Source organism: Arachis hypogaea, chromosome 14, assembly GCF_003086295.3.
Source record: "Arachis hypogaea cultivar Tifrunner chromosome 14, arahy.Tifrunner.gnm2.J5K5, whole genome shotgun sequence".
Lineage (NCBI taxonomy): Eukaryota > Viridiplantae > Streptophyta > Magnoliopsida > Fabales > Fabaceae > Arachis > Arachis hypogaea.
In genome coordinates, this window is record NC_092049.1 from 67,189,044 (window position 1) to 67,261,132 (window position 72,089).

A 72,089-nucleotide genomic window follows, 5' to 3' on the forward strand; every position below is an offset into this window, starting at 1 on the left:
GTGCCTGTGGTGTTTATGTATGGGGGAGAGACTTGAGGAAGTAAGTCCTTAGGGGTGCTTCAACACCTAGCACCTTGAACCAACTGGTTCGGGAGTGTTGGCTGAAAGCTTATTTTAAAGAGTTGCCCCCTTACAGCGCACTTAGCCTGAGAACACAAATAAGCCCTGAAATGACAACAAAAGGATCAATGAATAAAAGTCTCATGGGATGCAATCACAGTGAGTATTCTAGGACATGATAAAGGTCTGAAAGCCAGTGAAAGAATGAACCTAAGTTGCTATGCATGAAACCACCATAAAACCAGAAACATGACTTCCACAAGAATGACTCATTTCTCTTGGCATTCCATTCATCATTCTCTTGTTCTAGTAATTGCTTAGGGACAAGCAAGCTTTAAGTTTGGCGTTGTGATGCCAGGGCATTTTGGCCAGTTTCACAGACCTTTTCTTTACTGTTTTTAGGGCAGTTTCATGCATTTTCTTAGAAAATAAGCTAGTTTTGGGTAGATATTCACTTACATCTTGATTCAAGCATACATTGTGCATTTTACATGATTTTATGAGAATTTTGCATGAATTATATGATAAATTGGATGATGCATGACTCATGACTTGGACTAGAACTTTGATGCACTTTGTTGCTTGATTTCAGGACAAAGGAAGCAAAGAAGAACCACGTTAGCAGTCACGTTAGTCCCACTAACGTGACCTCTAACGTGGAATGGGTGCTAACTTGGAAAGTTAATGAGAAAGGTAATCGCCAATAACGCCCTCGAAGCCATCACAAGCCCACGTTAAGAGTCACGTTAACTAAGTTAACGTGAACTCTAACGTGGAAGAAGACAATAAGGCCAACATTAGTAACACTCCCCTTTGTCACTAACGTTGGACCAAGCTCATAATTGGCCACGTTAGTTGCCACGTTAACTTAGTTAACGTGGCTTCTAACGTTAAGAAGCAAAAGGGAAGCCAACGTTAGTGACATTCACCTTTGTCACTAACGTTGGCCAAGCTTCCATAAGCCACGTTAACTCCCACGTTAACTTAGTTAACGTGGAAGCTAACGTGGAGAGAGCAATTGGTCGCCAACGTTAGTGACACTTACCTTTGTCACTAAAGTTGGGGTGAACCACCAAGAGCCACCATGAGCAACGTTAACTCCCACGTTAACTTAGTTAACGTGAAAGCTAACGTGGATAAAGAGATGAGGAGCCAACGTTAGTGACACTCACCTTTGTCACTAACGTTGGAGATGGCTAGCATGACTACGTTAGAGCCCACGTTAACTAAGTTAACGTGGACTCTAACGTAGGGAAGGGGGAAGCTTATCAACGTTACTGGGAAAGGTAAGTCCCAATAACGTGTGCGAAGGACCAAGAGGCAACGTTAGTGGTAACGTTTGTGCCACTAACGTTGAGGTTAACGTGGCTCATACTTGGGTGAGCAACGTTAGTGAAAAAGGTGATTGTCACTAACGTTCTCGAACCTACACTTTCACTTAACGTTAACACCACTAACGTCCTGAGCTAAAAGTCCCTGCCTACTTCACACTTTCTCTCTGCAAGCAAAGCTAAGCCCAATGAAGAAGATAACTGCTTCAAACTCAGGATCCAAAGGCCCATACCCAAGACTTGAAGAGCCAACTAGAAGATCAGAAGAGTAGTATATATAGGAGTAGCTTTGAATTAGTTAAGGGAGCTGGAAACTTTAGGGAGCCTTTGGCATAGAACTACTCTCTGTATTTACTTTCTCTACACTTCTAGTTTTACTTTCAGCATGTATTCTCCATCTTTGTTTTCATTTTCCAGAGCTATGAACAACTAAACCCCTTTCATTGGGTTAGGGAGCTCTGTTGTAATTTGATGGATCAATTTTAGTTTTCATTCTCGTTCTTCTATCTTTTCTCTTGATTTTACTAGAAAGCTTTCAATCTTCATCCAATTGGATAGTTATCTTGGAAAAGAAGCTATTCATACTTGGATCTCTTCTGAACCTTGAAAGAGAAATGAAGGGATCATTCTAGAAAAGCTTTCTCATGCTGGACCAAATTGGGTTTGGATGGATATGTGACTATAATCCTTCCAACACTTGATTTGGGAAATGCATGTGGTATAATCAGTGACCATACTTCATCTCTTCTCATGAGCAATTGACCAAGGAATTGGCTATTGATCAAGATTGGAGAGATTGAATTACAAGGAATTGTAATTAAATCACTTAAGATTGCCAAGGAGATCAATGAATGCATTGATTGAGGAAGAGATGAAAATGAACTTGATCCGGAGAATGCAACATCTCCTTAGCTCAATGAACTCCCCATTTCTGATCTTACCCATTCTCTTTAATTTCTGCCATTTACTTTTATGAGCAATTGCCCCATTCCCATTTAAGATTCTGCAATTTACTTTTCGCCATTTACATTCAGCTCTTTATTTCTAGCATTTACTGTTTCTACTATTTACTTTCCCGCCATTTAATTTTCTGCAATTCTCAACTCAAATTTTGGTTCGCTCAACTAGAACATTCCTTTAATTAAAGTTGCTTGATCAATCAATCTCTGTGGGATTCGACCTCACTCTATTGTGAGTTTTTACTTGACGACGAATTCGGTACACTTGCCGAAGGAAATTTGTTGCAAGACAAGTTTTCAGCGTATCAAGTATAGACTTAGTTGCTGCTATGGACCTTCAATGAATAAATATCCTTAGAAAAAAAAATCAAAATGGAAAAGAAGAAAAGCCAAGAATTGGCAACAAAAATGAAAGAAACAAATAAGAAAGCTAGACACCAATAGCTTGGACCTTAGGACACATGCCTGTGGTGTCTTTGTATTAGGATCTGCTTGGATAATTAGGTTCTAAGGAGTATTTTAAAACTCGGTAACTTGGATTAACTAATCCGGGATTATCAACCAAAAATCCACCATCAAGAGCAACCTAATTACAAGACATTCAGTAACCCAAAGAGGTGATGGGCATCAATGTCTTTAAGAAGAATTCTAAGCTAAATTGAGCCAAAAGGGTGCTGCAACACTTGACACTGAGCTACAATTGAAAAATAAGTTTCTAAAGCAAAGAGAAGAAAGAAAATCTAACAAAGATCAATAAAGAATAAGGCCTTATAGCAACAACTCTAGTTAACACTCAAAGGGACATTTCACCTTTGGAAGTTCACAATAATTGAGCTGCATTCTGTCTGTATAAAACCCCATGAACCAAATTCAATCACCTGCTAATAAGGACATATATGCTTATCTGTCTTCATTCCCTTTTCTCATGTTTTAGTGCTTTCTTGGGGACAAGCAAGATTTAAGTTTTGTGTTGTGATGACAAGTCATCTTATGCTAGTTTAACTAGAAATTTTCATTTGTTTTCATTAGGTATCATTCACTTTCTTGCACAATAAGTAAGTGATTGGAGTGGAATTTCATGTTTATCTTGATTCAATCAAACATCATTAATTTTATACAAAATCATGAGATTTATGCAAGAATTAGGTGATTATTATGAATGATGCAAAACCTTATGATTTTGCTGAGACTTTGATTGCATGTTTGGTTGATGCGTACATGTGGATGTAATTGGCGCTCATTTGCAAAGAGAGCGCTACGTTACCTAATTGAGTGCCCACGACAAAATTTAAATTTGGAATTGAAATTTTGCAACCGACGCGCACGCGTATATGACGCGCACGCGTATATGACGTGCACGCGTCGATGAGGAATCTGGGATGAAGCATGCAAATACGTGGGTGGCACGGAAGCTTGGAATTGACATTTTTCCACCCACGCGCATGCGCAGAGGACGCGCACGCGTGGGCAATGTTCATGGCGCGAACGTAGCGCTCATTTAATGAATGCTATCAGGGACGCGGACGCGTGAATGGTGCGCGCAAGCATGGTGGAGGCTGAAGATGGTAATGACGCGTACGCGTCGATGTGCAAAAATGCAAAGGGACGCATGGGCATGAATCACGCGTATGCCTCATGATCATTCAGCGAGCAAGGACGCTGGTGCACGAAATCGTGATCATCAATGGTGCCAACAGCTTGGTACGCACAATTGTAATCACAACTTCGCAGAACTAACCAGCAAGTGCACTGGGTCGTCCAAGTAATAAACCTTACGTGAGTAAGGGTCGATCCCACGGAGATTGTCGGCTTGAAGCAAGCTATGGTCATCTTGTAAATCTCAGTCAGGCATATTCAAAAGGTTATGGAGAATTGATAATTAAAATATGAATAAAACATGAAATAAAGATAGAGGTACTTATGTAATTCATTGGTGAGAATTTCAGATAAGCGTATAAAGATGCTTTGCTCCTTCTAAACCTCTGCTTTCCTATTGCCTTCTTCCAATCATTCATACTCCTTTCCATGGCAAGCTTATGTTGGGTTTCACCGTTGTCAATGGCTACCTCCCGTTCTCTCAGTGAAAATGGTCCAAATGCGCTATCACCGCACGACTAATCAGCTGTTGGTTCTCGATCATGTTGGAATAGGATCCATTGATCCTTTTGCGTCTGTCACTACGCCCAACAATCGCGAGTTTGAAGCTCGTCACAGTCATCCCTTCCCAGATCCTACTCGGAATACCACAGACAAGGTTTAGACTTTCTGGATCTCTGGAATGGCTGCCAATAATTCTAGCATATACAATGAAGACTCTGATCTCATAGAATGGAAGACTCGGTTGTCAGGCGAGGCAACCATGCGTCATGAATTAGGAGGCTAAGAGATACGCACTTAAGCTATTGCAAGTAGAACAGAGGTGGTTGTCAGGCACGTGATCATAAGTGAGAATGATGATGAGTGTCACAGATCATCACCTTCATCAGGTTGAAGAACGGATGTATATCTTAGAGAAGAAGTAGGCATGAATTGAATAGAAAAACAATAGTACTTTGCATTAATTTATGAGGAACAGCAGAGCTCCACACCTTAATCTATAGTGTGTAGAAACTCTACCATTGAAAACACATAAGAACAAAAGGTCTAGGCATGGCCGAATGGGCAGCCTCCCAAAGCGTGAACATACAAGTTCTAAGATGAAAAGTATGATCCAGTATATCAAATATAATAGCAAAAGGTCCTATTTGTAGAAAACTAGTAACCTAGGGTTTACAGAAATGAGTAAATGATGCAGAATCCACTTCCGGGCCCACTTGGTGTATGCTTGGGCTGAGCATTGAAGCTTTCACGTGTAGAGAGTTTTCTTGGAGTTAAACGCCAGCTTTTGTGCCAGTTTGGGCATTTAACTCCAGCTTTTATGCCAGTTCTGGTGTTTTGATGCCAGAATTTCTATGCTGACTTGGAACGCCAGTTTGGGCCATCAAATCTCGGGAAAAGTATGAACTATTATATATTGCTGGAAAACCCAGGATGTCTACTTTCCAACGCAATTGAGAGCGCGCCAATTGGGCATCTGTAACTCCAGAAAATCTACTTCGAGTGCAGGGAGGTCAGAGTCCAAAAGCATTTGCAGTCCTTTTTCAGCATCTGAATCAGATTTTTGCTCAGGTCCCTCAATTTCAGCCAGAAAATACCTGAAATCACAGAAAAACACACAAACTCATAGTAAAGTCCAGAAATGTGATTTTTATTTAAAAACTAATAAAAACATAATAAAAACTAACTAAAACATACTAAAAATATACTAAAAATAATGCCAAAAAGCATATAAACTAATGCTCATCACAACACCAAACTTAAATTGTTGCTTGTCCCTAATAAACCCCGATTTTGTGGTTTATCTTGTGCTTATTTTTGGGGATTTTATCAATATTTCTCACACTTATTCGCAAGAAATACATGGTTTTGTGTTCACTTTCCAATAGTGCTCCATGATGGAAAACATGCTTATTTTGCCTTAAAATTGCCATATTTTAATCCTCTTCTATTGCCATTCGATACCGTGATGCATTTGTTGAGTGATTTCAGGAATTATAGGATAGGAATGACCTAGAAGAGAGGAGGAAAGCATGTACAAAAAGGGAGGAACATGAAGAATTGAAATCTTGGGAGGAGCAGTAGTGGCGCGCCCGCGCACTCCACGCGCACGCGTGGATGAGGTGGCTAGAAGCGGCGTACAAGGATGGACGTATTCGCGCGGATCAGAAGATTCCTATCGACCCGCACGCGCGCACGCATGGCACGCACGCGTGGGAAGCTGCACGTGACCTCATTAAAGGAAATCGTGCCTGGAGATTTCTGAGGCTCATGAGGCCCAATTTCAAGCTATTTCTGCATGGAAAAGACCCAAGGATGCTAGGGGAAAAGGGGGATCAATCATTTTACACTAAGAAACAATTCTAGAGAGTTTTTTTGGGTTCTTTTGTTATTCTAGAGAGAGAAACCCTTGTTCCTCTCTAGATCTAGTTTTAATTTGATCTTCCCTTGTTGGATTGTGAATTGGATTTTGTTAATTACTAGTTTTAATTGTTTAATTTGAATTCCTTGTTACAATTTTGCTCATATCTAGTGATAGTTTTATGAATCCTTGTTAATTGTCATTTTATACCCATTTCATGAATGTTGTGAATCTTGACTTGTTGATATTACATTGATGATTTCAATATTTAGTTTTGTTGTTTGGATGATTGTATGTTGATAATTGTTAGTGGGTACTTGTAGATTTCAATTTAATTGCTATTTTGAACATGACTTTTGTCAATGCTTACCATGTGTTTGATGAATTGTTTACTTTGATTATGGAGTAGTCTTCTTCACTCTTGGCCTAGATCAAGGGAATTGGGTAAACTTGAGTCATTGGGTCTAATGGATTTGATGATTTGGGAGCCCTTAGTGGTCAATTTGATACTCATTGACACCAACCCACTACTAATCTAATTAGTAGGTAGGTTGGGACTTATGGGTTGATGTGATCAAAGCCATTTGACGTACTTCAAGTTTAGGATTAGATATTACGTGCTTAAGACTTTTGGCAAGTAGACTTAATGAGCTTGGTTCCTCATAATTGTAAAGATATGGTTGTTAGACAAGGATGGTGACCCCAATTCTCATGCCTAGCCAAGAGTTGCTTTTATTATTCATATTTGAAAACCAAATTTCTCAACTCTTTGCCTTAGTTATAGTTACTTGTTTGGTTTATAATAGAATTAAGTGGAATGTTGCTTGTTCATTGGAATTGCTCATGTTTTGCTTAGTTAATTGAATTAGTTTGTCGCAACTTAAGATTACTTGCTTGTTAAGACTGCCATTTATTTTCTTGCTCATAACTCACAACCCCAGATTTCTAACCAATGTTGAAGCACATGTTTGCCCATTCCTTGTGAGACGACCCTCTTCTAAATTTGACACCCAAGGATTGTTGTTGGTAGAGCTATACTTGCAATGCAATTTTATTGAAGATAATCTTTACCAATACACCCTTGGGAGCCCGTCAAATTTTTGGCGCCGTTGCCGGGAAATGGTTGCAACATATGCCTTGATATTGGTTATGTTAATATGTGAATATTGTAGATATTTTACTTCTTTCAATACTTAGCTATAGTTTAGATTTCTTTTCCATTTGTGCTATGACTTTCAAGTTTGATGACTCGGTCTCAACCGAATTCTAGCTTAGCCAATTTTGATCCCGAGATTGAAAGAACTTTGTTACATACTCGGCAAGCTAGACGGCGGTTGGACTATACGCCTAGTACTTCTGCCTCTCTTGAGGAAATACCGAATCACTAGACGTCACCGAGAGTGACTTGGAGTCCGCTACTTCCTATTCTTCTATTGACACTACTAATACATCTTTGCATCCTACAGGTGAGCCACACATGGCAGAGCCACGCCGGATCACTTTGCATGAGCAAGGAGCAAGGAGCTCCAGACATTTGAAGGATTTTCAAGTTGCTTGTTCTATGGCTCGAAGGTATGGAGCCGATGAGGTGGCTATCATGGTTTTTGCCTTCCCTTTCTCTCTTGAAGCGCAAGCAAAAAGATGGTTTTATTTGCTACCGGATGAGATTGTGACTAATTCGGATTTCTTGAGAAGAGAGTTTCTTGATAAGTTCTTCCCATCGGAGAAGACCGACTACATCCGGAAAGAGATTTTGGGTATAATGCAAAAAGACCAAGAGAGTTTGTACGAGTATTAGTCTCGGTTCAAGAGGCTATTGGAGTCATGTCCACACCACAGAATGACCACTCACTTGCTTATTAGCTACTTTACCGGAGGTCTTTGTGCGGAAGATAGAAGATTGCTCACCTCTTCTAGTGGAGGTTCCCTTTCGAAAAACAAGACGGAGGGAGAAGCTTGGAATTTGATAAAGGATGTTGCCAAAGCTACACAACACACAAGGGTGAGAAGTAATCCTCTCAAGAGTGTGGTAGAACCATCCCCTTCCGAATCAAGTCTAGCCAAAGCACTTGGAGATATGACCACCATCCTTACACAAATCCAAAAAGATCAAAAGGAATACTACTCCATCCAAGCCATCCAAGCCCCACCTCCGGTTGCTCAACTTGAAGGCCCTCCTAGGATTTGTGGTTTGTGCTCTAGCACCACACATTACACCGATCAATGCCATCAAATTCAAGAGGAACATGCTCTTGTGGTGGCCAATGTGAATTACAACAACCGTCCACCCTACCCTCCTCAAGGTCAAAACAACTACCATCAAGGTGGTAATCAACATCAATGGTGGAGGGATAATGCACAAAGAAGCAATCAAAACCAAAGGTGGAACAACTCTCCTTCTCATCACAACAACAACCAATCTTCATCCCAATACCACCATAACAACACCAACTACCAAGCCAAACAAGGCCACTCAAACCAAAACCAAAACAACTACACCAAGTACCAAGCACCACACCATAGACAACAAAACCAAAACCAAACTCCTCCATCTTCTAACAATCAAGTTGATGAGCTTAGAGCTGCCATGGAAAAATAAGATGAGAGCAACAAGGCTCAATTCGATACCTTGAATACTCAATTGGCCAACCTCACCAAGATGCTTTCAAAGATGAACATTTCAAGCCAACCACCAACTCCCAATAACAACACCAACCAACCCTCAAGTTCCTCTAACCTTCCATCCCAACCCCAACCAAACCCAAGAGGCGGTCTCAACGCCATCACTCTACGGTCGGGGACTACATTAGAGGAGAGGGTTATGGGAGAAATTCATGAGGAAGAGGTATTTGTTGAAGCTCCACATGAAGAAGAGGTGGTAGACAAAAGGCATGAAGAAGAAGGAGTAAACCTCAAGGAACCCAAGAGGAAAGCTATAGTGGATGAGTCCATTCCTATCCCATTCCCTTCTATGGTGAAGAAGGCAAAGAAAATACCGGAATTTGATTTGAACATTCTTCAAGTGTTCAAAAAGGTTGAGGTAACCATACCACTTTTTGATGCTATTCAACAAATTCCAAAGCATGCAAAATTTTTGAAAGACTTGTGCACACAAGGATAGGATAGGAGAATTGGAGACATTATCCTTGGGTAGTTCAATTTCTTCCTTGATGAAACCTATTCCAAGAAAATATGGTGACCCTGGACCGTGCTTAGTGTCTTATTGTATTGGTGGACACACTTTTCATGATTGTATGTGTGACTTGGGAGCTTGTGTAAGCATCATGCCACTTTCTATCTATCTATGTGCGGTTGAATTTAGCTCTATTAAAGAAGTCGGTGGCGAGGTTTGCCTTAGCCGATAAAAGTGTGATCACAGTGATGGGAATAGCGGAAGATGTACTCGTGGCAATTAAGGATTTGGTTTTTCCGGTTGACCTTTACATCCTTGAAATGCCTGCAGCAGAAAATAGAAGCTCATCCTCCGTTCTACTTGGTAGACCCTTCCTCAAAACCTCCAAATTCAAGTTGGATGCCTTCACCGGCATATATTCCTTTGGGGTTGTAGACAAGATTATCAAGTTCAATTTAGAGGAAGCCATGAAACATCCTCCCAAAGAACATTCCGTGCTCCGATGTGATGTGATTGATGAAGTGGTAGCGGAAGTGCAAGAAGAAGACCATGACAAGTTGTGCTACCCCATTGTTGAGGAGACGGATGACCAAAAGGATGAACATGAGGAAGTTGTCAAGAATGAGTCCCATGAGCTTTATGAAAAGGAACCTCATCTTGAAACAAAAAGTGAACTGAAGCCCCTTCCATCTCATTTGAAGTATGCTTTCTTAGAGGATAACCAAAGGTTTCCGGTCATTATTGCTAGTGAGCTCTCAAGTGAAGAAGAGGGAAAGCTCCTAGATGTTCTAAGAAAGTACAAGAAAGCAATAGGATGGAGCCTAGCGAATATTGTGGGAATTGACCCCTGCAAGTGCATGCATAGGATATTTCTCCAAGATGGAGCTAAGTCGGTTAGGCAACCGCAAAGGAGGCTCAACCCAACCATTCTCGATGTAGTAAAGAAAGAGGTCACTAGTTTACTGGATGCGGATATCATATACCCAATCTCGGAGAGTGAGTGGGTGAGCCCGGTCCAGGTTGTCCCCAAGAAGCCGGGCATCACAACGGTCAAGAAGGATGACAGTGAAATGGTCACTAAAAGAGTACAAAATGCGTGGCGAGTATGTATTGACTACAGAAGATTGAACGCCACCACACAGAAGGACCATCACCCCTTACCCTTCATCGAACAGATGCAAGACCGCTTGGCAGGTAAATCTCACTACTACTTTCTTGATGGATTTACTAGCTACTTCCAGATACATATTGCTCCTGAAGATCAGGAGAAGACCATGTTTACTTGTCCATTTGGCACCTTTGCCTATAAAAGTATGCCATTTGGACTATGTAATGCACCCGCTACTTTTCAGCGGTGCATGACGAGTGTCTTCTCCGATCTAATGGAGAATTGTCTGGAAGTCTTTATGGATGACTTCAGCGTTTATGGTACTTCATTCGATTGTTGTTTAGATAACTTGGCCAATGTCCTGGCTAGATGTGTTGACACTAACCTTGTCTTAAATTTTGAAAAATTTCACTTTATGGTACAATAAGGTATAGTGTTAGGACATGTAGTATCTCATGAAGGCATTTCTGTAGACCCGGCCAAGGTCGATGTTATCACCACTTTGCCTCACCCCTCATCCGTGAGGGAGGTTTGCTTGTTTTTGGTACATGCAGGATTCTATAGGCGCTTTATCAAGGACTTCAGCAAGATTGCTTTGCCATTGTTGCGCCTACTCCAAAAAGATGTGGATTTTGAGTTTGATAGTGAATGTGTAAAAGCTTTTGTAGAGCTAAGGAGAGTTTTTACCACGGCACCAATTGTGCGAGGCCCCAACTGGACGTTGCCATTTGAGATAATGTGCGATGCGTCAAACCATGCCGTAGGTGTCGCGCTTGCACAGCGCGATGGTAAACTCCCTTATGTCATTGCTTACTCTTCTAAGACACTAGATGCAACACAATCCAACTATACCACTACTGAAAAAGAACTCCTAGCTATTGTTCATGCTTTAGATAAATTTAGATCTTATTTGCTAGGATCAAAGATAGTGGTATACACGAATCATGGAGCTTTAAAGTACTTATTGACAAAGAATGAGTCAAAGCCTAGACTTAGACTCATACGTTGGATCTTGCTTTTGCAAGAATTCGACATTGAGATTAGGGACAGGAGTGGATCTCAAAACCTGGTTGCGGATCATTTAAGCCGCATTGAGAATCTAAAAATTGATCCATTTCCGATCAATGACTCATTCCTATTGGATAGTTTGCATGCTGTGTCGGATAGCTCTCCTTGGTTTGCCCCAATGACAAACTACTTGGTTGCGAAAATCTTCCCTCCCAACTTTTCGAAAAACCAAAGGGACAAGTTGAGGAGTAATTCCAAATACTATATTTGGGATGACCCTCACTTGTAGAAGAGGAGCGTAGACCAAGTAATTCGAAGATGTGTCCCGGAGTCTGAATTCCAACCAATTCTTGAGGCTTGTCATTCGTCCGAATGTTGTGGCCACTTTGGCCCACAAAGGACTGCTAAAAAAGTGTTGGATTGCGGATTCTGGTGGCCAACCTTATTCAAGGATGCTAACCGGTTATGTGTGTCTTGCCATTAGTGTCAGAGGTCAGGAAACGCATCCCAAAGGGATGAAATACCTCAGCAACCTATGTTATTCTGTGAGATATTTGATGTATGGGGCATTGACTTTATGGGACCGTTTCCCAACTCTAGTGGGTATTTGTATATTCTGTTAGCAGTTGACTACGTGTCAAAGTGGGTAGAGGCTATACCTACCCGCCTTGATGACACCAGTGCCGTTGTGTCTTTCATTAGAAATCACATTGTATGCCATTATGGGTCGCCACGAACAATCGTGAGCGACCAAGGATCCCACTTTTGTAATAGGAAGGTAGAAGCATTGCTCAAGCACTATGGAGTGTCGCATAAGGTTGCTACTGCTTATCATCCGCAAACAAATGGACAAGCGGAAGTGTCCAACCGGGAAATCAAGAGAATCTTGGAGAAAGTGGTCAATCCACAAAGAAAGGATTGGAGCCTCCATTTAGGAGATGCATTATGGGCGTATGGAACGGCCTACAAGACTTCGATAGGGGTGAGTCCTTTCCGGATTGTCTATGGTAAGGCATGCCACCTTCCAGTAGAGATTGAGCATCGAGCCTATTGGGCGGTAAAGCAGTGCAACATGGTTTTAGCCAAGGCGGGTGAAGCTAGGAAGTTACAACTAAAGGTGCTTGAGTGTTTGAGGAACGAGTCATATGAGAATGCCTGAATCTACAAGGAAAAGACTAAAGCATTCCATGACCATCACATCCGGAAGAAGGACTTTCAAGAAGATGATGAGGTCCTCCTCTACAACTCAAGGCTCCGATTTATGCCTGGCAAGCTCCGTTCTAGATGGGAAGGACCTTTCAAGGTGAAGTAGATAAAGCCCTACAGAGTGGTGGAATTATTTGATCCCAAGAGTGAAGCAACTTTCAAAGTGAATGGACATAGAGTGAAGAAGTATCATGGTTGCAAGCCCCCAAAAGAGCTAGAGGTGTATATATTGGAGGATGCACCAACGAGAGAGGAATCTTAAGAAAGGACCGTCCAACTTAAGGACGTTAAAGAAAAGTGATTGGTGGGAGGCACCCCACCGTGGTAAGATCTTCCTTGTTTATACCAACTTGTTTGTATCCTTAGTTTCTTGTGATTTTTTTTGATCTCTTGATGATTGCTTGAGTGCATAGGAATGCTAGCTTTGTTGATTTTTTTGGATAGATAGGATGTTCATATAGATAGGATGTGAAAAAAGATAAATAAAAGAAAAAAATTCTTTGAAGAAGGGCACCGACGTGCCAGCGCACAGTGCGCACGCGCGTCGGTGGCGCGATTCCATCTCTTGGGCCAAATACCCGAGAGTCATCCCCACTTCGTGCCCAACTCGCGCCAAGCACCCACACATTCGCGCACTTGCCGCCTGCACGCACCATTGTAATTCAACCATCGACGCGCAAGCGCACAGTGCGCGCGCGCGCCGATGGAGATATGTGGATCCTCTGGTACAGAGACCAGAGAGTTGTGCCACAATTGGGCCAACCTTGTGCCAAAATTGACGCATTCGCGCGTTGTGCGCATCCGCGCCAGTCGCAAAATCTCTCAAGCACGCGTCTGCGCAAAGTTTGCGTCCGCGCGCCTGCCCCCCTGATTCACTCTGGTACAAAAACCAGAGACTTGAGCCAACTTTGTGCCACTTCTGTGCCAGAAGCACAACTTCCCTCGCGCGCGCGCACCACTGACACGCACGCGCCCTGTTCTGTTTTCTTTCTCTCAACCCCTTTTCTTTCTTAGTTTTTTTTCCTTCTTCCTCTACCATCTCCCTCCTCTTCTTCTTCTTCCCTAATCCACCACCACTGACTCCGGCGACTCACTGGCGACAACCACCTTTTGCGGTGGCACTACACTTCCCCTATTTTCTTCCTCATCTTCACAAAAGAAGATTCAACCTTGTTCCTTCATACTTTTCAAGGTTTCACTTCTTCTACCTCTCTTCTTCTATTTTCCCTTGCATTATTTCTTCTAGTTAGATGCTTCTTATTGCTTTACTTAGTTTCTCTTTTACTTGCATGATGATGTTTCTTACTTTTTGTGTGCTTACTTTTCCTTTTTCCTTATTTCTCCATGGATGTTGAATTTGAGTTTAATTTGCGTTAATAGATCTTTTGTCATTCTTTTTCTTATCTTTGCCATTGTGTGATGTTTATGTGATGATTGATGTTCCATTTTGGACTTTGAATTGGTTTAGTATCTCATAATTGCTCATTGCATGATTATTGCACGCCAAGTGTTCGAGGAAATGCACATATACCATTTTGGCTCATTTTAGTCATACACTTTCAAATTGGTGCTCCCTCCTCATTTACTTGCTTTCTTTTAAATGCATTGAGTCTACTTTGCTTGCTAAAAGTTTATACTTGCCAATTAGATATTAGTTGAACATGACTTGCTCTTTATTATGGATGCTTGAGACTACTCTTCTCATGCCATTGCATGCTTTACTTCCTCTTGCATCCCATGCCAAGTGTTATGACCCTTGCTTCTACATTAACCATAGGCACTACAATCCACTTGCATGTTCTTGTCAAATTGATTCTTGGGTTTAATGTTTTCCTTTCTTCCCTTCCTTTTTAGGATGGCCACCAAGAAAGGCAAGGAGATAGCTTCGAGGAAACCGGCCGCAAAAAGGGCACCCCAAAGGTCAAACTCTAAGAAAGGGAAGACACCTGCGCGCTCTTCATTAGGAGCCAAACCCCTATCTAAGAAAGGGAAGACACCTGCTCCTATTAATGAGAATGAAAAGGGCAAACCGGCGAAAGATTCTTCAAGGTTCCCCAACTGCTTCTGTGAACTTATGTTCCCCTCCATAGCTGAAGGAACTATCATCTTGAGCATCTACTCGCTCCGCCGGACAAGGTTGCTCCTTATATTTTGCCCCGCATTGAACAGCGAGGATGGGAGTTTCTTTTGAGGAAACCAAGGGAAACCAACCTCTCTTGGGTGGAAGAATTCTACACTAACTACCATTTCTCCTCCCTTCAATCGGTATACATGCGCCGCAAGCAAGTCTCGGTTTCAGAAGAGGTTATTCAGCAAGTGCTTAATGTCATACCGGTGCCAAGTGACATGGATGGCTACCAAGAAGTCTTACGTCAGCGAGAGAAGTTTGCATTTAATTGGGACTCGATCCTCCGAGTCATTGCTGAACCAGAGGCATTTTGGATCCAAGGTCGACTCCGGATGAGGCCCAAGAGCATTGACGCTCGCTTCCTCACTGTGGAAGCTAGAGCTTGGGCCCAGATCCTATCTCACTATGTGCTACCTAGCACCCACAAGTCGTCCTTCACGGCGGATCTCGCCTTGCTTGTTTGGTGTGTTCTCATGGATAGGCCGGTGAACATTCCGTCTCTTATCAAGCAAGCGATGAGTCAAGTCCACGCCCGGAGTAATTTGTCATTTCCAGCATTGGTGTCTGACTTAGTTGCTGCTGTGGGTGTTTCTTGGGAAGCGAAGGACAAAAAGATTATAGTTCCGGCTAAGGGCGATGTGGTCCCAAGCGGAAAATACCTGCACCTTCCCATGAACAAACCAAGCCTCGACATGGCCCCGCCACTTCTTTTTCCTTCTAGCTCATCATCACCACCACTAAGATCCACACATCAAAGGATAGAAGATCTCCACCGGAGGCTTGATAGATATGAGCGGCGCAACCACCGCCGGTACACTTACATCAAGAAGCTTCTAGGTTATGTTACCCCTAGCATGGAGGAACCCAAAATATTCACATCTACCTCAAACCCAAGTGATGGGAGCTCTGGTGAAGGGGATAGTGAAGGTTCCGGTCCTGACCATCCCTTGCGTATTGTTCGTAGCACGGAAGACCGTGCTAATTTCTAAAGTATGGGGAGGTCGTTTGACCGATCTCCATGGGTAAGAATCTCTTCCCTTCAATACCCATGGATTTATCTTTTTCTTAGAAGTTAGTATATTGCATGTGTAGTTAGTTTTGCTTGTAAATACCCTTTGCATGATAGTTAGTTTCTATAGAGTTACTTGGTCAAAACAATAACTCCCTTTCCACGAAACTGTGTTTTGGGTGACCTACCAAAATTCTGAAATCTTTTTTTGTAGTAAACTTGCTTTAAGAATGTATTTTGGAACATAGTGATTGAGCTAAGAACACAAGCATAAAAGTTTTGAGCCTATTGCATGGTTACATCTTCTAACCATTATTTCCATTCTTGTGTGCATATCTCTTTCTATGATTGCGATCCTTGCTTTGTCTGATTCTATATGTCCATTGCTTTGTGTATGAATGCATTTATATGATTGAGGCCATCATTTCAATAGTCACTTTTCCCAAATGGCCTTAACCCTTTTATCTACCATTGCTAACCAATTTTGAGCCTATGATAAACCCTCTTTGTTCTTGAAATGAGCACATCAACAACCCTAAGTGAAAAACCATGAATGTCCCTAAATTTGAATCTATAATTAGCTTAGGTAAGTTAGGATGTGTATCATTCAAATAGAAGGGTATACTTGGGAAATTTGGGTAGATATATAGGTGTGTAATTGTAGTGTAATTGAAAATTTTAGGATTTGGAAACATACTCATGTGTTGAATGATTAAACTGTATGTATTGAAACTTTTGTTCACAAAGAAACCCCAAGAAAAGGGGATAAAAAAAAGGAGAAAAACAATATATAATAATGAACAGCAAAAGGGGACAAAGAAACCCCAAGACTAGTAAAGAAGAAAACAATGCATATGGGTGTGAATTGAAAAAAATGTGTGAGCATGCAAAAAGAGTAAAAGTTAAGGGCAGCTAGGTAATGTATTGTAGTTGTATAGGTTGTTCTCTGTGTCTCGTGGATCCTAGGTTGATCAAGGACACAAATTTTAAGCCCACTTGGCCATATACATCCTTACCTTCACCCTAGCCCCGTTACAACCCATGAATAAGACCTCATGATACTTGTAAGCATGCATTAAGTAATTGTTGATTGTTAGATGAAAGACAAATCTTGGAAAGCATGATTAGGAGAAGATTGAGTGACGAACCCTATACACTTGAGCGAATAGAGCGGATACACTTTCAGTGAGGGTTCGATGCTCAATGCTTGTTCCCGGCTTTCACAAGCGTTTGTTTAGCAAGTCATATGCACTCCTTAGTGGTATTCAATTAGGTAAGATTCATGAATCACATACTATTTTCACCCTATATGTTCACACGTATTTTTGGAGGATAGATTTACTCTTGACCAAGTAGGTAGATGATTTTACATTAGTTGCATGCATCCACTTAGGTAGTTTGCATTTCATAAACCCTTTCTCATCATGATCTTTGGTCTTTTTATTTTAAGCATGAGAACATGCTTGGTTTAAGTGTGGGGAGATTTGATAAACCCCGATTTTGTGGTTTATCTTGTGCTTATTTTGGGGGATTTTATCAATATTTCTCACACTTATTTGCAAGAAATGCATGGTTTTGTGTTCACTTTCCAATATTGCTCCATGATGGAAAACATGCTTATTTTGCCTTAAAATTACCATATTTTAATCCTCTTCTATTGCCATTCGATGCCGTGATACATTTGTTGAGTGATTTCAGGAATTATAAGGTAGGAATGACCTATAAAAGAGGAGGAAAGCATGTACAAAAAGGGAGGAACATGAAGAATTGAAATCTTGGGAGGAGCAGCAGTGGCGCGCCCGCGCATTCTATGCGCACGCGTGGATGAGGTGGCTGGAAGAAGCGCGCAAGGATGGACGCATTCGCACAGATCAGAAGATTCCTATCGACACGCACGCGCACTTGGCGCGCACGCGTGGGAAGCTGCACGTGACCTCATTAAAGAAAATTGTGCCTAGCAATTTCTGAGGCTCATGAGGCCCAATTTCAAGCTGTTTTTGCATGGAAAAGACCCAAGAATGCTAAGGGGAAAAGGGGGATCAATCATTTTACACTAAGACACAATTCTAGAGAGTTTTTTTGGGTTCTTTTGTTATTCTATAGAGAGAAACCCTTGTTCCTCTCTAGATCTAGTTTTAATTTGATCTTCCCTTGTTGGATTGTGAATTGGATCTTGTTAATTACTAGTTTTAATTGTTCAATTTGAATTCCTTGTTACAATTTTGCTCATATCTAGTGATAGTTTTATGAATCCTTATTAATTGTCATTTTATACCCATTTCATGAATGTTGTGAATCTTGACTTGTTGATATTACATTGATGATTTCTATATTTAGTTTTGTTTTTTGGATGATTTAATGTTGATAATTGTTAGTGGGTACTTGTAAATTTCAATTTAATTGCTATTTTGAACATGACTTTTGTCAATGCTTACCATGTGTTTGATGAATTATTTACTTTGATTATGGAGTAGTCTTCTTCACTCTTGGCCTAGGTCAAGGGAATTGGGTAAACTTGAGTCATTGGGTCTAATGGATTTGATGATTTGGGAGCCCTTAGTGGTCAATTTGATACTCATTGACACCAACCCACTACTAATCTAATTAGTAGGTAGGTTGGGACTTATGGGTTGATGTGATCAAAGCCATTTGATGTACTTCAAGTCTAGGATTAGATATAACATGCTTAAGACTTTTGGGAAGTAGACTTAATGAGCTTGGTTCCTCATAATTGTAAAGATATGGTTGTTAGACAAGGATGGTGACCCCAATTCCCATGCCTAGCCAAGAGTTACTTTTATTATTCATATTTGAAAACCAAATTTCTCAACTCTTTGCCTTAGTTATAGTTACTTGTTTGGTTTATAATAGAATTAAGTGGAATGTTGCTTGTTCATTGGAATTGCTCATGTTTTGCTTAGTTAATTGAATTAGTTTGTTGCAACTTAAGATTACTTGCTTGTTAAGACTCCTATTTATTTTCATGCTCATAACTCACAACCCCGGATTTCTAACCAATGTTGAAGCACATGTTTGCCCATTCCTTGTGAGACGACCCGAGGTTTGAATACTTCGGTTATTTCTATTGGGGTTGAACTTGTAACAACCAAATCCCTCTTCTAAATTTGACACCCGAGGATTGTTGTTGGTAGAGCTATACTTGCAACACGATTTTATTGAAGAAAATCTTTACCAATACACCCTTGGGAGCCCGTCAGTCCCCAAGCAACTGAAAATCAAATAGGATAAAAAGAATAGAATATACAATGAATTTCAAAAACATCTATGAAGATCAGTCTTAATTAGATGAGCGGGGGTATTAGCTTTTTGCTTCTAAACAGTTTTGGCATCTCACTTTATCCTTTGAAGTCCAGAACGATTGGCATCTATAGGAACTCAGAATTCAGATAGTGTTATTGATTCTCCTAGTTCAGTATGTTGATTCTTGAACACAGCTACTTTATGAGTCTTGGCCGTGACCCTAAGCATTTTGTTTTCTAGTATTACCACCGGATACATAAATGCCACAGACACATAACTGGGTGAACCTTTTCAGATTGTGACTCAGCTTTGCTAGAGTCCCCAATTAGGGGTGTCCAGAGCTCTTAAGCACACTCTTTTTGCTTTGGACCACGAGTTTAACCGCTCAATCTCAAGTTTTCACTTGACACCTTCACGCCACAAGCACATGGTTAGGGACAACTTGGTTTAGCTGCTTAGGCCAGGATTTTATTCCTGTGGGCCCTCCTATCCACTGATGCTCAAAGCCTTGGATCCTTTTTATTTTACCCTTGCCTTTTGGTTTAAAGGGCTATTGGCTTTTTCTGCTTGCTTTTCTTTCCCCTTTTTTTTTCGCAAGCTTTTCACTGCTTTTTCTTGCTTCAAGAATCATTTTTATGATTTTTCAGATTATCAATAACATTTCTCCTTTTTCATCATTCTTTCAAGAGCCAACAATTTTAACATTCATAAACAACAAATTCAAAAATATGCACTGTTCAAGCATTCATTCAGAAGAACAAAAAGTATTGCCACCACATCAAAATAATTAAACTATTTTAAAATTCAAAATTCATGTACTTTTTCTTTTTGCAATTAAAAATATTTTTCATTTAAGAAAGGTGATGGATTCATAGGACATTCATAACTTTAAGACATAGACTCTAAGACACTAATGATCATGTAATAAAGGCACAAACATAGATAAACATAAAGCATAAAAATTCGAAAAACAGAAAAATAAGGAACAAGGAAATTAAAGAATGGGTCCACCTTAGTGATGGCGACTAGTTCTTCCTCTTGAAGATCTTATGGAGTGCTTGAGCTCCTTAATGTCTCTTCCTTGTCTTTGTTGCTCCTCTCTCATTATTCTTTGATCTTCTCTAATTTCATGAAGGAGGATAGAATGCTCTTGGTGTTCCACCCTTAGTTGTCCCATATTGGAACTTAATTCTCCTAGGGAGGTGTTAATTTGCTCCCAATAATTTTGTGGAGGAAAATGCATCCCTTGAGGCATCTCAGGGATTTCATGATGAGGAATTTCCTCATGCTCTTGTCCATGAGTGGGATCTCTTGTTTTCTTCATCCTTTTCTTAGTGATGGGCTTGTCCTCATCAATGAGGATGTCTTCCTCTATGTCAATTTCAGTTGAATTGCAAAGGTGACAAATGAGATGAGGGAAGGCTAACCTTGACAAAGTAGAGGACTTGTCCGCCACCTTGTAGATTTCTAGGGATATAACCTCATGAACTTCTACTTCCTCTCCAATCATGATGATATAGATCATGATAGCCCGGTCTATAGTAACTTCAGACCAGTTTGCTAGTGGGAATGATTGAGCGTTGGATGAACTCCAACCATCCCCTAGTCACGGGCTTGAGGTCATGCCTTCTTAGTTGAACTGGCTTCCCTCTTGAATCTCTTTTCCATTGAGCGCCCTCTTCACAAATGTCTATGAGGACTTGGTCCAACCTTTGATCAAAGTTGACCCTTCTAGTGTAGGGGTGCATCTCCTTGCAGCATTGGTAAGTTGAATGCTAACCTTACATTTTCTGGACAGAAATCTAAGTATTTCCCCCGAATTATTGTAAGCCAATTCTTTGGGTCCGGGTTCACACTTTGATCATGGTTCTTGGTGATCCATGCATTGGCATAGAACTCTTGAACCATTAAGATTCCAACTTGTTGAATGGGGTTGGTGAGAACTTCCCAACCTCTTCTTCGAATCTCATGTCGGATCTCCGGATATTCACCCTTTTTGAGCTTGAAAAGGACCTCGGAGATCACTTTTTTCTTGGCCACAACTTCATAGAAGTGGTCTTGATACACCCTTGAGATGAATCTCTCCATCTCCCATGACTCGGAGGTGGAAGCTTTTGCCTTCCCTTTCCTCTTTCTAGAGGTTTCTCCGGCCTTTGGTACCATAAATGGTTATGGAAAAACAAAAAATAACGCTTTTACCACACCAAACTTAGAAGGTTTGCTCGTCCTCGAGAAAAAGAAGAAAGAAGAGAGTAGAGGAAGAAGAAATAGAGGAGATGGAAGGGGGTAGTGTTTCGGCCAATGGGGTGAAGTAGTGTCTAAGATGTGTGAAAATGAAGGAGTGAAGATGGGTTTATATAGGAGTAGAGAGGGGGGCTTGGGTTCGGTCATGTATGGGTGGGTTTGGGAGGGAAAGTGGTTTGAATTTGAATGGTGAGGTAGGTTGGGTTTTATGATGGATGGATGTAGATTGGTGAAGGGATTATGGAGAAGAGGGTAGGATTTGATAGGTGAGGGGTTTTTGGGGAAGAGGTATTGAGTTGATTGGTAAAGGGTATTTGGGGAAGATTATTATGAAAAGGTGTGAAGAAGTGAGATAGAGTGAGTTGAGGTTGGTGGGGATCCCGTGGGGTCCACAGATCCTGAGGTATCAAGGATTTCTCATCCCTGCACCAATTAAGCGTGCAAAACACCCTCTGCTGCCAATCCTGGCGTTAAACGCCAGGTTGCTACCCATTTCTAGCATTTAACGCCAGCTTCTTGCCCTTTTCTGGCGTTAAACGCTAGTCTGGTGCCCATTTCTAGCGTTAAACGCCCAGAATGGTGCCAGACTGGGCGTTTAACGCCCATTCTGCTGCCCTTACTAGCATTTAAACGCCAGTAGGCTTCTCTCATTCTGTTTTTCAGTTTGTTTTTGCTTTTTCAATTATTTTTGTGACTTCACATGATCATCAACCTATAGAAAACATAAAATAACAATGGAAAATAGACATTTAACATAGATGAGTAAAAATTGGGTTGCCACCCAACAAGCGCTTCTTTAATGTCAATAGCTTAACAGTGGGTTCTCATAGAGTCTCACAGATACTCAGAGCATGATAATGGCCTCTCAACACCAAACTTAGAGTTTGGTTGTGGCCTCCCAACACCAAACTTAGAGTTTCAATGTGGGGATTTTGTTTGACTCTGCATTGAGAGAAGCTTTTCATGCTTCCTCTCCATGGTTACAAAGGGAAATCCTTGAGCTTTAAACACAAGGGAGTCTTCATTCACTTGAAGGACCAATTCTCCTCTGTCAACATCAATCACAGCTTTTGCTGTGGCTAGGAAGGGCCTGCCAAGGATGATGGATTCATCCATACACTTCCCAGTGTCTAGAATTATGAAATCAGCAGGGATGTAGTGGCCTTCAACCTTTACCAAGACATCCTCTACAAGTCCATAAGCCTTTTTCTTGAATTGTCTGCCATCTCTAGTGAGATTCTTGCAGCTTGTACCTCAAGGATTCTTAGCTTCTCCATTACAGAGAGAGGCATGAGGTTTATTCTTGACCCTAGGTCATACAGAGCCTTCTCAAAGGTCATAGTGCCTATGGTACAAGGTATTGAGAACTTTCCATGATCCTGTCTCTTTTGAGGTAATCTCTGCCTAGTCAAGTCATCCAGTTCTTTGGTGAGCAAGGGGGGTTCATCCTCCCAAGTCAATAGCTTGGCATTTAACTTCATGATTGCTCCAAGGTACTTAACAACTTGCTCTTCAGTAACATCTTCATCTTCTTTAGAGGAAGAATACTCATCAGAGCTCATGAATGGCAAAAGTAAATTCAATGGAATCTCTATGGTCTCTGTATGAACCTCAGATTCCCATGGTTCCTCATTAGGAAACACCTTGGAGGCCAGTGGACGTCCATTGAGGTCTTCCTCAGTGGAGATCACCGCCTCTTCCTCCTCTCTAGGTTCGGCCGTGTGGGTTATGTTGATAGCCTTGCACTCTCATTTTGGATTTTCTTCTGTATTGCTTGGAAGAGTACTAAGAGGGAGTTCAGTAACTTTCTTGCTCAGCTGACCCACTTGTGCCTCCAAATTTCTAATGGAGGACCTTGTTTCAGTCATGAAACTTTGAGTGGTTTTAATTAAATCAGAGACTACAGTTGCTAATTCAGAGTAGCTCTGCTTAGAATTCTCTATTTGTTGCTGAGAAGATGATGGAAAAGGCTTGCTATTGCTAAACCTATTTCTTCCACCATTGTTGTTGTTGAAGCCTTGTTGAGGCCTCTGTTGATCCTTCCATGAGAGGTTTGGATGGTTTCTCCATGAAGGATTATAGGTGTTTCCATAGGGTTCTCTCATGTAATTCACCTCTTCCATTGCTGGGTTCTCAGAATCATAAGCTTCTTCTTCAGATGAAGCTTCTTTGGTACTGCCTGTTGCTGCTTGCATTCCAGACAGACTCTAAGAAATCATATTTACTTGCTGAGTCAATATTTTGTTCTGAGCCAATATGGCATTCAGAGTATCAATCTCAAGAACTCCTTTCTTCTGACTTGTCCCATTATTCACAGGATTCCTTTCAGAGGTGTACATGAATTGGTTATTTGCAACCATTTCAATGAGTTCCTGAGCTTCTGCAGGCGTCTTCTTCAGATGAAGAGATCCTCCAGCAGAGCTGTCCAATGACATTTTGGACAATTTAGATAGACCATCATAGAAAATACCTATGATGCTCCATTCTGAAAGCATGTCAGAAGGACACCTTCTGATCAATTGCTTGTATCTTTCCCAGGCTTCATAGAGGGATTCATCTTCCTTCTGTCTGAAGGTTTGGACTTCCACTCTAAGCTTGCTCAATTTTTGAGGTGGAAAGAATTTTGCCAAGAAGGCATTGACTAGCTTTTCCCAAGAGTTCAGGCTTTCTTTAGGTTATGAATCCAACCATATTCTAGCTCTGTCTCTTACAGCAAAGGGAAAAAGCATAAGTCTATAGACCTTGGGATCAACTCCATTGGTCTTGACAGTGTCACAGATTTGCAAGAATTCTGCTAAGAATTGATGAGGATCTTCTAATGGAAGTCCATGAAACTTGCAATTCTGTTGCATCAGAGAAACTAATTGAGGCTTAATCTCAAAGTTGTTTGCTCCAATGGCAGGGATTGAGATGCTTCTCCCATAGAAGTCAGGAGTAGGTGCAGTAAAGTCACCAAGCACCTTCCTTGCATTGTTGGCATTGTCGTTGTTTTCGGTTGCCATGGCTTCTTCTTTTTTGAAAAGTTCTGTTAGGTCTTCTATAGAGATTTATACTTTAGCTTCTCTTAGCTTTCTCTTCAAGGTCTTTTCAGGTTCAGGATCAGCCTCAACAAGAATGCCTTTGTCCTTGCTCCTGCTCATATGAAAAGAGAGGAGAAGAAAATATGGAATCCTCTATGTCACAGTATAGAGTTTCCTTGAGGTGTCAGAGGTAAAGAAGAATAGAAGGAGAAGGTAGAGAAGAAAGAATTCGAACTTATCAAGAGGGATAGAGTTCAAATTGTACATTGAGGAGGAGTGTTAGTCCATAAATAGAAGGATGTGAGAAGAAGGGAGGAATTTTCAAAATTAAAGTAAAAAGATTTTGAAATAATTAAGAAAAATTTTGAAAATTTGGTAAATGATTTTCGAAAACTAAGATTGGGAAAGGAATTAAGTGATTTTTGAAAAAGATTTTGAAATTAGAAATCAAAAAGATATGATTGAAAATTATTTTGAGAAAGATGTGATTGAGAAGATATGATTGAGAATCAAATTAAAAAGAAGAAAGTTTTTAAAATTAAAGTTGATTACTTGACCAACAAGAAATTAAAAGATATGATTCTAGAATTAAAACTTTTGATCCTTTCTTAATAGGCAAGTAACAACTTGAAAATTTTGAATTAAATCACTAATTGTAGTGAGGATTTTCGAAAATAGTGATAAATAAAAAAATTTAAAAGAAATTGATTTTGAAAAGATATGATTGAAAAGATATAATTTGAAAAAAAATTGATTTTGAAAAATTATGAAAATTTGAAAAAGATTTGAATTAAAAACAAAATCTTCCCTCTAGTGTCCTCCTGGTGTTAAACGCCCAGAATGGCATCCATTCTGGCGTTTAACGCCCAAAATGCTACCTTTTTGGGCGTTTAACGCCTAGCCAGGCACCCTGGCTGGCGTTTAAACGCCAGTTTTCCTTCTTCACTGGGCGTTTTGAACGCCCAGATTTTTCTGTGTAATTCCTCTGTTGAATGTTCTGAATCTTCAATTCTCTGTGTTATTGACTTGAAAAGACACAATTTTAAAATTTTTTTTTGAATTTTTAATGATGAGAAACAATAAAAAAAATGCAACTAAGATCAAATAAACAATGCATGCAAGACACCAAACTTAGAAGTTTGTATACTACGGTCTATAACAATTTGAAAATGCATGTAAGAAACAACAAAAGACACAAAATAAGAGAAATTAAAGATCAGAGCAATGAAATCATCAAGAACAGCTTGAAGATCAATGAAGAACATATGCATATATTCGAAAAATGCAAGATGAATAAAGACATGCAATTGACACCAAACTTAAAAATTGACACTTAACTCAAACAAGAAACACAAAATATTTTTGGTTTTTATGATTTTATTATTTTTTTGTGATTTTTCAAAAATTATATGGAAAAAGAGAAAAAGGACTTCAAAATTCTTAATGAGAATTCCAGGAATCATGCAATGTTAGTCTAAAACTCCGGTCCAGGAATTAGACATGGCTCACTAGCCAGCCAAGCTTTCAGTGAAAGCTTCAGTCCAAAACACTAGACATGGTCAATGGCCAGCCAAGCTTTAGCAAATTAATACGTTCAACAGCAAGATTGATAGAAATCAACAAGCCCTTGTGATGATAAGTTGAAACCTTGGTCCAAAAGTTTAGACATGGCTTCACAACCAGCCAGACTTCAACAAATCATCATGAAACTCTAGAATTCATTCTTAAAAGTTTTGAAGAACAAAATAGAAATAAAAAAAAATATATTTTTTTGAAATTTTTCAAAAATTAAAAGGTAAGAATCTTAAACATAAAATAAAATTACCTAATCTGAGCAACAAGATGAACCGTCAGTTGTCCAAACTCGAACAATCCCCGGCAACGGCGCCAAAAACTTGGTGCACAAAATTATGATCATCAGTGGCGCCAATAGCTTGGTACGCACAATTGTAATCTCAACTCCTTGTCACAACTCCGCACAACTAACCAGCAAGTGCACTGGGTCGTCCAAGTAATAAACCTTACGTGAGTAAGGGTTGATCCCACGGAGATTGTCAGCTTGAAGCAAGCTATGGTCATCTTGTAAATCTCAGTCAGGTAGATTCAAATGGTTGTGGAGAATTGATAATTCAAATATGAATAAAACATAAAATAAAGATAGAGGTACTTATGTAATTCATTGGTGAGAATTTCAGATAAGCATATGAAGATGCTTTGCTCCTTCTGAACCTCTGCTTTCCTATTGCCTTCTTCCAATCATTCATACTCCTTTCCATGGCAAGCTTATGTTGCGTTTCACCGTTGTCAATGGCTACCTCCCGTCCTCTCAGTGAAAATGGTCCAAATACGCTGTCACTGCACAGCTAATCAGCTGTAGGTTCTCGATCATGTTGGAATAGGATCCATTGATCCTTTTGCGTCTGTCACTACGCCCAACAATCACGAGTTTAAAGCTCGTCACAGTCATCCCTTCCCAGATCCTACTCAGAATACCACAGACAAGGTTTAGACTTTCCGGATCTCAGGAATGGCCACCAATAATTCTAGCTTATACCACGAAGACTCTGATCTCATGGAATGGAAGACTCGGTTGTCAGGCGAGGCAACCATGCGTCATGAATCAGGAGGCTAAGAGATACGCACTCAAGCTATTGCAAGTAGAACAGAGGTGGTTATCAGGCACGTGTTCATAGGTGAGAATGATGATGAGTGTCACGGATCATCACCTTCATCAGGTTGAAGAACGAATGTATATCTTAGAGAAGAAGTAGGCATGAATTGAATAGAAAAACAATAGTACTTTGCATTAATTCATGAGGAACAGCAGAGCTCCACACCTTAATCTATGGTGTGTAGAAACTCTACTGTTGAAAATACATAAGAACAAAAGGTCTAGGCATGGCCGAATGGCCAGCCTCCCAAAGCGTGAACATACAAGTTCCAAGATGAAAAGTATGATCCAGTATATCAAATACAATAGCAAAAGGTCCTATTTGTAGAAAACTAGTAACCTAGGGTTTACAGAAATGAGTAAATGATGCAGAATCCACTTCCGGGCCCACTTGGTGTGTGCTTGGGCTGAGCATTGAAGCTTTCACGTGTAGAGACTTTTCTTGGAGTTAAACGCCAGTTTTGTGCCAGTTTGGGCGTTTAACTCCAGCTTTTATGCCAGTTCTGGCGTTTTGACGCCAGAATTTTTATGCTGACTTGGAACGCCGGTTTGGGCCATCAAATCTCAGGCAAAGTATGAACTATTATATATTTCTGGAAAGCCCAGGATGTCTACTTTCCAACTCAATTAAGAGCGCGCCAATTGGGCTTTTGTAGCTCCAGAAAATCCACTTCGAGTGTAGGGAGGTCAGAGTCCAACAGCATCTGCAGTCCTTTTTCAGCCTCTGAATCAGATTTTTGCTCAGGTCCCTCAATTTCAGCCAGAAAATACCTGAAATCATAGAAAAACACACAAACTCATAGTAAAGTCTAGAAATGTGATTTTTATTTAAAAACAAATAAAAACATAATGAAAACTAACTAAAATATACTAAAAACATACTAGAAACAATGCCAAAAAGCGTATAAAAATCCGCTCATCAGACGCGCACGCACAGTAGACGTGTACGCGTCGGTGAATGAACGTTATGCTCTCTGTTAGAATGCTTGATGAATGGATTTCTGCCAATAAAAAAATTCACAATTAAATTCTTGTTGAAAGTATAGCTTCTAAACCAACAAGGAATATTTTCGTACAAAAGTTTTGTTGTCACAAGTAACAAACCCCTAGTAAAATTGATAACCGAATTGTTTAAACCTCGGGTCGTCTCTCAAGGAATTTCAAGGAAGTGTGTTTATTATTGGTTACGAAATTGTATCTTTTGGGGTTTTGGATCGGAGACAGGGAAAGTAAATTGTAGAGAGAATAAAATAATAACAATAAAAAGCCTTGACTAGGAGAGATTAATCGGAAGTTCTATCCTTGTTGAATTTTCTCAAGTGGAATAGCAAGAGGTTATTATTTTCACTTAGTTAACCTTTACTAAATAAAGGAAAGTCAAGTGATTGAGCTAACTCTTATTTGCAAATCCTAATCCTCTCCCTTGGGAAGAACTAGCGTTAGTAAATAGAGAATTAGCCAACAACTTCCAATTTAACTAATCACTTGAGCATTCCACTTAATTAGTAACAGGTTGTTGTTTTCACTTAGTTAACCCTTACTAAATAAAGGAAAGTCAAGTGATTGAGCTAACTCTTATTCGCAAATCCTAGTCCTCTCCCTTAAAATTGACGAGAGGTGGAAGTCAGCCAATTAAGAAATCAATATAAGAAATACGTTGCGAGTATAGTTCTTAACCAGCAAAAATCAGCTCATCAATTTAGAAAGGTTGTCACAAAATTAGAATAAATATACTGGGAGTATAAATCCCAGGTAGTCCCCCAACGAGTTGACAAAAGGGTGCTATCTTTTTAATCAGGAGTTTTTCGAGAAATTTTGAGAGTTGAATGACAGAAAATAAATAATTGTAAATTAAGGCAATGTAAATTAAAAGAGATTTATATAATCAAATAAAAAGCCTTGACTGGGAAAATAATTAATTAGAAGTTCTATCCTTGTTGGAATTCTCTCAAGTGTAGCATTAAAGGTTGTTGTTTTCACTTAGTTAACTCTTACCAAATAAAGGAAAGTCAAGTGATTGAGCTAACTCTTATTCGCAAATCCTAGTCCTCTCCCTTGGGAAGGTCTAGCGTTAGTAAATAGAGAATTAGCCAACAACTTCTAATTTACTAATCACTTGAGCATTCTAACTCAAGTGTTTCCTTTTAATCAACCCCCATGTCAAGTTGGGAATCTACTCCATTGACATGAAAATAACTTGCATAGAATTAAAAAGAGAATAAAAGGAAGACATGATAGACATTAACTACAAATCAATTAAAAGTAAATGTAATCCTTTGCATAAATAAATTCTAAAAACAATCCAATTGTAAATCTAAACAAGAATTAAGAATATGGAATAGCAAGGGAATAAGAAAACAAACTAGAATAGTAACTTCAACGGAGGTGATGACTCTTCTCAACATCCAAAAGTAAAAGCATAAAACTAGAAATCTATGAATGTAAAGAAAACCTAGAGGAAGAGTAATTTTTTCTCTCTAGATTCAGATCTAAAACTAAAACTATGCTAATGAGAACGTGTGTTGAGTCTCTGCATGTCCCCTGGCTCTAGTCTGTGTTTCTGGGCCAGAAACTGGGTTAAAACTCAGCCCAAAATCTCCCCCAGCGTTTTCCGTTAATTCCGCAGATCACGCATGTCACGCGTACGCGTCACTGGTCATCTTCGCGTGTCACGCGTACGCGTCAGGCACGCGCACGCGTCGTCTTGCATAACTCATATCCATGCGTACGTGTGATGCACGGAAACTTATCTCTCAACAAATTCCCCTTCGGCAAGTATACCGAATTATCGTCAAGTAAAAACTCACAATAGAGTGAGGTCGAATCCCACAGGGATTGATTGGTCAAGCAAATTTAATTGGAAGAATGTTCTAGTTAAGCTAAGCAGAAATTGGGTTGAGAATTGCAGGAAATTAAATGGCGGGAAAGTAAATTGCAGAAAATAAATGACGGAAGGTAAATTGCAGAATCTTAAAGGGGGAAGGGGAGTTTAACATGAAAGTAAATAGCATAAAGTAAAGAGAATGGGTAAGATCAGAAATGGGGAATTCATTGGGCTTAGGAGATGTTGCATTCTCCGGATCAAGTTCATTTTCATCTCTTCCTCAATCAATGCATTCATTGATCTCCTTGGCAATCTTAAGTGATTGAATTCCAATTCCTTGGTAATTCAATCTCTCAAATCAGATCAATAGCCAATTCCTTGGTCTAATTGCTCATGAGAAGAGATGAAGTGTAGTCACTGATTATACCACATGTATTTCCAAATCAAAGTATTGGGAGAATTATATGTCACCATATCCGCCCAAACCCCAATTTGGTCCAACATGAGAAATTATTTCTAGCATGATCTCTTCATCCCTTTTCCAAGGTTCAGAAGAGATCCAATTATGAATAGCTTCTTTTCCAAGATAACTACTCAATTGGATGAAGATTGAAAGCTTTCTAGTAAAATCAAGAGAAAAGAAAGAAGAAGAATAATGAAAACTATTATTGATCCATCAAATTACAACAGAGCTCCCTAACCCAATGAAACGGGTTTAGTTGTTCATAGCTCTGGGAATGAAAAGCATAGATGGAGAGTACATTCTGAAAGTTAAACTAGAAGTTGCAGAGAAAGTAAAATACAGAAAAGTAATTCTAATAATGCCAAAAGCTCCTTTTCTAGTTCAAAGCTCTCCCTATTTATACTACTCTTCTGATCTTCTAGTTGGCTCTTCAAGTCTTGGATATGGGCCTTTGGATCTTGTGTTGAAGCAGTTATCTTCTTCAGTGGGCTTAGCTTTACTTGCAGAGAGAAAGTGTGAAGTAGGCAGGGATTCTAGTTTAGGATGTTAGTGGCGTTAACATTAAGTGAAAGTGTGGGTTGAGAACGTTAGTGACAATCACCTTTTTCACTAACGTTTCTAACCCAAGAATGGTCCACGTTAACTTCAACGTTAGTGGCACCAACGTGACCACTAACGTTGCCTCTTGGTCCTTCGCACACGTTATTGGGACTTACTTTTTCCAATAACATTGAGAGACTTCCCTTCCCCCTACGTTAGAGTCCACGTTAACTTAGTTAACGTGGCTCTTAACGTAAGCTTGCCAATCCTTCGAGAACGTTAGTGACACTTACCTTTGTCACTAACGTTCCAATGTGCCCCTACTTCCCACGTTAGAGTCCACGTTAACTAGGTTAATGTGGCTTCTAACATAGTAATGCTAGCCATCTCCAACGTTAGTGACAAAGGTGAGTGTCACTAATGTTGGCTCATCATCTCTCTTATCCACGTTAGCTTCCACGTTAACTAAGTTAACGTGGGAGTTAATGTGGCTCATTGTGGCTTGGCCAACGTTAGTGACAAAGGTAAGTGTCACTAACGTTGGCTTCTCTTTTGCTTCCCAACGTTAGAGTCCACGTTAACTGAGTTAACGTGGCTCTTAACGTGGCCACTTATGAGCTTGGCCCAACGTTAGTGACAAAGGTGAGTGTCACTAATGTTGGCTCCACTTTCTTTCTTCCACGTTAGAGTTCACGTTAACTTAGTTAACGTGACTCTTAACGTGGGCTATGATGGCTTCGAGGACGTTATTGGCGATTACTTTTCTCATTAACGTTGCAAGCTAGCTCCCATTCCACGTTGGTGGTCACGTTAGTTAGACTAACGTGGCTGCCAACGTGGCTCTTTCTTGCTTCCTTTGTCCTGAAATCAAGCAATACAGTGCATCAAAGTTCTAATCCACATCAAGAGACATGCATCATCCAATTTGTCATCTAATTCATGCAAAATTCTCATGAAATCATGTAAAGTGCTCAATGTATGCTTAAATCAAGATGTAAGTGAAATTCTACCCAAAACTTGCTTATTTCCTAAGAAAATGCATGAAACTACCCTAAAACAGTAAGGAAAAGGTCAGTGAAACTGGCCAAAATGCCCTGGCATCACAACACCAAACTTAAAGCTTGCTTGTCCCTAAGCAAGTACTGGAACAACAGAATGATGAATGGAATGCCAAGAGGAATGAATCATTATTGTGGAAGTCATATCCTTGGTTTTATGGTGGTTTCATGCATAGCAACTTAGGTTCATTCCTTCACTGGCTTTCAGACCTTTATCATGTCCTGGAATACTCACTTGATTGCTCCCTATGAGACTCTTATTCACTGATCCTTTTATTATTTTTCAGGGCTTATTTGTGTTTTTAGGCTAAGTGCTCTGTGAGGGGGCGACTCTTTAAGATAAGCTTTCAGCCAGCACTCCCGAACCAGTTGGTTCAAGGTGCTAGGTTTTAAGACACCCCTAAGGACTTACTCCCTCAAGTCTCTTTCCCCCATACATATACACTACAGGCACATGGTTTGTTATTTCCTTTCTTGAGACCTTGGTGTCTAGCACCTCTTTGGGTTACTAAATGTTCTGTAGCAAGGTTGCTCTTGATAGTGGATTTTCAGTTGATAATCCCGGGTTAGTTAACCCAAGTTACCAAGTGATGAAGCACTCCGACGAACTTATTCATCCAAGCAGATCCTTGGTACAGGAGCATCACTGACACATCTCTCAAGTTTTAAACCCTTGGTGCCTAGCCTTATTCTTTATTAACTTTTCTTTCTTTTTCAACTCTTATTGTTCTTTTCCCCTTTTTCTTATTAGGATCTTGTTATTTAGCTAGTCTCATGGGGTGTGTTTCAAGCATATGATTCAGGACAGATAGTTGTCTTCCCACCCTTGTTGGTGAACCAACTTAGCTAACTTATGACCACCTCACACACTAAGGAACTTACTCCACAATATGAACTCCACTCTGGTCTTTGATAACAATCGTTCTCTTTTTATTTGATTCAAAAGGAGACAAGCAACACAATAAGCAGGATGGAATTGAAAACAAGCAACTTGACTAGTAGTCATAGACCTAGACAAGTAGAATACTAAAAACAGAATTGAAGATCCTAAACTATCATGGAAGCATGTTCTATTTCATACATGATTTTCCTTATTTAATGCTTGAAAAAGATGGAACAAAGAGGAAACTCCACCACCTTTTACTCATGGGGTTGCCCATGCTCTTCCTCTTGCTTGTCCTCTTTGTGTTTCCCTTGAGTGCTTGTACTCCCACTTCCCTTGCCTTTTCCAATCAACTTCTTCCAAAAACCAGTATCTTCCATTTTCTTTTTCAGTGTTTCCTTCTGCTGTTTCACCTTCCTTTCTTCTTGTTCCACAAAATCTTTTTGGACCTCATCATATGTAGGGATGGCATAGTGTAGATTATGCATATGACTAGACATGTAGTTCAACTTGGCTTGAGTGTTTATGTTGAACTCCTCCCTATGTAGTTGCCGTCCTTCATTAAGTACACTGAACTCATTGAATGCCTTTGTCTGAGCTAGCTGGCGTTGGTTGAGTTCTTAAAAGAGCTTATCTTGACGCTCTTGCCTTTCAGACACTTGATTGATAGCTTGAGTGAGCTGGGAATAATGTTCCATTTGCTGTTTCTGCCACTCCCCTTGTTGATTCATCCAATTAGAAAGGAGTTCTTCTTGACGATCCATCCTTTGAGCTTGAACATGCAGTTGTTGTTCTTGTCCCTCCATATAACTCCTTGCTAGTTCCTCAATGGCTCCATGAATGTGATTCAGGTTTATGTTGGTTGGGTCATAATATTCTCTTTGTTGGTGTTCTTCCTGATGAGATTCTTCTTGGTGGGCTCCTTCTTTTGGTTTTCGCTTTCCTATTTGAGGTCTTCTTTGTTGTTGGGCGGGCGTAGTATAGATCAGACGTTGAAGTGTAACTAGCCTCCCAGGGTTCACCCAGTCTGGATTGCTATCCTTAAAGACTACCTTGGCCTTTGTACACAATCTGAGAATGGTGCTGGGGTACCAAAGCCTAGCACCCGAATCAACCTTCTCAGCTGACTCTTGAATCCCCTCAGCTATGAGTTCATGCACATTGATTTCTCCACCCTGTACTAGGCAATGTACCATAGTCGCTCGATTAATATTGACCTCTGAATTATTTGTAGCTGGGAGGATAGACCTTCTCACGAGTTCAAACCATCCCTTGGCTTCTGGGCTAAGGTCTCCCCTCTTGATGAACCGGGGTCTCTTATCCGCATACCTTTTCCAGTCAGCTCCTATGACACATATGTCAGTCACTATTTCTTCGAGTTCATCAATGTCAGGGCTCTTACTTATCCTTGCATGATAACTAAGCTCATCAAAATGTGGTGATTTCAGCTGAAGAGTTCTTGTTATAGCATTTGGGATGAAGTCCACCTCTCTCCCACTTACGTAACTTTTGAAGGTGGGGGCCTTGGTTTTGTCTTCTCTGACCACGTTTGCATAGAACTCTTTGATGAGGTTTGCATTTATCTTCCCCTCCGGGTTCGTAAGCCTTTGCCAACCCCTTTGTTCAATCTTCTCTCGAATCTGTGGGCACTCATCCTCGTCAATTTGGAACGTTAACTCAGGCAGTATCTTCTTGAGCTTTATCCGTTCAAATTCGAGTTCATGGAATGCAGTTTTGAATCTGTTCTCATCGAAAGGAATGCTCTTCACTGGTTCCTTCCTCTTTTTCCTCTTGGAGCTTGATGATGCCATGAGTTTGAGTCGATGTGTGAAGAGGGTGGATGGTATGGATAGATGAGGAATTCGGTTGGTTAGGACAAGGTGTGATGAGGGGGAAGAGTGTTTGGTTTTGAGAATGAGAAGTGTGGGGAGTGAAATTGGAATGTTAAGGGTGTACTTAGTGCGAATCACTTATATAGAGAAGTGGTGTGTGGATGAAAGGTGTGGATTGATGGGGTTGGTGTATGATGAACGGATGGGGTTCTGCAGGGGATGAGCACAAGGATCATCATCTTTATGAGGGAGATTGGTTCGGTCTTCAAGGGTCTCATTCTTTCAATATTGCATGGCGCATTTCCCAATTCATTTCCCCTTGAGACACGTGTGTATTCTCCCTTCATGAAGTGGCCGAACCCTCCTCATTTAATTGTCCACTCAATCCACTTTAATACCCCTTTCTTCTCTCCTACAAAATGAAAGAATTGTGATAAAAAAAATATGTGTGGAAAGTGGCGGCAAAAAAAAAATAACTATTCTTTTAAAGTTTTTGTTTTAACTAACTAAGTGTCATTCATTAGAGCAAACCAACTGACTAACTCAACATCCATGTGTGCAACATTGGCAACACCAAACTTAGTTTGGTGCCGTATGGTGTACAAGATTTGTTCAAGGCCCCTAAGAGTGACATGATATGGGTTACATTGATGTTCTCTTAGTGTGCCTTGAACACCAAACTTGTTCTTCACTATATGCTGCACACAAGGATTCATTCAAGTCCATGTTATGTTGATTTGAAATCCTTGAACCTTGCATTATTAACTACTTTTAAAAGCATGTAAAACATGGGTTGCCTCCCATGAAGTGCTTCTTTAGCGTCACTAGCTTGACGTTTTGCCTTTGTCATGGTGGTTGGTAATGCTTCAGATCTTCCCCTCTTGTAGTAGACCTATATCCATTGGCTTCATCAAGGATCTCTACATGTTCTAAGGAAAGAACTCTGTTGATGGTGAAGACCTTAGGTAACTGAGATGGGATAGTGGGGAGATGAGGTGGAATATCTGGGAAGTAGGCTGAGATCACTTTGTCCCCCGGAGAAAAGTCCTCTGTAGGGATCTTCTTGTTCCTCCACCTCCTTGGTGCCTTCTTCTTTGTCCCTTTTGATGTTGCCTTACTCTTTGTGACCTCCTCTTCTAAGGGAATTTTGTTACTGGTCTCATATGACTCTGGTAGTTTAGGTTTCTCCTTATTTTCCATGAGCTGTGACAGCTGCTGATTGCCTTGTTCTTCAACCAAGTGGTTTCCCAGAGGTGTTGGTTGTGCTTCAGTGCTTGCCTCCTCCCTCAGTATCTCATTATGATCTGTTTCTTGTGAGAGTTTGAAGACATTGAAGCTGAGTTGTTCATCATGGATCCTCAAAATTAGCTCCCCTCGCTCTACATCTATGAGTGCTCTGGCTGTAGCTAAGAACGGTCTTCCCAATATGATTGGGTGAGTGTGACTTTCTTCCATGTCCAAGATGACAAAGTCTGTGGGAAGGAAGTATTTTCCCACCTTCACCAGCACATTTTCAACCACTCCTACTGCTTGTTTTTGAGTTTTATCAGCCAGCCTGATAATTACATCTGTGGGTATTATCTCATTGATCTGCATCCTTTTCATAAGGGATAAAGGCATTAAGTTGATGCTTGCTCCCAAATCGCAGAGTGCTTTATCAAACATTGTTTCTCCTATGGCACAGGGGATGTGAAAACTCCCGGGGTCCTTCCTTTTTATAGGCAAATCTGGTTAAATGAGAGCACTGTACTCCTTATTCATCACTATTGTTTGTCCTCCCTTGAGTGAGCTTTTTCTGGTCAGCAGCTCCTTCATATACTTAATGTATGATGGCATTTGTTGGAGAGCCTTGATGAATGGTATGTTTACATGGAGGGATGCAAACAGGTCAAGAAACCTTGAGTATATTCTCTTCTCTACAGCACCATTGAGTAATTGGGGAAAAGGTGCATAGAGTTTCAGCAGCTCCTTCTGTGTCAGCTCTTTTGTGAAATTTTGGTTTCTTGATGATCCTTTTCCTATTTCTCTGCTGATGTCTCTCCATGTTGTTCTAATGGCTTGTTTTGCTTTTCCTCAGCCTCCTTACTACTTATAGTAACCATCTTGCAATCTTCCCATCTGACTTTCTTTGCTTCACCTCTCGGATTTTTCTCTATGTCACTTGGGAAGCTACCAGTAGGTTTGGGAATCTTTTCAGATAAGTATCCCACTTGAAATTCCAGCCTCTTGATGGTGTCCCCCTGGTTCTTGATACTAGCTCGCACCTCCTCTTTGACTACCTTATTATCTTGAATCTCTTTGCATATGCCTTCAAGCAGAGTCTCAATTTTGGAGAGTCTTTCTTCAGATGATGGTGAGTTGAGAGTGGATGGGTGAGTTGGGTCATTTTGGTTTTAGTATGGATGTGGAGAGGTGTTGTTATGGTGGTGCTGATATGATCTCTGTGTTGAATGTTGGTGAGCTACATTGTTGTTGTGGTTGTGACGTCTCTGATCTTGGCTTTGATCTTGTTGATTTCCCCACCCAAAGTTTGGGTGATTCCTCCAACCAGGGTTGTAGGTTTTGGAGTATGGATCATGGGTCTGCCTGGGTGAGTTTCCAATGTAGTTGGCTTGTTCTTAGTCCTCCTCTGCCTCAGCATTCACTCCCTCTTGGGTTGTTGATGAGGTGGTGATTGCTGCTACTTGGTTCCTCTCCATCTTCTTGGTGAGGTCGGCTAGTTGCTTGGTAATAAGCTTGTTTTGGGCCAGCAGTGCATCCACATTGTTTAGTTCTATCACTCCTCTAGTGTTGCCTCTTTCAGAAGCATAGAAATAGTCATTCTCTGCTACAGTTTCAATGACATCTATGGCCTCCTCAATGGTCTTCTTCTTGTTCAAAAATCCCCCGGATGAATGGTCTACTGCCTTCTTTGATTCATAAGAAAGGCCTTCATAGAAAATGTGTAGCTGCACCCATTCATTGAACATATCTGGTGGGCACCTTCTTGTTAGGTCCTTGAACCTCTCCCATGCTTCATATAGAGTCTCATCATCCTGCTGCCTGAATGTTTGCACCTCAGCTCTCAGCCTGTTGATCCGTTGAGGAGGATAGAATCTTGCCAGGAATTTGTTCACCACATCTTCCCAAGTTGCTAAACTCTCCTTTGGGAAGGATTCCAGCCATTTAGATGCCTTGTCCTTAAGTGAGAAAGGGAACAGAAGTAGTCTATAGGTGTCAGGATGAACACCATTAGACTTCACAGTATCACATATCCTCAGGAAGGTGGTTAGATGTTGATTGGGGTCTTCCTGGACACCTCCTCCAAATGAACAGTTATTCTGAATAAGGGTGATGAGCTGTGGCTTTAGTTCAAAGTTGTTGGCATGTATGGTTGGCCTTTGGATGCTACTCCCACAGTTTCCTGGGTTTGAGTTGATGTAAGAGCCTAGAACTCTTCTCTCTTGCCCAGCATGATTTGCTAGACCTTCTCTGCCATGGTTGTGAGCCTCTTCTTCATGATGGTTCTCCATGTTTTCATCCATATCTGGTTCAAAGTACTCCTCCTCTTCCTCAGCACCAACTACTCTCTTTCCTCTTGCTTCCCTCCTTAATCTAAGGAAGGTCCTCTCAGGTTCAGAATCAAAGGAAGTTAAAGCCCCGCTTCTTCTCCCTGTCATACAACCAATAAGGCAGAAGCAAGGAAATAATTGCAGAAAGTACTCTTGTTAAAAATTGCTGTTAGTGTGAGTGATGCAATATATCAAACAGTTAGTGGGTTAGTGAACTAAATATTAAATAACTATGAAAAGGAGTAGTGGGGAAGGGAGAAAAAAATAACTAAAACTGAAAGTAATTAACTCAAACAGAAATTTAAATCAAACAAAAGAAAAATGCTCAATCTAGTTATCCTCCAATTTAATCATTGTTGATACAAAATCAATCCCCGGCAACGGCACCATAAACTTGAAAGCATGGAAACTTGTCTCTCAACAATTTTCCTTCGGCAAGTATACTGATTGTCGTCAAGTAAAAACTCACAATAGAGTGAGGTCGAATCCCACATGGATTGATTGGTCAAGCAACTTTAATTAGAGGAATGTTCTAGTTGAGCGAAGCAGAATTTGGTTTGAGAGTTGCAGAAAATTAAATGGCGGGAAAGTAAATAGCAAAAAATGTAAATTGCTGGAAATAAAGAGCTGAATGTAAATGGCGGAAAGTAAATTGCAGAATCTTAAATGGGAATGGGGAAGATGCTCATAAAAGTAAATTACAGAAATTAAAGAGAATGGGTAAGATCAGAAATGGGGAATTCATTGGGCTTAGGAGATGTTGCATTCTCTGGATCAAGTTCATTTTCATCTCTTCCTCAATCAATGCGTTCATTGATCTCCTTGGCAATCTTAAGTGATTGAATTACAATTCCTTGTAATTCAATCTCTCAAATCTTGATCAATAGCCAATTCCTTGGTCAATTGCTCATGAGAAGAGATGAAGTATGGTCACTGATTATACCACATGCATTCCCAAATCAAGTGTTGGTAGAATTATAGTCACCATATCCATCCAACCCCAATTTGGTCCAACATGAGAAAGCATTTCTAGCATGATCTCTTTATTCCTCTTCCAAGGTTCAGAAGAGATCCAAGTATAAATAGCTTCTTTTCCAAGATAACTACCCAATTGGATGAAGATTGAAAGCTTTCTAGTAAAATCAAGAGAAAAGATAGAAGAAGAGTAATGAAAATTAGTATTGATCCATCAAATTACAACAGAGCTCCCTAACCCAATAAAAGGGGTTTAGTTGTTCATAGCTCTGGAAATGGAAAACAAAGATGGAGAATACATCATGAAAACTAGAACTAGAAGTGCAGAGAAAGTAAATTATACAGAGAGTAGTTCCCAATTTCCAATCCCCCAAAAAGCTCCTTTCTAATTCAAAACTACCCCTATATATACTACTCTTCTGATCTTCTAGCTGGTTCTTCAAGTCTTGGATATGGGCCTTTGGATCTTGAGTTTGAAGCAGTTATCTTCCGCAGTGGGCTAAGCTTTACTTGCAGAGAGAAAGTGTGGAGTAGGCAGGGTGTTTAGCTCAGGACGTTAGTGACGTTAACGTTAAGTGAGAGTGTGGGTTCGAGAACGTTAGTGGCAATCACCTTTTTCACTAACGTTCCTTACCTAGGGATAATCCTCGTTAACTTCAACGTTAGTGGCACTAACGTGACCACTAACGTTGCCTCTTGGTCCTTCGCACACGTTATTGGGAATCATCTTTTCCAATAACGTTGAGAGACTTCCCTTCCCCCTACGTTAGAGTCCACGTTAACTTAGTTAACATGGCTCTTAACGTAAGCTTGCCAATCCTTCGAGAACATTAGTGACACTTACCTTTGTCACTAACGTTCCAATGTGCCCCTACTTCCCACGTTAGAGTCCACGTTAACTAGGTTAACGTGGCTTCTAACGTAGTAATGCTAGCCATCTCCAACGTTAGTGACAAAGGTGAGTGTCACTAACGTTGGCTCATCATCTCTCTTATCCACGTTAGCTTCCACGTTAACTAAGTTAACGTGGGAGTTAACATGGCTCATTGTGGCTTGGCCAACGTTAGTGACAAAGGTGAGTGTCACTAACGTTGGCTTCTCTTTTGCTTTCCAACGTTAGAGTCCACGTTAACTGAGTTAACGTGGCTATTAACGTGGCCACTTATGAGCTTGGCCCAACGTTGGTGACAAAGGTGAGTGTCACTAATGTTGGCTCCACTTTCTTTCTTCCACGTTAGAGTTCACGTTAACTTAGTTAACGTGACTCTTAACGTGGGCTATGATGGCTTCAAGGACGTTATTGGCGATTACTTTTCTCATTAAAGTTGTGATGAGCGGATAATTTATACGCTTTTTGGCATTGTTTTTAGTATGTTTTTAGTAGAATCTAGTTACTTTTAGGGATGTTTTCATTAGTTTTTATGTTAAATTCACATTTCTGGACTTTACTATGAGTTTGTGTGTTTTTCTGTGATTTCAGGTATTTTCTGGCTGAAATTGAGGGACTTGAGCAAAAATCAGATTCAGAGGTTGAAGAAGGACTGCTGATGCTGTTGGATTCTGACCTCCCTGCACTCAAAGTGGATTTTCTGAAGCTATAGAACTCAAAATGGCGCACTTCGAATTGCGTTGGAAAGTAGACATCTAGGGCTTTCCAGCAATATATAATAGTTCATACTTTGGCCGAGTTTAGATGATGCGAAAGGGCGTTGAACGCCAGTTCTATGCTGCAGTCTGGAGTTAAACGCCAGAAACACGTCACAAGCCAGAGTTGAACGCCAGAAATATGTTACAAACTGGTGTTCAACTCCAAGAATGACCTCTCCACGTGTAAACTTCAATCTCAGCCCAAGCACACACCAAGTGGGCCCCGGAAGTGGATTTATGCATCAATTACTTACTTCTGTAAACCCTAGTAACTAGTTTAGTATAAATAGGACTTTTTACTATTGTATTAGACATCTTTGATCAGTTTTATGCTATCTTAGACTTGCATGGGGGCTGGCCATTCGGCCATGCCTGGACCATTATCACTTATGTATTTTCAAACGGTAGAGTTTCTGCACTCCATAGATTAAGGTGTGGAGCTCTATTGTTCCTCATGAATTAATGCAAAGTACTACTATTTTTTTATTCAATTCAACTTATTCCGCTTCTAAGATATTCATTCGTACTCCAACATGAATGTGATGAACGTGACAATCATCATCATTCCCTATGAACACGTGCCTGACAACCACTTCCGTTCTACCTTAGATTGAATGAGTATCTCTTGGATCTCTTAATCAGAATCTTCGTGGTATAAGCTAGATTGATGGCGGCATTCATGAGAATCCGGAAAGTCAAAACATTGTCTGTGGTATTTTGAGTAGGATTTAGGGATTGAATGAATGTGACGGACTTCAAACTCGCGAGTGCTGGGCGTAGTGACAGACGCAAAAGGAGGGTGAATTCTATTCCAGTATGATCGAGAACCTCAGATGATTAGCCGTGCCGTGACAGAGCATTTGGACCTTTTTCACAAGTGGATGGGATGTATCCATTGACAACGGTGATGCCCTTACATAAAGCCAGCCATGGAAAGGAGTAGGATTGATTGGATGAAGACAGCAGGAAAGCAGAGGTTCAGAGGAACGAACGCATCTCTATATGCTTATCTGAAATTCCCACCAATGAATTACATAAGTATTTCTATCTTTATTTTCTATTTATTTATTATTAATATTCGAAAACTCCATAACTATTTGATATCCGCCTGACTGAGATTTACAAGATGACCATAGCTTGCTTCATACCAACAAGCTCCGTGGGATCGACCCTTACTCACGTAAGGTTTTATTACTTGGACGACCCAGTGCACTTGCTGGTTAGTTGTGCGAAGTTGTGAAGTTATGTCTGGACCATGGTGTTGTGCACCAGTTTTTGGAGCCATTGCCAGGGAGAGAATGAACAACAATTTTACAACCTCAGAGTAACAATTTTGCATACCAAGCTTTTTGGCGCCGTTGCCGGGGATTGTTTGAGTTTGGAGAACTGACGGTTCATCGTGTTGCTCAGATTGGGTAATTTTCTTCTTATTTTATTTTCAAAAAGTTTTCAAAAATTTTTCAAAAATATTTTCTTCTTTTTCGTTTTTCCCAATTAATATTAAAAAAAAATTATTTTTTTAAAAATATATTTTTCTTCTGAATTTTTAAGAATGAATTCTAGTGTTTCATGATGATTTGTTGAATCCTGACTGGCTGTAAAGCCATGTCTAAATTCCTTTAGACTGAGGATTCAACTAATCACTTTAATGCATGTAATAGCATACTAAAGCTTGGCTGGCTATTAAGCCTTGCCCAACCCTTGGATTGGAGCTTTAGGCCAACATTGCAAGATTCTTGGGATTCTTATTAAAAATTTTGAATTTCTATTTTCTTTTTCCTATATGTTTTTCGAAAAAATTAAAAGAAAATCCAAAAAAAATTAATAAAATCATAAAATCAAAAAATATTTTGTGTTTCTTGTTTGAGTCTCGAGTCAATTGTAAGTTTGGTGTCAATTGCATCTCCATTTGCACTTTTCGAAAAATGCATTCATGCATTGCATTCATCATGATCTTCAAGTTGTTCTTGATAAACCCTCTTGATTGATCTTCATATTTTATTGTTTTGTGTTGTATGGTGTTTTTCATATGCATTTTTGCATTCATAGTGTCTGAACATGAAAGATTTCTAAGTTTGGTGTCTTGCATGTTTTTCTTTTCTCAAAAATTTTTCAAAAAAAATAAGTTCTTGATGTTCATCATGATCTTCATAGTGTTCTTGGTGTTCATCTTGACATTCATAGTGTTCTTGCATACATTCATTGTTTTGATCTAAAAATTCTCATGCATTGAGTCTTTTTCATGTTTTTCTCTTTCATCATTAAAAATTCAAAAATAAAAAAAATATCTTTCCTTTTTTCTCTCATAAATTTTGAAAATTTGAATTGACTTTTTCAAAAATTTTAAAATTCAATTGTTTCTTATGAGTCAAATCAAATTTTCAATTTGAAAATCTTATCTTTTTCAAAATCATTTTCAAAAATCAAATCTTTTTCATTTCTTTTCTTATTTATTTTCAAAAATTATAAAAATATTTTTTAAAAATCTTTTTTTTTATTTTATCTCATAATTTTCGAAAATATCATCAACAATTAATGTTTTGATTCAAAAATTTCAAGTTTGTTACTTACTTGTTAAGAAAGATTCAAACTTTAAGTTCTAGAATCATATCTTGTGATTTCTTGTGAATCAAATCATTAATTGTGATTTTTAAAAATCAAATCTTTTCAAAACTAATATCAATCATATCTTTTCAAAAATATCTTTTCATCTTATCTTTTTCAAAATCATATCTTTTTAATCATATCTTTTTAAAACATATCTTTTTCAAAAAATTGATTTTAAAATATCTTTTCTAACTTCTTATCTTCTTATCTTCTTATCTTTTCAAAATTGATTTTCAAATTTGTTTCAACTAACTAACTAACTTTTTGTTTGTTTCTTATCTTTTTCAAAACCACCTAACTACTCTTCCCTCTCTAATTTTCGAAAATATCTCCCTCTTTTTCAAAAATTCTTTTTAATTAATTAATTGTTTCAATTTTTAATTTTAATTTGATTTCATTCCTAATTTTTGAAAATCACTAACCCATTTTTCAAAAATAATTTTCGAAAATCCTTCTCTCTCATCGCCTTCTATTTATTTACTCATCTACTAACACTTCTCTCCCATCCAAAAATTTGAACACTACCTCCCTCTCTGTGTTCGAGTTTTTCCTCTTCTCTTCTTTACATTACATTCTTTTCTTCTTCTACTCACACAGGGGAACCTCTATACTGGGCAAAAAGGATCCCTATTATTATTTTTCTGTTTCCTCCTTTTTCATATGAGCAGGAGCAAGGACAAGAACATTCTTGTTGAAGCAGATCCAGAACCTGAAAGGACTCTGAAGAGGAAACTAAGAGAAGCTAAATTACAACAATCCAGCAAGCACCTTTCAGAAATTTTCGAACAGGAAGAGGAGATGGCAGCCGAAAATAATAATAATGCAAGGAGGATGCTTGGTGATTTCACTGCACCTAATTCCAATTTAAATGGAAGAAGCATCTCCATTCCTGCCATTGGAGCTAACAACTTTGAGCTGAAACCTCAATTAGTTTCTCTGATGCAGCAGAACTACAAGTTTCATGGACTTCCATCTGAAGATCCTTTTTAGTTTTTAACTGAATTCTTACAGATATGTGATGCACGGAAAACTTGTCTCTCAACAAATCTCCCTTCGGCAAGTGTACCGAATTTGTCGTCAAGTAAAAACTCACAATAGAGTGAGGTCGAATCCCACAGGGATTGATTGATCAAGTAACTTTAGTTAGAAGAATGTTCTAGTTGAGCGAATCCAAAATTTGGGTTGAGAGTTGCAGAAAATAAAAATGGCGGGAATGTAAATAACAGAAAAGTAAATGCTAAAATTAAAGGACTGGAAGTAAATGACTGAAAATAAATTGCAGAATTGTAAATGGGAATGGGGGATTTGCTCATAAAAGTAAATGGCAGAAATTAAAGAGAATGGGTAAGATAAGAGATGGGGAGTTCATTGGGCTTAGGAGATGTTGCAATTCTCCGGATCAAGTTCATTTTCATCTCTTCCTCAATCAATGCACTCATTGATCTCCTTGGCAATCTTGAGTGATTGAATTACAATTTTTTGCAATTCAATCTCTCTAATCTTGATCAACAGCCAATTCCTTGGTCAATTGCTCATGAGAAGAGATGAAGTATGGTCACTGATTATACCACATGCATTTCCCAAATCAAGTATTGAGAGGGTTATAGTCACATACCCATCCAAACCCAATTTGGTCCAGCATGAGAAAGCATTTCTAGCTTGATCTCTTCATTCCTCTTTCAAGGTTCAAAAGAGATCCAAGTTTGAGTAGCTTCTCTTCCAAGATAACTACTCAATTGGATGAAGATCGAAAGCTTTCAAGTAAAATCAAGAGGAAAGATAGAAGAAGAATAATGAAAATTAGTATTGATCCATCAAATTACAACAGAGCTCCCTAACCCAATGAAAGGGGTTTAGTTGTTCATAGCTCTTGAAAATGAAAACAAAGATGGAGAATACATCATAAAACTAGAAATTGCAAAGAAAGTAAAATACAGAGAGTAGTTCTCTTTTTTCCAGCCTCCAGAACTCCTTCTCAATTCAAAGCTACTCCTATATATACTACTCTTCTCAACTTCTAGTGTGATTCTTCAAGTCTTGGGCCTTTGGATCTTGAGTTTGAAGCAGTTCCTTTCTTTATTTGGGCTTGGCTTTACTTGCAGAGAGAAAGTGCGAAGTGGGCGGAGACTTTAGTTCAAGACGTTAGGGGTGTTAATATTTAGTGAGAATATAAGTTCGAGAACGTTAGTGACACTTAACATTGTCACTAACGTTCCAATGCACCCCTTTGCCTCACGTTAAAACCCACGTTAACTAGGTTAACGTGACTTTTAACGTTGCCTTGTTAACCTTCGAGAACGTTAGTGACACTCAACATTGTCACTAACGTTCCAGTGTGCCCCTTCTTGCTTCACGTTAAAGCCCACGTTAACTAGGTTAACGTGGCTTCTAACGTGGCCCTTGCCATCCTTCGAGAACGTTAGTGACATTCAACATTGTCACTAACGTTCCAATGTGCCCCTAGGTCTCACGTTAGAGTCCACGTTAACTAGGTTAACGTGGCTTCTAACGTGGCCATCTTTAGCCATCCCAACGTTAGTGACAATGTTGAGTGTCACTAACGTTGGCTCATTCTTCATTCCTCATCGTTACCTTCCACGTTAACCAAGTTAACGTGGAAGTTAATGTGACTCTTGGGGTTGTGTGGTTGCTTCAACGTTAGTGACAATGTTGAGTGTCACTAACGTTGTCGACAACTCTTCATCCCTTACGTTAGTTCCCACGTTAACCAAGTTAACGTGGGAGTTAACGTGGTACTTTGCACCATAGGCCAACGTTAGTGACAATGTTGAGTGTCACTAACGTTGGCTTCTCTTCTCCTCTTAACGTTAGAGGCCATGTTAACTAGGTTAACGTGGCTTCTAACGTGGCCACTTATGAGTAATTGCCAACGTTAGTGACAATGTTAAGTGTCACTAACGTTGGCTCAACTTCTCTTCTCCACGTTAGAGTTCACATTAACTTAGTTAACGTAACTCTCTAACGTGGGCATTGATGGCTTTTTGAGAGTGTTATTGGCAATCACTTTTCTCATTAATCTTGCAATTTACCTCCCCTTTTCTTGCTTCCTTTTGGTCCTGAAATCAAGCAATAAACTGCATCAAAGCTCTAATCCAAGTCTTGAGTAATGCAACATAATATTTGTCACTAAACTTATGCAAAATCCTCAAGAAATTATGTAAAATGCACAATGTATGCTTGAATCAAGGCATAGGTGAATATCTACCCAAAACTAGCTTATTTCCTAAAGAAATGCATGAAATTAACCTAAAAACAGTAAAGAAAAGGTCAGTGAAACTGGCCAAGATGCCCTGGCATCAATATGTGATACTGTAAAGACTAATGGAGTAGATCCTGAAGTCTACAGGCTCATGCTTTTCCCTTTTGCTGTGAGAGACAGAGCTAGAATATGGTTGGACTCTTAACCTAAGGATAGCCTGAACTCTTGGGATAAGCTGGTCAAGGCTTTCTTAGCCAAGTTCTTTCCTCCTCAAAAGCTAAGTAAGCTTAGAGTGGATGTTCAAACCTTCAGACAGAAAGAAGGTGAATCCCTCTATGAAGCTTGGGAGAGATACAAAGAACTGACCAAAAAGTGTCCTTCTGACATGCTTTCAGAATGGACCATCCTGGATATATTCTATGATGGTCTGTCTGAATTAGCTAAGATGTCATTGGATACCTCTGCAGGTGGATCCATTCACCTAAAGAAAATGCCTGCAGAAGCTCAAGAACTCATCGACATGTTTGCTAATAACCAGTTCATGTACACTTCTGAGAGGAATCCTGTGAGTAATGGGACGCCTCAGAAGAAGGGAGTTCTTGAAATTGATACTCTAAATGCCATATTGGCTCAGAACAAAATATTGACTCAGCAAGTCAATATGATTTCTCAGAGTCTGAATGGAATGCAAGCTGCATCCAACAGTACTCAAGAGGCATCTTCTGAAGAAGAGGCTTATGATCCTGAGAACCCTGCAATAGCAGAGGTAAATTACATGGGTGAACCCTATGGAAACACCTATAACCCCTCATGGAGAAATCACCCAAATTTCTCATGGAAGGATCAACAAAAGCCTCAACAAGGCTTTAATAATGGTGGAAGAAACAGGTTTAACAATAGTAAACCTTTTCCATCATCCACTCAGCAACAGACAGAGAATTCTGAGCAGAATCCATCTAGCTTAGCAAGTTTAGTCTCTGATCTATCTAAGGCCACTGTGAGTTTCATAAATGAAACAAGGTCTTCCATGAGAAATTTGGAAGCACAAGTGGGCCAGCTGAGTAAGAAGATCACTGAAACTCCTCCTAGTACTCTCCTAAGCAATACAGAAGAAAATCCAAAAGGAGAGTGCAAGGCCATTGAAATGACCATCATGGTCGAATCCAAGGAGGAAGGGGAGGACGTGAATCCCAAGGAGGAAGACCTCCTGGGACGTCCAGTGATCAATAAGGAGTTTCCCTCTGAGGAACCAAAGGAATCTGAGACTCATCCATAGACCATAGAGATTCCATTGAACCTCCTTATGCTATTCATGAGCTCTGATGAGTATTCCTCTTCTGAAGAGAATGAGGATGTTACTAAAGAGCAAGTTGCCAAGTTCCTTGGTGCAATCATGAAGCTGAACGCCAATTTATTTGGTAATGAGACTTGGGGAGATGAACCTCCCCTGTTCACCAATGAACTAAATGCATTGGATCAACTGAGATTGCCTCAGAAGAAACAGGATCCTGGAAAGTTCCTAATACCTTGTACCATAGGCACCGTAACCTTTAAGAAGGCTCTATGTGACCTTGGGTCAAGAATAAACCTCATGCCACTATCTGTAATGGAGAAACTGGGAATCTTTGAGGTACAAGTTGCTAAAATCTCATTAGAGATGGCAGACAATTCCAGAAAACAGGCTTATGGACAAGTAGAGGACATATTAGTAAAGGTTGAAGGTCTTTACATCCCTGCTGATTTCATAATCCTAGATACTGGGAAGGATGAGGATGAATCCATCATCCTTGGAAGACCCTTCCTAGCCACAACAAGAGCTGTGATTGATGTTAACAGAGGTGAACTATTCCTTCAATTGAATGAGGACTCCCTTGAGTTTAAAACTCAAGGACATCCTTCTGTAAACATGGAAAAGAGGCACAGTAAGCTTCTCTCAAAATAGAGTCAACCAGAGCCCCCACAGTCAAACTCTAAGTTTGGTGTTGGGAGGCCACAACCAAACTCTAAGTTTGGTGTTGAACTCCCATATCCAAACTCTAAGTTTGGTGTTGGGGAGTCTCAACAATGCTCTGAACATCTGTGAGGCTCCATGAGAGCCCACTGTCAAGCTATTGACATTAAAGAAGCGCTTGTTGGGAGGCAACCCAATTTTTATTTAATCATATTTTTTATTAGTTATATGTCTTTATAGGTTCATGATCATGTGGAGTCACAAAAACAACTGAAAAAATTGAAGAAAAATCAAAAACAGCATAAAAAAAACAGCACACCCTGGAGGAGGAGTTCACTGGCGTTCAAACGCCAGTAAGGAGCATCTGGCTGGCGTTCAACGCCAGAACAGAGCATGGAGCTGGCACTGAATGCCAAAAACAAGCATGAAGCTGGCATTCAACGCCAGAAACATACTGCATCTGGGCGTTGAACGCACAGAACAAGCATCAGTTCGGCGTTTAAACGCCAGAATTGCATGCAAAGGCATTTTACATGCCTAATGGGTGCAGGGATGCAAATCCTTGACACCTCAGGATCTGTGGATCCCACAGGATCAACTCAGCATCTGTGGACCCCACAGGATCTCCACCTACCAGCACTCACTCTCTTCCCTCTTCTCAATGTTCATCCTCTCTTCCCAATAAACACTCTTCCCCAAAACTCTTCACCAATCACCTCAATCTCTCTTCCTTATCACCACTTCACCACTCACATCCATCAACTCTTCCCCATAAACCTACATCATAAACTCCACCTACCTTCAAAATTCAGAACCAATTCCCCACCCAAACCCACCCTATATGGCCGAATCTTAACCCCCCCTCCCTTCCCTATATAAAGCCCTCCACTCTTCTTCATTTTCATACAACACAACCCTCTCTTCCTCTTCTTGGCCGAATACACCTCTCCTTCCTCTCCTCCATATTTTCTTCTTCTTCTTCATCTATTCTTTCTTCTCTTGCTCGAGGGCGAGCAATATTCTAAGTTTGGTGTGGTAAAAGCATAAGCTTTTTGTTTTTCCATTACCATTGATGGCACCCAAGACCGGAGAATCCTCTAGAAAAGGGAAAGGGAAGACAAAAGCTTCCACCTCCGAGTCATGGGAGATGGAAAGATTCATCTCCAAAGCTCATCAAGACCACTTCTATGATGTTGTGGCCAATAAGAAGGTGATCTCCGAGGTCCCTTTCAAACTCAAGAAAAATGAGTATCCGGAGATCCGACATGAGATCCATAGAAGAGGTTGGGAAGTTCTAACAAACCCCATCCAACAAGTCGGCATCCTAATGGTTCAAGAGTTCTATGCCAATGCATAGATCACTAAGAACCATGATCAAAGTAAGAACCCGAATCCAAAGAATTATATTACAATGGTTCGGGGGAAATACTTAGATTTTAGTCCGGATAATGTGAGGTTGGCGTTTAACTTGCCTATGATGTAAGGAGATGCACGCCCCTACACAAGAAGGGTCAACTTTAATCAAAGGTTGGACCAAGTCTTCATGGACATATGTGTGGAAGGAGCTCAATGGAAGATTGACTCCAAAGGCAAGCCGGTTCAATTAAGAAGACTGGACCTTAAGCCTGTGGCTAGAAGATGGTTGGAGTTCATCCAACGCTCCATTATCCCCACTAGCAACCGATCTGAAGTTACTGTGGATCGGGCCATCATGATTCATAGCATCATGATTGGAGAGGAAGTAGAAGTTCATGAAGTCATCTCCCTTGAACTCTACAAAATAGCCGAAAAGCCCTCCCCTTGGGCAAGGCTAGCTTTTCCTCATCTTATTTGCCATCTATGTTACTCAGCTGGAGCTTTCATAGAAGGAGACATTCCCATTGAGGAAGAGAAGCCCATCACTAAGAAAAAGATGGAGCAAACAAGAGAGCCTGCTCATGGAGCTCAAGAAACACATGAGGAAGCTCACCATCAAGAAATCCCTGAGATACCTCAAGGGATGCACCTTCCTCTACAAAACTTTTGGGAGCAAATCAACACCTCCCTAGGAGAATTAAGTTCCAACATGGGACAATTAAGGATGGAACATCAAGAGCACTCCATCATCCTTCAGAAGATCAAAAAGCAATGAGGGAGGAGCAACAAAGACAAGGAAGAGACATAGAAGAGCTCAAGGACATCATTGGTTCCTCAAGAAGGAAACGCCACCATCACTAAGGTGGACTCATTCCTTGTTCTTACATTCTCTGTTTTTCGTTTTCTCTATGTTAAGTGCTTATCTATGTTTGTGTCTTATTACATGATCATTAGTAGTTAGTAACTATATCTTAAAGTTATGAATGTCCTATGAATCCATCACCTCTCTTAAATGAAAACTGTTTTAATTCAAAAGAACAAGATGTACATGAGTTTCGAATTTATCCTTGAACTTAGTTTAATTATATTGATGTGGTGACAATGCTTCTTGTTTTCTGAATGAATGCTTGAACAGTGCATATGTCTTTTGAAGTTGGTGTTTTAGAATGTTAAATATGTTGGCTCTTGAAAGAATGATGACAAGGAGACATGTTATCTGATAATCTGAAAAATCATAAAATTGATTCTTGAAGCAAGAAAAAGCAGTGAATACAGAAAGCTTGCAAAAAAAAAAAAAGAGAAAAAAATGGCAAAAAAAAAATAGAAAAAGAAAAAGCAAGCAGAAAAAGCCAAAAGCTCTTAAAACCAAGAGGCAAGAGAAAAAAGCTAATAACCCTTAAAACCAAAAGGCAAGGGTAAATAAAAAGGATCCTAAGGCTTTGAGCATCAGTGGATAGGAGGGCCTAAAGGAATAAAATCCTGGCCTAAGCGGCTAAACCAAGCTGTCCCTAACCATGTGCTTGTGGCGTGAAGGTGTCAAGTGAAAACTTGAGACTGAGTGGTTAAAGTCAAGGTCCAAAGCAAAAGAAGAGTGTGCTTAAGAACCCTGGACACCTCTAACTGGGGACTTTAGCAAAGCTGAGTCACAATTTGAAAAGGTTCACCCAGTTATGTGTCTGTGGCATTTATGTATCCGGTGGTAATACTGGAAAACAAAGTACTTAGGGCCACGGCCAAGACTCATAAAGTAGCTGTGTTCAAGAATCAACATACTGAACTAGGAGAATCAATAACACTATCTGAACTCTGAGTTCCTATAGATGCCAATCATTCTGAACTTCAATGGATAAAGTGAGATGCCAAAACTATTCAAGAGGCAAAAAGCTACAAGTCTCGCTCATCTGATTGGAGCTATGTTTCATTGATATTTTGGAATTTATAGTATATTCTCTTCTTTTTATCCTATTTGATTTTCAGTTTCTTGGGGACAAGCAACAATTTAAGTTTGGTGTTGTGATGAGCGGATAATTTATACGCTTTTTGGCATTGTTTTTAGTATTTTTTAGTAGAATCTAGTTACTTTTAGGGATGTTTTCATTAGTTTTTATGTTAAATTCACATTTCTGGACTTTACTATGAGTTTGTGTGTTTTTCTATGATTTCAGGTATTTTCTGGCTGAAATTGAGGGACTTGAGCAAAAATCAGATTCAGAGGTTGAAGAAGGACTGCTGATGTTGTTGGATTCTGATCTCTCTGCACTCAAAGTGGCTTTTCTGGAGCTATAGAACTCAAAATGGTGCGCTTCTAATTGCGTTGGAAAGTAGACATCCAGGGCTTTTCAGCAATACATAATACTCCATACTTTGGCCGAGTTTAGATGACGCAAAAGGGCGTTGAACGCCAGTTCTACGCTGCAGTCTGGAGTTAAACGCCAGAAACACGTCACAAGCCAGAGTTGAACGCCAGAAATATGTTACAAACTGGCGTTCAACTCCAAGAATGACCTCTCCACGTGTAAACTTCAAGCTCAGCCCAAGCACACACCAAGTGGGCCCCGGAAGTGGATTTATGCATCAATTACTTACTTCTGTAAACCCTAGTAACTAGTTTAGTATAAATAGGACTTTTTACTATTGTATTAGACATCTTTGATCAGTTTTATGCTATCTTAGACTTGCATGGGGGCTGGCCATTCGGCCATGCCTGGACCATTATCACTTATGTATTTTCAAACGGTAGAGTTTCTGCACTCCATAGATTAAGGTGTGGAGCTCTGCTGTTCCTCATGAATTAATGCAAAGTACTACTGTTTTTATATTCAATTCAACTTAGTCCACTTCTAAGATATTCATTCGTACTCCAACATGAATGTGATGAACGTGACAATCATCATCATTTTCTATGAACGCGTGCCTGACAACCACTTCTGTTCTACCTTAGATTGAATGAGTATCTCTTGGATCTCTTAATCAGAATCTTCGTGGTATAAGTTAGATTGATGGCGGCATTCATGAGAATCCGGAAAGTCTAAACCTTGTCTGTGGTATTCTGAGTAGGATTCAGGGATTGAATTACTGTGACGGACTTCAAACTCGCGAGTGCTGGGTGTAGTGACAGACGCAAAAGGAGGGTGAATCCTATTCCAGTATGATCGAGAACCTCAGATGATTAGCCGTGCCGTGACAGAGCATTTGGACCTTTTTCACAAGAGGATGGGATGTAGCCATTGACAACGGTGATGCCCTTACATAAAGCCAGCCATGAAAAGGAGTAGGATTGATTGGATGAAGACAGCAGGAAAGCAGAGGTTCAGAGGAACGAACGCATCTCTATATGCTTATCTGAAATTCCCACCAATGAATTACATAAGTATTTCTATCTTTATTTTCTGTTTATTTATTATTAATATTCGAAAACTCCATAACTATTTGATATCCGCCTGACTGAGATTTACAAGATGACCATAGCTTGCTTCATACCAACAATCTCCGTGGGATCGACCCTTACTCACGTAAGGTTTTATTACTTGGACGACCTAGTGCACTTGCTGGTTAGTTGTGCGAAGTTGTGAAGTTATGTCTGGACCATGGTGTTGTGCACCAGTTTTTGGAGCCATTGCCAGGGAGAGAATGAACAACAATTTCGCATACCACGTTGCAAGCTAGCTCCCCTTTCACGTTGGTGGTCACGTTAGTTAGACTAACGTGGCTGCCAACGTGGCTCTTTCTTGCTTCCTTTGTCCTGAAATCAAGCAATACAGTGCATCAAAGTTCTAATCCACATCATGAGACATGCATCATCCAATTTGTCATCTAATTCATGCAAAATTCTCATGAAATCATATAAAGTGTTCAATGTATGCTTAAATCAAGATGTAAGTGAAATTCTACCCAAAACTTGATTATTTCCTAAGAAAATGCATGAAACTACCCTAAAATAGTAAGGAAAAGGTCAGTGAAACTGGCCAAAATGCCCTGGTATCAGACGCCAAAGACTTGGAGCTCTCAAACGTGAATCACACTTTGTCACAATTCCGCACAACTAACCAGCAAGTGCACTGGGTCGTCGAAGTAATAAACCTTACGTGAGTAAGGGTCGATCCCACGGAGATTGTCAGCTTGAAGCAAGCTATGGTCATCTTGTAAATCTTAGTCAGGCGGATTCAAATGGTTATGGAGTTTAAGGTGATGAAAATAAATATAAAATAAAGATAGAGATACTTATGTAATTCATTGGTGGATTTCATATAAGCGTATGAAGATGCTTTGTTCCCCTTGAACCTCTGCTTTCCTATTGCCTTCTTCCAATCATTCATACTCCTTTCCATGGCAAGCTTTATGTTAGGCATCACCGTTGTCAATGGCTACATCCCGTCCTCTCAGTGAAAATGGTCCTGATGCTCTGTCACAACATCGGCTAATCAGCTGTCGGTTCTCGATCATGTCGAAATAGGATCTATTGATCCTTTTGCGTCTGTCACACGCCCCACAATCGCGAGTTTGAAGCTCGTCACAGTCATCCCTTCCTAGATCCTACTCGGAATACCACAGACAAGGTTTAGACTTTCCGAATCTCAGGAATGGCCGCCAATAATTCTAGCCTATACCACGAAGGTTCCAATCTTAGATTAGAAACCCAAGAGATACGCATTTAGGCCATTGCTAGTAGAACAGAGGTGGTTGTCAGGCACATGTTCATAGGTAAGAATGATGATGAGTGTCACGGATTATCACATTCATCAAGTTGAAGAACGAATGAATATCTTGGAGAAGAAATAGACTTGAGTTGAATAGAAAAACAATAGTATTTTGTATTAATTCATGAAGAACAGCAGAGCTCCACACCTTAATCTATGGTGTGTAGAAACTCCACCGTTGAGAATACATAAGAACAAGAGGGTCTAGGCATGGCCGTGAGGCCAGCCCCAAATGTGAAAAGGTCTATCAAAGTCTGAGTAAAAAGATAGATGAAAAGTATGTATCAAAATACAATAGAAAAAGGTCCTATTTATAGAAAACTAGTAGCCTAGGGTTACAGAAATAGGTAATTAATGTAGAAATCTTCTTCCGGGCCCACTTGGTGTGTGCTTGGGCTGAGCATTGAAGCATTTTCGTGTAGAGACTTTTCTTGGAGTTAAACGCCAGCTTTTGTGCCAGTTTGGGCGTTTAACTCCAGTTTTTGTGCCAGTTTTGGAGTTAAACGCCAGAATTCTTGAGCTGACTTGGAACGCCAGTTTGGGCCATCAAATCTCGGGAAAAGTATGGACTATTATATATTGCTGGAAAGCCCAGGATGTCTACCTTCCAACGCAATTGAGAGCGTACCAATTGGGTATCTGTAGCTCCAGAAAATCCACTTTGAGTGCAGGGAGGTCAGAATCCAACAGTATCTGCAGTCCTTTTTCAGCCTCTGAATTAGATTTTTGCTCAGGTCCCTCAATTTCAGCCAGAAAATACCTAAAATTACAGAAAAATACACAAACTCATAGTAAAGTCCAGAAATGTGATTTTTTAAATAAAAACTAATAAAAATATAATAAAAACTAATTAAAATATACTAAAAATATACTAAAAACAATGCCAAAAAGCGTATAAATTATCCGCTCATCACTAGGCTCATCAAAATGTGGTGATTTCAGCTGAAGAGTTCTTGTTATCGCATTGGGGCTGAAGTCCACCTCTTTTCCTCTTACTTAGCTTTTGAAGGTGGGGGCCTTGGTTTTGTCTTCTCTGACCACATTTGCATAGAACTCTTTGATGAGGTTTGCATTTATCTTTGCTTCTGGGTTCGTGAGCCTTTGTCAAACCCTTTGTTCAATCTTCTCTCGAATCTGTGGGCACTCTTCCTCATTAAGTTGAAATGTTAACTCAGACAGTATCTTTTTGAGCTTTATTTGTTCAAATTCGAGTTCATGGAATGCCGTTTTGAATCTCCTTTCATCGAAAGGAATGCTCTCCACCGGTTCCTTCCTCTTTTGCCTCTTGGAGCTTGATGATGTCATGAGTAGGAGTTGATGTGTGAAGGTGGTGGAAGGTATGGATAGATGGGGTGGTTGTGTGATGGACGGATGGGGTTTAGCATGGGATGAGCATAAGGATCATCAACTTTATGATGGTGTTGGTTCAGTTTCCAAGCTTGTTCTTCTTCCAATGTTGCATGGCAACAATTACCAATGCAATCCCCTTGGAGACACGTGTATAGTCCTCTCCTTTTGTGGTAGCCGAACCCTTCAATTGTCCCACCAATTCTCCTACAAAATAAAAGAAATATGATTAAAAGAAAACTTGTGGAAAGTGGTGGCAAAATTAAAAGAATAACTACTTTTTAAAGTTTTTGTTTCTAACTACTAAGTGCTGTTCATGAGTGCACACCAACTGACTACTCAACATCCATGTATGCAACATTGGCAACACCAAACTTAGTTTGGTGCCATGTGGTGTAAAAGATTTTTTCAAGACCCCTAAGAGTGACATGATATGGGTTACATTTATGTTCTCTTAGTGTGCCTTGAACACCAAACTTGTTCCTCACTATATGTTGCACAAAAGGATTCATTCAAGTGCATGTCAAGTTGAGTTGAAATCCCTGAACCTTGCTTTATTAACTACTTTTAAAAGCATGTAAAACATGGGTTGCCTCCCATGAAGCGCTTCTTTAGTGTCACTAGCTTGACGTTCTGCCTTTGTCATGGTGGTTGGTAATGCTTCAGATGTTACCCTCTTGCAGTAAACCTATATCCATTGGCTTCATCAATGATCTCCACATGTTCTAGGGAGAGAACTTTGTTGATGGTGAAAACCTTAAGTAACTGAGATGGGATGGTGGGGAGATGAGGTGGGATATCTAGGAAGTAAGCTGAGATCACTTTATCCCCTGGAGTGAAATCTTCTGTAGGGATCTTTTTATTCCTCAATCTCATTGGTACTTTTTTCTTTGTTTCTTTTGCTGTTATCCTGCTCTTTGTGGTCTCTTTCCCTAGGAAGATTTTGTTGCTGGTCTCATATGATTCTGGTGGTTTTGGATCCACTTGAGTTTCCTTTAGCTGTGACAGCTGCTGATTCTCTTGTTCATCACCCAAAGGAATTCCAGGGTGTACAGCTTGTGCTTTAATGCTTTTTTCTCCCACCATTGCTCTGTCATGCTCTGCCCTTAGTTCCTTGCCTTCCTGACTTGCTTCTTGTGAGGGTTTGAAGACGTTGAAGGTGAGTTGTTTGTCATGTATCCTCAGTATTAGCTCTCCTCACTCCACATCTATGAGCGCTCTGGCTGTAGCTAAGAATGGTCTTCCCAATATGATTGGGTGAAGGTGACTTTCTTCCATTTCCAGTATGACAAAGTTTGTGGGAAGGAAGTAGTTCCCAACCTTCACCAGCATGTTTTCAACCACTCCAATTGCTTGTTTTTGAGTTTTGTCCGCTAGCCTGATGACTACGTCTGTGGGCATCAGCTCATTAATTTGCAGCCTCTTCATAAGGGATAAAGGCATTAAGTTGATGCTTGCTCCCAGATCACAGGGTCCTTTGTCAAAAGTTGTTTCTCCTATGGCACAGGGGATGTGAAAACTCCCTGGGTCCTTTCTTTTTGTAGGCAGCTCTGGTTGAATGAGAGCACTGTACTCCTTGTTCATCACTATGATTTGTCCTCCCTTGAGTGAGCTTTTCCTGGTCAGTAGCTCCTTCATATACTTGATGTATGAGGGCATTTGTTAGAGAGCCTTGATGAATGGTATGTTTACATGGAAGGATGCAAATATGTCCAGAAACCTTGAGTATATTCTCTTCTCTACACCACCATTTAGTAATTGGGGAAAGGGTGCATAGAGCCTCAGCAACTCTTTCTGCATAATTGTGGTTTCCTGAGGATTCTCTTCCTGCTTTCCTGCTGATGTATCTTCAGATTATTCTGATGGTTTATTCAGCTCTTCCTCAGTCTCCTTATCACTTATAGTAACCATCTTGCAATCTTCCCATCTGACTTTCTTTGCTTCACCTCTCGGATTTTTCTCTGTGTCACTTGGGAAGCTATCAGTAGGTTTGGGAATCTTCTCAGATAGGTATCCCACTTGAAATTCCAACCTCTTGATGGTGTCTCCCTGATTCTTGATATTGGCTCGCAACTCCTCTTTGAACACCTTGTTATCTTGAATTTCCTTGCATATGCCTTCAAGTAGGGTTTCAATCCTGGAGAGTCTATCTTCAGATGATGGTGAGTTGAGATTGGAGGGGTGAGAAAGGCCATTTTGACTTTGGTATGGATGTTGAGGTGTGTTGTTAGGTGGGTGCTGATATGATCTCTGTGTGGAATGTTGGTGAGTTGCATTGTTGTTGGGGTTATGGCGTCTCTGATCTTGGCCTTGGTCTTGTTGATTTCCCCACCCAAAGTTTGGGTGGTTCCTCCAACCAGGATTATATGTTTTGGTGTATGGGTCATGGTGCTGCCTAGGTGAATTTCCAATGTAGTTGGCCTGTTCCTGATCACCCTCTGCCTCTTCATTCACTCCTTCTTGAGTTGCTGCTGAAGTGGTGATTGCTGCTACTTGATTCCTCTCCATCTTCTTGGTGAGGTCAGCTAATTGCTTGGTAATCATCTTGTTTTGAGCTAGCAGTGCATCCACGTTGTTCAGCTCCATCACTCCTCTAGTGTTGCCTCTTTCAGAAGCATAGAAATAGTCATTCTCAGCTACAGTCTCAATGACATCTATGGCTTCTTCAATGGTCTTCTTCTTGTTCAGAGATCCCCCGGATGAGTGGTCTACTGCTTTCTTTGATTCATATGAAAGACCTTCATAGAAAATGTGCAACTGCACCCATTCATTGAACATATCCGGCGGGCATCTTCTTGTCAGGTCCTTAAACCTCTCCCATGCTTCATATAGAGTCTCACCATCTTGCTGCCTAAAGGTTTGTACCTCAGCTCTCAACCTGTTGATCCGTTGAGCAGGATAGAATCTTGCCAAGAATTTGTTCACCACATCTTCCCAGGTTGCTAAACTCTCCTTTGGAAAGGATTCCAGCCATTTAGATGCTTTGTCCTTGAGTGAGAAAGGGAACAGAAGTAATCTATAAGTGTTAGGATGAACACCATTAGACTTCACAGTATCGCATATCCTCAGGAAGGTGGTTAGATGTTGATTGGGGTCTTCTTGGACACTTCCTCCGAATGAACAATTGTTCTGAACAAGGGTGATGATCTGTGGCTTTAGTTCAAAGTTGTTGGCATGTATAGTTGGCCGTTGGATGCTACTTCCATAGTTTCCTGGGTTTGGATTGATGTAAGAACCCAGAACTCTTCTCTCTTGCCCAGCCTGATGTGCTGGACCTTCTCGGCCATGGTTGTGAGCCTCTTCTTCATGATGGTTCTCCATATTCTCATCCATATCTGGTTCAAAGTACTCCTCCTCTTCCTCAGCACCAACTACTCTCTTTCCTCTTGCTTCCCTCTTTAATCTAAGGAAGGTCCTCTCAAGTTCAGAATCAAAGGAAGTTGAAGCCCTGCTTCTTCTACCTGTCATACAACCAACAAGGCAAAATTAAGAAAGATAGATGCAGATAGTAATTTCTACAGAAATGCTGTTAGTGTGAGTGATGCAATATATCAAACAGTTAGTGGGTTGGTGACTGAATTGTAAACAACTAAGAAAAATGGGTAGGGGAAAGGGAAGAAAATAACTAAACAGAAAGTAAATTACTCAAATGAACTTAAATCAAACAAAATAAAAACAAATGCTCAATCTAGTTATCCACCAATTTAATCATTGTTGATACAAAATCAATCCCCGGCAACGGCGCCATAAACTTGATGTATGGAAACTTGTCTCTCAACAAATTTCCCTTCGGCAAGTATACCGAATTGTCGTCAAGTAATAACTCATAATAGAGTGAGGTCGAATCCCACAGGGATTGATTGGTCAAGCAACTTTAATTGGAAGAATGTTCTAGTTGAGCTAAGCAGAAATTGGGTTGAGAATTGCAGGAAATTAAATGGTGGGAAAGTAAATTGCAGAAAATAAATGACGGAAGGTAAATTGCAGAATCTTAAAGGGGGAAGGGGAGTTTAACATGAAAGTAAATAGTAGAAAGTAAAGAGAATGGGTAAGATCAGAAATGGAGAATTCATTGGGCTTAGGAGATGTTGCATTCTCCGGATCAAGTTCATTTTCATCTCTTCCTCAATCAATGCATTCATTGATCTCCTTGGCAATCTTAAGTGATTGAATTCCAATTCCTTGGTAATTCAATCTCTCAAATCATATCAATAGCCAATTCCTTGGTCTAATTGCTCATGAGAAGAGATGAAGTGTGGTCACTGATTATACCACATGTATTTCCAAATCAAAGTATTGGGAGAATTATATGTCACCATATCCGCCCAAACCCCAATTTGGTCCAACATGAGAAAGCATTTCTAGCATGATCTCTTCATCCCTTTTTCCAAGGTTCAGAAGAGATCCAATTATGAGTAGCTTCTTTTCCAAGATAACTACTCAATTGGATGAAGATTGAAAGCTTTCTAGTAAAATCAAGAGAAAAGAAAGAAGAAGAATAATGAAAACTATTATTGATCCATCAAATTACAACAGAGCTCCCTAACCCAATAAAACGGGTTTAGTTGTTCATAGCTCTGGGAATGAAAAGCATAGATGGAGAGTACATTCTGAAAGTTAAACTAGAAGTTGCAGAGAAAGTAAAATACAGAAAAGTAATTCTAATAATGCCAAAAGCTACTTTTCTAGTTCAAAGCTCTCCCTATTTATACTACTCTTCTGATCTTCTAGTTGGCTCTTCAAGTCTTGGATATGGGCCTTTGGATCTTGAGTTGAAGCAGTTATCTTCTTCAGTGGGCTTAGCTTTACTTGCAGAGAGAAAGTGTGAAGTAGGCAGGGATTCTAGCTTAGGACGTTAGTGGCGTTAACATTAAGTGAAAGTGTGGGTTGAGAACGTCAGTGACAATCACCTTTTTCACTAACGTTTCTAACCCAAGAATGGTCCACGTTAACTTCAACGTTAGTGGCACCAACGTGACCACTAACGTTGCCTCTTGGTCCTTTGCACACGTTATTAGGACTTACTTTTTCCAATAACGTTGAGAATCCTCCTTTCTCCCTATGTTAGAGTTCACGTTAGTGTGGCTAACGTGACCTTTAACGTAGGCTTGCCACATCTTCGAGAATGTTAGTGACACTTATCTTTGTCACTAACGTTCCAAAATGCCCCTACTTCCCACGTTAGAGTTCACGTTAACTAGGTTAACGTGACTTCTAACGTGGTATTGCTAGCCATCTCCAACGTTAGTGACAAAGGTGAGTGTCACTAACGTTGGCTCATTATCCCTTTTACTCACGTTAGCTTCCATGTTAATGTAGTTAACTTGGGAGTTAACGTGGCTCATAGTGGCTCATCCCAACGTTAGTGACAAAGGTGAGTGTTACTAACGTTGGCGATTCTTTGCTCCCTCCACGTTAGAGTCCACGTTAACTGAGTTAACGTGGCAACTAACGTGGCTCAAAGTGGCTTAGCTCAACGTTAGTGATAAAGGTGAGTGTCACTAACGTTGGTCATTCTTTTTTTTCCCACGTTAGAGTCCACATTAACTGAGTTAACGTGGCTCTTAACGTGGCCAATATGAGCTTGGTCCAACGTTAGTGACAAAGGTGAGTGTCACTAACATTGGCTTCATTTTCTTCTTCCATGTTAACTACCACGTTAATGTAGTTAACGTGGCAATTAACGTGGGCTATGATGGCGTCGAGGATGTTATTGGCGATTACTTTTCTCATTAACGTTGCAAGCTAGCTCCCCTTCCACGTTAGAGGACACGTTAGTTAGACTAACGTGGCTGCTAACGTGGTTCTTCCTTGCTTCCTTTGTCCTGAAATCAAGCAATAATGTGCATCAAAGTTCTAGTCCAAGTTATGAGACATGCATCATCCAATTTGTCATTCAATTCATGCATAATTCTCATGAATTCATATAAAAATCACAATGTTAGCTTGAATCAAGATGTAAGTGAAATTCTACCCAAAACTTGCTTATTTCCTAAGAAAGTGCATGAAACTACCCTTAAACCATAAAGAAAAGGTCAGTGAAACTGGCCAAAATGCCCTGGCATCAACGTGATGAACGGACTTTCGTGTGGTTTAGAATTCACAAATGAAAGCTCATTGCAATATAGTTTCTAAACCAACACTAATCATTTCATACAAAAATTTGTTTGTCACAAGTAACAAATCCCTAAAATCTATAAACCGAAGTATTGAACCTCGGGTCGTTCTCCCTAGGAATTGCAACAAAGTGTCTTGTTATTGGTTATGAGTTGTATTTTGGGGTTTTTGAGGTATTAGACATAAAATGTAAATGGCAATGAAAATAAACTAACAACTAAAAAGGTCTTGGCAAGGTTTGGTGGTCAAGGATCTCTATCCTAATCAGTAATCACTAACCACAACATGAGAATTGGCAAGGATCAACCCCATTAAGTCATCCTCTAACTAATAAAGGAAAGTCAAATGAGCTATGTCAATCCAAGTCCATAAGTCCTAGTTCTCCACCAATTCAATTGGTGAGATCTAGAGTTAATGGCTCCCAATCGTCAATCACTTTGACATTAGTAACTCAAGAGTTCCTAAGTTACCTTCCCAAGCCAAGACAAACAAAATCCATTCTAAAATCCTTCCAAGCATTTTATCAAACACTTGGAAGTCATAAAAGGAAAGCATAGTAAAGTTGCAAGGAGAGTAAATCTACACTATTCAAATGCAAGGAATTGAACAACAACAATTCAATTGAACAATAAAAGGAACATGAAAACATAAATTGCATTAAAAGGAAAAAGAAAGAACAAAAGTGCATCAACATAAAAGTAGAGAATTGCGAGAATTAAAGGAATCTACAACTAAAAAAGCAAGAGATTAACAATAGAAAGGCAAAACAATTATGAAACAAGAAAGAACTTACCAATTGCATTGAAGAAGAAATGCAGATCTACAAAAGAAAGTTCATAAGCTACAACTAACAATGCAAAGGAATTACAAGAGAAGTAGAATGCTACAATTACAAGAGAATAATTAAGGATGAAATAGGAAAATTAAGAGAGAAGAAGAAGAAGTAGATCTAGATATAAACCTAATCCTAATCCTAGAGAGAAGTGAGAGCTTCTCTCTCTGAAACTAACTTTCCCTCCAAAAATTAAACTAAACTAAACTAATGTGTGAAAGTATGTAAAACTTGTCTTGATTCCCCTTCAATCCTTTGCTTAAATTGCATCAGAAATGAGTTGGATTGGGCCCACAAGGCTTTAGAATTCGCTGGCCACGTATTGCTTTAAGTGGATCATATGGCAGCAACGACGCGTTCGCGTACAGTGCACGTACGCGTCACCATACGTGTAGCAATGGTACGCGGAATCGTGATTACACTTTAATTATGTAAAATTCATTGCTCTTTCTTTCCCTGGAAATGGCGCCAAAAACATGATGCCAAGACCATGGTTCACAACTCCGTGTAACTAACCAGCAAGTGCACTGGGTCGTCCAAGTAATACCTTACGTGAGTAAGGGTCGAATCCCACGGAGATATAAATTGATATAAATTGATATAAATTGATAATGGTGTTTTCGAATAATAATTAATAGAATAGGGATAGAAATACTTATGTAATTCATTGGTGAGAATTTCAGATAAGCGAATAGAGATGCTTTCGTTCCTCTGAACCTCTGCTTTCCTGCTATCTTCATCCAATCAGTCTTACTCCTTTCCATGGCTGGCTTTATGCAAGGGCATCACCGTTGTCAGTGGCTACATCCCCTCCTCTTAGTGAAAAATATGCTCACATGCTCTGTCACAGCACGGCTAATCATCTGTCGGTTCTCGATCATGCTGGAATAGGATTCACCCTCCTTTTGCGTCTGTCACTACGACCAGCAATCACAAGTTTAAAGCTCGTCACAGTCATTCAATCATTGACTCCTACTCGGAATACCACAGACAAGGTTTAGACTTTCCGGATTCTCTTGAATGCCGCCATCATTCTAGCTTACGCCACAAAGATTCTGATTAAGAGATCTAAGAGATACTCATTCAGTCGAAGGTAGAACGGAAGTGATTGTCAGGCACGCGTTCATAGGGAATGATGATGATTGTCACGTTCATCACATTCAGAGTGAAGTATGAATGAATATCTTAGAAGCGAAACAAGATGAATTGAATAGAAAACAGTAGTACTTTGCATTAATCTTTGAGGAACAGCAGAGCTCCACACCTTAATCTATGGAGTGTAGAAACTCTACCGTTAAAATTACATAAGTGAAAGGTCCAGGCATGGCCGAGATGGCCAGCCCCCAAAACGTGATCAATAGATCAAAAGATAATCCAAAGATGTCTAATACAATAGTAAAAGGTCCTATTTATAATAAACTAGTCACTAGGGTTTACAGAAGTAAGTAATTGATGCATAAATCCACTTCCGGGGCCCACTTGGTGTGTGCTTGGGCTGAGCTTGAGTGTTGCACGTGTAGAGGTCCTTCTTGGAGTTGAACGCCAGTTTTTGTGCCAGTTTGGGCGTTCAATTCTGGTTTTGGCTCCTTTTCTGGCGCTGGACGCCAGATTTAGGCAGAAAGCTGGCGTTGAACGCCATTTTACATCATCTATTCTTGGCCAAAGTATATACTATTATATATTTCTGGAAAGCTCTGGATGTCTACTTTCCAACTCAATTGGAAGCGCGCCATTTCGAGTTCTGTAGCTCCAGAAAATCCCCTTTGAGTGAAGGGAGGTCAGAATCCAACAGCATCAGCAGTCCTTCTTCAACCTCTGAATTTGATTTCTGCTCAAGTCCCTCAATTTCAGCCAGAAAAAACCTGAAATCACAGAAAAACACACAAACTCATAGTAAAGTCCAGAAATGTGAATTTAACATAAAAACTAATGAAAACATCCCTAAAAGTAACTAGATCCTACCAAAAACATACTAAAAACAATGTCAAAAAGCGTATAAATTATTCGCTCATCACAACACCAAACTTAAATTGTTGCTTGTCCCCAAGCAACTGAAAATCAAATAGGATAAAAAGAAGAGAATATACTATAAATTCCAAACTATCAATGAAACATAGCTGCAATCATATGAGCGGGACTTATAGCTTTTTGCCTCTTGAATAGTTTTGGCCTCTCACTTTATCCATTGAGGTTCAGAATGATTGGCATCTATAGGAACTCAGAGTTCAGATAGCGTTATTGATTCTCCTAGTTCAGTATGATGATTCTTGAACACAGCTTCTTTATGAGTCTTGGCCGTGGCCCTAAGCACTTTGTTTTCTAGTATTACCACCGGATACATAAATGCCACAGACACATAATTAGGTGAACCTTTTCAGATTGTGACTCAGCTTTGCTAAAGTCCCCAATTAGAGGCGTCCAGGGTTCTTAAGCACACTCTTTTTTTGCTTTGGACCTTGACTTTAACCGCTCAGTCTCAAGTTTTCACTTGACACCTACACGCCACAAGCACATGGTTAGGGACAGCTTGGTTTAGCCGCTTAGACCAGGATTTTATTCCTTTAGGCCCTCCTATCCACTGATGCTCAAAGCCTTGGGATCCTTTTTATTTGCCCTTGCCTTTTGGTTTTAAGGGTTATTGGCTTTTTGCTCTTGCCTCTTAGTTTTAAGAGCTTTGGCTTTTTCTGCTTGCTTTTTCTTTTTTTTTTCTTTCTATATTTTTTTTTGCCTATTTATTTATTTATTTTTTTTTTTGCAAGCTTTGTTCTTTGCTGCTTTTTCTTACTTCAAGAATCATTTTTATGATTTTTCAGATTATCAAATAACATGTCTCCTAGTCATCATTCTTTCAAGAGCCAACATATTTAACATTCTTAAACAGCAACTTCAAAAGACATATGCACTGTTCAAGCATACATTCAGAAAACAAGAAGCATTGTCACCACATCAATATAATTAAACTAAGTTCAAGGATAAATTCGAAACTCATGTACTTCTTGTTCTTTTGAATTAAAACATTTTTCATTTAAGAGAGGTGATGGATTCATAGGACATTCATAACTTTTAAGACATAGTTACTAATTACTAATGATCATGTAATGAAGACATAAACACAGATAAGCACATAACATAGAAACGAAAAACAGAAGAAATAAGAATAAGGAATGAATCCACCTTAGTGATGGTGGCGTTTCCTTCTTGAGGATCCAATGATGTCCTTGAGCTCTTCTATGTCTCTTCCTTGTCTTTGTTGCTCCTCCCTCATTGCTTTTTGATCTTCTCTTATTTCATGGAGCATGATGGAGTGCTCTTGATGTTCCACCCTTAGTTGTCCCATATTGGAACTCAATTCTCCTAGGGAGGTGTTGATTTGCTCCCAATAATTTTGTGGAGGAAAGTGCATTTGAGGCATCTCCGGGATCTCATGGTAATGAGCTTCTTGTGCCTCTTGAGCTCCATGAATGGGCTCTCTTGCTTGCTCCATCTTCTTCTTAGTGATGGGCTTGTCCTCTTTAATGAGGATATCTCCCTCTATGTCAATCCCAGCTGAATTGCATAGGTGGCAGATGAGGTGAGGAAAGGCTAACCTTGCCATAGTGGAGGACTTGTCAGCCACCTTGTAGAGTTCTTGAGGTATAATCTCATGAACTTCCACCTCTTCTCCAATCATGATGCTATGGATCATGATGGCCCGGTCTATAGTAACTTCAGACCGGTTGCTAGTGGGAATGATTGAGCATTGAATGAGCTCCAACCATCCTCTAGCTACATGCTTGAGGTCCACTCTCCTTAGTTGAACCGGCTTGCCTTTGGAGTCAATCTTCCATTGAGCTCCTTCCACGCATATGTCCATAAGGACTTGGTTCAACCTTTGATTAAAGTTGACCCTTCTTGTGTAGGGGCGTTCATCTCCTTGCATCATGGGCAAGTTAAACACCAACCTCACATTCTCCAGACTAAAATCTAAGTATTTCCCCCGAACCACTGTAACATAGTTCTTTGGATCCGGGTTCTTACTTTGATCATGGTTCTTGGTGATCCATGTATTAGCATAGAACTCTTGAACCATTAGGATGCCGACTTGTTGGATGGGATTTGTTAGAACTTCCCAACCTCTTCTTTGAATTTCATGTCGGATCTCCGGATACTCATTTCTTTTGAGTTTGAAAGGGACCTCAGGGATCACCTTCTTCTTGGCCACAACATCATAGAAGTGGTCTTGATGGGCTTTGGAGATGAATCTTTCCATCTCCCATGACTTGGATGTGGAAGCTTTTGTCTTCCCTTTCCCCTTTCTAGAGGATTCTCCGGTCTTAGGTGCCATCAATGGTAATGAAAAAACAAAAAGCTTATGCTTTTACCACACCAAACTTAGAATTTTGCTCGCCCTCGAGCAATAAAAGAAAGAATAGAAGAAGAAGAAGAAGAAATGGAGGAGAGGGAGAGTGGGGAGTGTTTCGGCCATATGGGTGGGTTTGGGTGGGAAATTGGTTTTGAATTTTTGAAGGTAGGTGGAGTTTATGAGGTAGGTTTATGGGGAAGAGTGGATGGATGTGAGTGGTGAAGAGGTGATGGGGAAGAGAATTTGACGTGATTGGTGAAGGTTTTTTTGGGGAAGAGTGTTTATGGGGTTGTGTGAAAGAAAGTGGTGAGAAGAAGTAAGTGAAGGTAGGTGGGGATCCTGTGGGGTCCACAGATCCTGAGGTGTTCAAGGATTTACATCCCTGCACCCATTAGGCATGTACAAATGCCTTTAAATACAACTCTGGGCGTTCAGCGCCAGGTTGGTGGCCATTTTGGGCGTTCAACGCCCATTTGTGTGCCATTTCTGGCGTTGAACGCCAGAACCATGCCTGTTCTGGCGTTCAGCGCCCAGAAGCTGCCCATTTTGGGCGTTCAGCGCCAGAACCATGCTCTGTTCTGGCGCTGAACGCCAGACAGATGCTCCTCCAGGGTGTGATTTTTCTTCTGCTGTTTTTGATTCTGTTTTCAATTTTTCTATTTATTTTGTGACTCCACATGATCATGAACCTATAAAGACATGAAAAACAATGAAAATAAAAATTAGATAAATAAACATTGGGTTGCCTCCCAACAAGCGCTTCTTTAATGTCAATAGCTTGACAGTGGGCTCTCATGGAGCCTTACAGATGTTCAGAGCATTGTTGAAACTCTCCAACACCAAACTTAGAGTTTGGATATGGGAGTTCAACACCAAACTTAGAGCTTGGTTGTGGCCTCCCAACACCAAACTTAGAGTTTGACTGTGGGGGCTTAGGTTGACTCTGCTTTGAGAGAAGCTTTTCATGCTTCCTCTCCATGGTTGCAGAGGGAGATCCTTGAGTTTTAAACACAAGGGAGTCCTCATTCCATTGAAGGACTATTTCACATCTGTCAACATCAATCACAGCTCTTGCTGTGGCCAGGAAAGGTCTTCCTAGGATGATGGATTCATCCTCTTCCTTTCCAGTATCCAGGACTATGAAATCAGCAGGGATGTAAAGGCCTTCAACCTTTACTAACACGTCCTCTACTTGTCCATAAGCCTGTTTTCTTGAACTGTCTGTCATCTCTAATGAGATTTTAGCAGCTTACACCCCATAGATTCCCAGTTTCTCTATTACAGAGAGGGGCATGAGGTTTATTCCTGAACCAAGGTCACATAGAGCCTTAAAGATCATGGTGCCTATGGTACAGGGTATTATGAACTTTCCAGGATCCTGTCTCTTCTGAGGCAATGTCAGTTGATCCAGATCACTTAGTTCATTAATGAACAAGGGAGGTTCAACTTCCCAAGTATCAATGCCAAATAATTTGGCATTCAGCTTCATGCTTGCACCAAGAAACTTGGCAGTTTGCTCTTCAGTAACATCCTCATTCTCTTCAGAAGAGGAATACTCATCAGAGCTCATGAAGGGCATAAGGAGGTTCAATGGAATCTCTATGGTCTCTAGATGAGCCTCAGAGTCCTTTAGTTCCTCAGAGGGAAGCTCCTTATTGATCACTGGACGTCCTAGGAGGTCTTCCTCCTTGGGATTCACGTCCTCTCCTCTCCTCACAGGTTCGGCCATGGTGCTTATGTCAATGGCCTTGCACTCTCCTTTTGGATTCTCTTCTGTATTACTTGGGAGAGTACTAGGAGGGATTTCAGTGATCCTTTTACTTAGCTGGCCCACTTGTGCTTCTAGATTTCTAATGGAAGATCTTGTTTCATTCATGAAACTTACAGTGGCCTTAGACAGATCAGAGACTAAGTTTGCCAAATTAGAAGTATTTTGTTCAGAGTTCTCTGTCTGTTGCTGAGTGGATGATGGAAAAGGTTTATTATTGTTAAACCTGTTTCTTCCACCATTATTAAAGCCTTGTTGAGGCTTTTGATCCTTCCATGAGAAATTTGGATGATTTCTCCATGATGAGTTATAGGTGTTTCCATAAGGTTTACCTAAGTAATTTACCTCTGCTATTGTAGGGTTTTCAGGATCATAAGCTTCTTCTTCAGAAGATGCCTCTTGAGTACTGTTGGATGCAGCTTGCATTCCATGCAGACTTTGAGAGATCATATTGACTTGCTGAGTCAATATTTTATTCTGAGCCAATATGGCATTCAGAGTATCAACTTCAAGAACTCCCTTCTTCATAGGCGTCCCATTGCTCACAGGATTCCTTTCAGAAGTGTACATGAACTGGTTATTAGCAACCATGTCAATGAGTTCTTGAGCTTCTGCAGGCGTTTTCTTTAGGTGAATGGATCCACCTGCAGAAGTGTCCAGTGACATCTTTGATAGCTCAGATAAACCATCATAAAATATATCCATGATGGTCCATTCTGAAAGCATGTCAGAAGGACACTTTTTGGTCAACTGTTTGTATCTTTCCCAAGCTTCATAGAGGGATTCACCTTCTTTCTGTCTAAAGGTTTGAACATCAGCTCTAAGCTTGCTTAGCTTTTGAGGAGGAAAGCACTTGGCTAAGAAAGCCGTGACCAGCTTATCCCAAGAGTTCAGGCTGTCTTTGGGTTGAGAATCCAACCATAATCTAGCTCTGTCTCTTACAGCAAAAGGGAAAAGCATGAGCCTGTAGACTTCAGGATCTACTCCATTAGTCTTAACAGTATCACATATCTGCAAGAACTCAGTTAAGAACTGAAAAGGATCTTCAGATAGAAGTCCATGAAACTTGCAGTTCTGCTGCATCAGAGAAACTAATTGAGGTTTCAGCTCAAAGTTGTTTGCTCCAATGGCAGGAATGGAGATGCTTCTTCCATGTAAATTGGAATTAGGTGCAGTAAACTCACCAAGCATCTTCCTTACATTATTATTATTTTCGGCTGCCATCTCCTCTTCCTGTTCGAAAATTTCTGAAAGGTTATCTCTGGATTGTTGTATTTTAGCTTCTCTTAGTTTCCTTTTTAGAGTCCTTTCAGGTTCTGGATCTGCTTCCACAAGAATGTTCTTATCCTTGCTCCTGCTCATATGACAAAGAAGAGGGCACAGAATAATAATAATAATAATAATAGAGATCCTTTATACCACAGTATAGGGATCCCTGTGTGAGTAGAAGAAGAGGGGGAGACAAAGAATGTAATGTAATGGAAGAAACACAACTGTGAGGAGGGTTGAGATGTGAGATGAGATGTTAGTAGATGAATAAATAAATAGAAGGAGATGAGGGAGAAGGATTTTCGAAAATAATTTTTGAAAAAGAGTTAGTGATTTTCGAAAATAGTTTTGAAAAAGGTTAGTAGTTTTTCGAAAATTCAAATAAAAAAAATATAATTTAGTTAATTAAAAAGAAATTTTTGAAAAAGGGGGAAGATATTTTCGAAAATTTAGAGAGAGAGAGAGAGTTAGTTGGGTAGTTTTGAAAAAGATAAGAAACAAACAAAAAGTTAGTTAGTTAGTTGAAACAAATTTTGAAAATCAATTTTGAAAAGATAAGAAGATAGGTGGTTAGAAAAGATATTTTGAAAAAAAATAGAATAAGAAGATATTTTTGAAAAGATATGATTGAAATTAGTTTTGAAAAAGATTTGATTTTTAAAATCACAATTAATGACTTGATTCACAAGAAATCATAAGATATGATTCTAGAACTTAAAGTTTGAATCTTTCTTAACAAGCAAGTAACAAACTTGAAATTTTTGAATCAAAACATTAATTGTTATTGTTATTTTCGAAAATTATGATGTAAAAATAAGAAAAAGATTTTTGAAAAATATTTTTATAATTTTCGAAAATAACTAAGAAAAATGAAAAAGATTTGATTTTTGAAAAAGATTTTGAAAAAGATAAGATTTTCAAATTGAAAATTTGATTTGACTCATAAGAAACAACTTGATTTTAAAAAATTTTGAAAAAGTCAATTCAAATTTTCAAATTTGATGATGAGAAAAAGAGAAAGATATTTTTTTTTATTTTTGAATTTTTTAATGAGGAGAGAGAAGAACATGAAAATGATGCAATGCATGAAATTTTTAGATCAAAACAATGAATGCATGCAAGGATGCTATGAATGTCAAGATGAACACCAAGAACACTTTGAATGTCAAGATGAACATCATAGACACAATTTTGAAAAATTTTTAGTGCAAAGAAAACATGCAAGACACCAAACTTAGAATTCTTTAATGCTTACGCACTAAGAATTCAAGAATACATATGAAAAACAAGAAAAGACACAAAACATGCAAATACAAAGATCAAACAAGAAGACTTACCAAGAACAACTTGAAGATCATGAAGAACACTATGAATGCATGAGAATTTTCAAAAAATGCAAGATGCACATGCAATTGACACCAAACTTATAACATGACTCAAGACTCAAACAAGAAACACAAAAATATTTTTGATTTTTATGATTTTCAAATTTTTTTGGATTTTTTTTTTAAAATTATTTGTAAAAAAAAAAATAAGGATTCCAAAATTTTTAATATGAATTCCAGGAATCTTGCCATGTTAGTCTAAAGCTTCAGTCTAGGAATTAGACATGGCTCACTAGCCAGCCAAGCTTTCAATGAAAGCTCCGGTCCAAAACACTAGACATGGCCAATGGCCAGCCAAGCTTCAGCAAGATATCAGAATATACTGCTCA

The 72,089-nt window shown here is 39.8% G+C and overlaps 5 non-coding genes across 5 annotated transcripts; 4 read left to right on the forward strand and 1 right to left on the reverse strand.

The window, feature by feature from the left end:
* Window positions 1-23,894: 23,894 nt before the first annotated feature.
* LOC112746278 (small nucleolar RNA R71) lies at window positions 23,895-24,002 on the forward strand. The gene has a single exon (XR_003174170.1). It is a non-coding gene; the product is annotated as a small nucleolar RNA R71 (small nucleolar RNA).
* Window positions 24,003-37,660: 13,658 nt separating this feature from the next.
* On the forward strand, window positions 37,661-37,767 carry LOC112745818 (small nucleolar RNA R71). Its single transcript, XR_003173727.1, has one exon. It is a non-coding gene; the product is annotated as a small nucleolar RNA R71 (small nucleolar RNA).
* Window positions 37,768-46,979: 9,212 nt separating this feature from the next.
* On the reverse strand, window positions 46,980-47,087 carry LOC112746587 (small nucleolar RNA R71). The gene has a single exon (XR_003174464.1). It is a non-coding gene; the product is annotated as a small nucleolar RNA R71 (small nucleolar RNA).
* Window positions 47,088-58,820: 11,733 nt separating this feature from the next.
* LOC112745148 (small nucleolar RNA R71) lies at window positions 58,821-58,927 on the forward strand. The gene has a single exon (XR_003173091.1). It is a non-coding gene; the product is annotated as a small nucleolar RNA R71 (small nucleolar RNA).
* A 10,899-nt stretch (window positions 58,928-69,826) lies between these two features.
* On the forward strand, window positions 69,827-69,934 carry LOC112745092 (small nucleolar RNA R71). Its single transcript, XR_003173037.1, has one exon. It is a non-coding gene; the product is annotated as a small nucleolar RNA R71 (small nucleolar RNA).
* Window positions 69,935-72,089: the final 2,155 nt, after the last annotated feature.